Here is a 72,089-nt window from a genome sequence, read left to right as displayed (position 1 = left end):
AGGTCACCTTGTGTCTGTTAATGAATTCACAGGCGGACTGCAAAGTATGTCGGTTTGAGCCCCCTTACCTTCCAGTGATAACTCATGGGGCGTTCTACCCTGCGAATCATCAGTGGTGGGAACTGGCCATCAAAATTAAAGAATAGAAATGAGAACACAGGAAGTGACATTCCAAGCGAATGCCAGTGGCGCTCACAAATGCAGCATGTTGACCCGGAGCCATTCGAAGCTTCCCCATGCATGCATGGGAACCCAGGGAAGGTGAACGAACCATGATCAGAGAGGCAGGAAATAATGGAAAGGGATGGCCCAGACGCTCTGCTTTCGGTCACATGAGTGGGACCCTTGGTGTAATCCAGAACATCAGAGGTTAAAACCCTACAAGTGAATCAAAATTTAGACAAGAGATCGATGATTAATCAACATGAATAAGATGCTGTTCTATATTGTGAGTTATTTGACAAAATGGAAGCACTTTCTGCTTTTTTTTTCTTACACAGTGTGATATTTTGACATCCTCAAAACCGTTTTAGGTCAGGAAAGACTAATGTTCTATTTTTAAAATTTGTTTGTTTTCCATGTTGGGGACCAACCCAAAACCTCCTGTGTACTATGCAAGGCACCATCACTCTGCTAACCCCTAGTCCGAGCAAATTATTACTGGGAGCAGAGCATCCAAGAGATTGTCTTTGATAAGAGAATCCAGTTCTGAACAGGGCCACCTCTGACCCATGTACTTCGGTAGACAATATTCCCATGGCTGAGTTATCCTAAGGCCAAGATACTGAGCAGCTAGGGACCGCCTGGACCAGATAGAGCCTGTGTGTGACAGAGTTCAGTGTGGCCTGACATCTACCTCCAGACTACCATGGCTTCCTTCCCCATGAAGGATGCCTCGCATTTCCCAGACCTGTGCCAGGGAATGAAACACTTCAATTCTCACTATTATTTCTACTCTGCTAAATTGCAACATGCTAATGTTGGGAAGCTAAGCATCTGCTCTTTCTTTTCTTCATGTTTTGATGCATTTACAGTCTGCAGAAGCTCTTAATACTCCAACAGGGACCTCGAACAATTATGAAAGAGTGGTGGTTTCCTCCAGTGACCATTAGGGTTGTTTTGTGAGTCCCTTTTGTGGGTCCATATAACAAAGTGAGGACTGCCATAAACAGCCTCACTGCAGATTCTGGTTCATCTATCGGGACAGAGAAACATGTGTTTGGAAGCTTAGGAAAATGGCTGCCTCAGTTCCCATCCTGACCCCAGGACAGAGCTGTTGCTGCCAACTCTTGGTTAAGGTAACTGGTCTATCTGAGGCTCTTCGTTCTTATCTGAAGAAATAGCAGTACTTACCACAAAGCTCAGGGAATGTGCTGAGTTCAGGAAGGAAGCATCATGAAGATGTCCCACACGGTGGAGGCGCCCTTCTCTTCCTTCCTTCCAATGTCCTAGCACTGAAAACAGAACCCGATGGGAGTAGCAGTTGCTTAGTGACTATTTAGTTCAGGAAAGAACAGCCATGTGGGGCATCCAACAGAGGTCAAAGGTCTCATGCTCTTCCACCTCTCTCCATTCCTGGATGTCCTGCTCCTTTAGAACATCTTGAGAAGTCAGCAGGCTGGTTTTACTGTAGTCACTTACTTTGGTCTTGTTTGTACTTGCCCATTAAAGTGGTAGGGTCTCTTGGCAAGCTTAACATTTTTTCATACAAATAACAAATTCCTACAAATCTGTAGAAAAAAACGTAGGGCCTCAAAAATAAAGGGGAAGAAAGAGAAAAAACCCTACAGTTTCACTGCTGCATATAGCATCTTGGTAGGCTGGTTATTTTAAATTAAGTCTTTGAAGGTCGCACCTGCTAGCTGCAGGTTTACCTTGGCTTTAGCCTTAAAAGCCAAACCTTTTGCCAAAGAGAACACAGTGGTCTCCTATCGTCTCCCTGAGGTTGCTTTATCTATGGCAGTAAGGAAGAGAGGGCTTGTAACTGTAAACGGTTGGTCTTGAGTTCCAAAGGGAATAAGCTGTAAGCTAATTTGCATTCGTCTTCTCCAGATCTCTTTCTACCCCTCCACGTTACCTGTGTTCCCACTAATGAAGAAGCATGGTGTTGGACACTTGCTCCCTGGGCCTTCCTCTCTGCAACTTCAATCCATCTGCAGGCCCTTTCTCCTGGTGATCTACCTACCTTGGCTTGTTCATTCGTTGAATCTTCAGAGGGAGAAGATGTCTTCTTCCCTTAGGCCTCCAGGATTTTCTCTCTAATCTCACAAAAGACTGGTGGTAGAGAGGTAGAGATTACCATTTGATTTCATGGACAAGAGATTGAGATCTAGGTCCAGACTCTCTGCTTGAGGACCTGCTCCTGGTGAAGAACCACCCATGACTAGATTCACCTTCACGTCAGATCCTGTTTGAGGTTCAGCTTCCTAGTTCTGAGACAGTAAGAGAGTCTCTAGATCTTTCTAAGTTTCTATGCTTTTGCAATATTTAGTGAAAAGGCTAATATTTAGTAAAATGTTTAGTAATAATCGCTAGCATGGCCACCAGGACAAGCCCGTGACTCTGACAGATGTTTAATCACCCTAGGCGTCACTTGCTGTGGAATGAACAGCACTTGTCCCCGCTCATTTCTAAAGTCACAGTGTGTCAAAACTGAAGTAAGAAAGCAGGGAGCATGAAGTCAACCCTTCTTAGTTAAATGGGGGGAGAGGGGGGCGCTCACATTTTAATTAGTCCTTTTCTAACTTCTTGAGTGAAAACATTTACTCATTTCCACTCATCCTGAAGTATTATAGCCACCTTAACTATTTGGAGCTGAAAACCTTCTCTAAAACCAATACTTCCTCCCTCCCAGAAGTTAATGTCCGCCTTAGTTAGAGCGCAGGGGTGGAAAAGTCATTGTTTTGCAGGTTGATATGGAAAACCTAGCCCACTTCCAGCATTCTTGGGACAGGAAAAGGAGGCTCTCATGTCAGATGTTTTGGAAGGAAGGTGACTATGGAGCCGAGCTCAAAGTTCTAGATGGGAACTTCCCAAAAGCACTTTTATTGACTTGTGTTGAATATTCATGAAGCTGAAACTTTCTGTCTCTAATTGCCCAGACTCCCAGGCTGGCACACTGCAGCCAATAGCTTTCTGGTTGTTTTCCTGAGGGTTCGGTGGTGGTGTTTTTGTTGCGCTTGGCATTGTGTGTGTACCGAGAGCCCCTCCGGAGGGAGCCTGGGCATTTAAGGAGCATTGCCTCCAGGGCTGTTTACTCTGGACTCTGTCCAGGATGCCAGGCTCCTCCGACACGCCGTCTCCTGACAAAAGCAGAAAGACAGCTCACCCACACAGATTGTCCCATTCTGAATGCACCTCGCTGGTTGGGTTGGGTTTTGACCCTGGGGTGATCTAGAAGACCCCAGGAAAACTTAAAGAGACATGGGACATTTACCTCCTGTCCTCAGAGAAAAGTGTCAGTGTCTAAAGCCAGAAGTGTTTCCCTGGACAGCTGAGTCCTAAGGGTCCCACAAAGTTCACAAGGTCATTTGGTCAGTGTTAAATTACCTGATCGTGTGAAGCCAGAACTTAACCACAGGAGTACTGCCACCCCGAGAGTATGAAGGAAGGAAGGTACTGCCCAGCCCTGGAGAACTTTCTAAAAGGAAAGGGTTGGAGGGGGAGCTCTCCTTTAAGAGGAGGAGAGAATGTGGCTATGAGTCAAAACATCAATTAAATGTACAATTGGCTCTGTTTACAAGACCAACAGAACCATGCATTATTTACAGAATAATAGTTATCCACAGAACACCAAAACCAGGCTCCAGGGGCCCCAGCACTGACCCCTGGGCTCTTTCTCCTTCAGCTGTAATAATATTCACTGTGATGTGAGTTCCACCAGCATATTTTAGCCAGAGAGGAAGTTTGGTTTGGCTGATAGTATCCTAAAATGGGGAAAAGTAAAGCTCTTTTACTTGTTCTTCCTCTGGATTAGGCTTCAGTTTTGAATTAGATTTTACAATTACCTGGACTCGGTTACATGTGGGAAATGCAGCTTCGTGTGTTTTAACCATAACAGATGGTTCTTAGAGGAGATGGTAAGCCACTTCCAGGCGTGGGCCGGCTATGCTCTTTTGTACTGTTTCTTTGTGTGTAACACTAACGCAGGAATATTTGTGACAGGTGTGAAAACTGACCTAAAAACATGCTGTTTGGAGAAGCTGGGAGAATGATACCCAATACTAAAGGCAATGATTGTATTCAAGTGGGGCACATGGGTGCAAACATTTCTCCTGGGGCCCAATAACATAGATTTAGGCTTGTGCACCAATCATTCTCACCAAATTTCCTCATTTTTTTTCACTGTTCCCCCTACCCCCACCCCAAAGCAGCCATGGACAACCTAAAGCAGCAAGCAACCTTGTGTTCCAATAAGACGTTATTTACAAAATGGGTGGCTATTCACAGACTAACAATTTGGCATCTTTGAGTTATAGTTTAATCCGTCAGACGCATGCATGCTTTGATGTTGCCTTTAGCTGGAAGTGAAGAGAGCTGAGATAGAAACCGGTCAGGCAGTTCAGGGCAGGAACATTGAGAGATTCTTGTCCTTGGCCAGAAGCCAAAAATGTCTGTGGTTCTGACCTGGCCAGAGGCCGGGAATGCCAAGAGGGGGTCTGGAAGTCTGCATTTGCATGGTGGAAGTGAATTGTATCTATTCCTCAATTTCAACCCATCCCCTAGGTGGCCAGACAGGGTGAAGTGACTTAGGAGCCATTGAGAATGGATCCCTTCCTCATGTTGGTGTTAGAGCCCACTCACTGTTTTCCTGGTGGCACTAGAAGGGTAGTCACCATGGGTTCTCTGGTCAAAAGAATGAAATGCCTCTGGTCCAAGGTGGAGGCTTGGCATTGGGATCTGCTACAAAGATCACCTCTGGCCAGCTGACCCACAGAGGCACCAGTGTTGGCATGAGGGTTGGACAGCTGGAGCGGTGTCCCTCCCTCGCCATCCCAGTTAATGGCACTCCTCAGTTAATGACGCCTAGCATGGATGTAGGCAGAGAAAGACTCATCCTCCCTTGGTGGGGGCGAAATGGCCACTAAGAATTTATCCAGTGGGTATATGGACAACACAGATGGACCTGCTTTTTACATTTTGCTGGGGAAGGGAGGCCGTGAGGGAGGGAGGACGGGCTTGGGCAGGCGAGCATGATAGGGGTGCATGATGTGAGATTCCTGAATAAGAAACAAAAAAATAATTTAGAATTGTCAATCACCTGGCCAAGAGAGAATTCCTTCAAAAAAAGGTGGTGGTTCTCAACCTTTCTAATGCTGGGGCCCTTTAACACAATTCCTTACATTGTATTGACTCCCCCAACCATAAAATTATTTTCATTGTTGCTTTATAACTGTAATCTTGCTATTGTTATGAATCATAATATAAATATCCATGCTTTGAGATGGTCTTAGGCAAACCCTGTGAATGGGTACTTTGACCCCAAAAGGAGTCGTGACCTACAAGTCGAGATTTGTTGCCTTAAGGAGATAATGTTCTTATACTTCTAAGAAACCCATCCCCTATGCAACCACTTCCAGGACTTTAGCCATGGTCCCCACCCATTTTCTGAGTAACTCGTCCTTATTTCTGTGTCTTGTTCTTTCAGGTATTGGTCAAAAGCCTCACTATGCTTTCCCAGACACTCTGGCTTTCTCCCGCACTCTCTAGAACTTACCCTTCTTCTCCTGCCAGATGCTGCTCTCTGTCCTCCGAGGCAGAAACTGCCTGCTTTCTTGGGCTCTAAGTTAAAGGCGTGTTTTTCTCTATTTTTCTGTCCCATTCTCAGGGCATACTGTATTACTAAAGGAGGTCAAGGCAGGAACTCAGCCAAGGCAGGAACCTGGAGGCAGGCACCCTGAAACTATGAGCCAAAATAAACCTCAATTCCCTTGTTTTTCTCAGATATTGTGTACACACACACACACACACACACACACACACACACACACACACACTAACTAAAATAGCCAGATTTTTTTTCCTCTTTGCATATGTTTACCATCGAAGGCTAGAATCTGAGAGGTTCTAGAAAGTTCTTATGGAGAAGAACTTGGTTCTATTTCCTTTTGCAGCTGCCATCTTTAGGGAAGGTGTTTTGATCTTGGATCAGTACCCAGTCTCAGGCCTTCCATAGTGTGAGACATCCATAAATCTTAACTACAGATAAATAAAAGAATTGAAGAACCTATCAACTGAAGAGAGAAAGGAGAGAAGAAAATTTCCCCCTGGTGAAATTAAATGCTTAAGAGATATGAGTAGGACGTAGCAACTGATCTCTTGCTTTAGAGACATACAATATAAATGCAATATTTTAAAACAGCAGTGCTCAACCTGGGGTGGCAACTCCTTTGGGGGCTCAAAGAACCCTTTCACAGGGGTTGTATATCACAGATCCTACATATCAGATATTTACACTATATTCCGATGCATAACAGTAGCAAAACTACAGTTATGAAGTATCAATAAAAATAATTTTATGGTCAAGGTTACTGCAACATGAGGAACTGTATTAAAGTGTCCTAGCATTAGGAAGGTTGAGAACCACGGCTCTAAAAAGTCAATTAAATGTTTACTTTGACTGCGGAATTTTTTCTAGTAGTTCACGGTGGGAAGGGAGGCAGCCTGTCTGGGATTCTGAGAAAGGGGCTTTGTGAACTACGAACTGGAACAGAAACAAAGATTAACCGAGCCTCTAGGAGGAGCAGTCCCAGAATAAGCCCATGTTGCCTTCCTTTGGTTCTCTTAGGTCTCAAGATCACCCCCAGCTTAGACCAAACCAACCGTAGATGGTCAGCGATTAAACCACCATGACAGTCCGAATGGAGCGGGAACTGTAGGAACCGGGGCATCTGGAGATCATTTATAAGTAATGCTTGCCTTTCCGATGGGCTCCAGTCTCTCAGAGATGCTCCGTCCTGTCTGTGGGAACACTGCCAAGGCATGGATCTCCACACTGGGCCAGAGACACTGAATTTGCTGGCGGCAACCTCTTATCTTTGACTCTTCTAAGAATTTGGGCTGCTTCATCGAAACATTTGTTTCTCCTCACCAGGAGTGAACTGGAAGTTATTGTCCATTTTTGGGTTGGGGAAGGCTCTCTGGGTTTTCAGCCTGTGGCTCCTTCAGCTTCTACGTTGTCTAACTGATAAAATAACTGAAGACTTTGTCAAATACTAAATATTATCCAACTCGGACTATCCCACATATATGCACTAAGGTTTTGGGAGGGGCATTTAAACATGGCTGCCTCTTCTGTGCTAGTCCTATTAACTGGAAAGGAGCCATAGATGCCATCTTGCCCTTGTGCCCTTTCTTCAGATCAGTCCTGTCAGCACAGCCATTGTTACAGTAGTGACATCACGGTAGTGGCCTCTGAGGGCCAGTTCAGCTGTTGGACTGAGCAATGGCACTGAACAAGGCAAATGGTGTTGAGAACAGGCACTCAGAGCGTGCCGAGGTGCCAGCTCTGGGGAATGGTCTTGTCTCCAGCAGCCCGTGAGGTTGCCTTGCTCTTCCCTTGTTGAATTAAGCTGAAAACATCAATGTCTCACATGTTTTTACATCCCCAAGGGTAAAACCAACCTCTTCAGACCTTGGATTGGAAACAATGCAAAGTCAAGGATTTGAAGGAGCGCAGTTCAGAGAATAGCCCTGCAAAGAGGAGGCTTCTGTTTCTCTAGAAAGTTCCAGCAGTTGCCTTCCTTACGTAAAAATATAAATTGGCATGGTAGTTCGAGCCTGTAGCTGAAGAAGTCTAAAGGCTGAAGCAGGAGGATGGCAAGTTCAAGACCAGCCACAAACCTGTGCTACTTGGTGAGAATACATCTCAAAAACAGAAAAGGGAAAACACACATCCTTGCGAGTCCTTTCCTTCCCTGATATAGACTCAGCACTGGGATTGCTGGACTGGAGATATCCACATTCTCATATTACAAGCAGCAAAGGATAAGGTTGGCCTATTGATATTTGGGAGCATCATATTAAAATGACTGCATGAGAAACAAGGAAGCCACAAAGCAGTATTTCCCCATGGGCATGAGGTAAAGAAAACTTTTCATTTAGGAAATGGTTACTAACATAGAGCTGTGCTATGTAAAACATAATGGGGCAGGCTATATGGGGAGATAGGACCCACGCCTTTTTGATAGCTAGTGTTGGACGTAAAAAAGCACAGAAGGTCCACAGTGGGACTTGCAGCTCTCTGAGGGAACCATGATTCTTCACATGGTCTCTACACATTCCCTTTGACTATGCTGATGTCTAACTAGAGAGGGAAAGTTCCTAAGAATTCATATGTATTTCCTATTACAACAGAACTTCATATTTTGGAAGCTTGAAGAGTCCGTTGCTTCTCTCATAATGCAAACCATGAAGTAGAATACAGGAAGTATTTCTGCCGGAGAGCATGCGCACTAGTGAGGCGTCAGAGAGGACTCTTGATAAGAGTTAAGTCTCATCTCCATAGCTGACTTAGGTGAAGGAAGCAGGATGAATAATTTTGACAAAATATTTAGAAGCACTCATGGGCCAAGAGAGCAGTGGACTAAGAGTCTTTGCCACCAACCCTCATGACCTGAGTTGAATCCCCAGGACCCACACAGTATGGTTAAAGGAAAGAACTATCCTCTGCTTCCCACCCACTCAGCAAGCAAACAAACAAACAAATGTGACAAAACCATGTGAAATGACAGGGCTAGGGAAGTAATTCAGGTATAAAGTAGCTGTTACTTAAGCATGTGGACATGAAGTCTGGTCTCCAGGACCCATGTAAAACACAGGCTTGGAGGTACACACCTGTAGCCACAGTCCTGGGTGGCAGGGAAGGGGACAGCTGCTTGTCCCTGAGCTCTCTGTAATGCCAGTGTAGCCGGTCGGTAAATGCTGGGTTCAGTGAGACAGACACCATGTCTCAAAACAGTGAGGTAGAGGTGAGAGAGGAGGACATAACTGCCAGCCTCTAGCCAACCCCATGCGCCCACCCTCCCCAACACACACACAGCAAGCACACAATACGCTGTCTTACAGGACTAGAGGCCAGCAACCTGAGCTCAGGTTGTTGGTAGGGTGGGATCCGTATGGAGGCTGTAAGAGAGAGTCTACCTCCCCCCTGGATTTTGGCAGCTATTGGGAATCCTTGGAGTTCCTCGGCCTCCCATCCTGTACATCTTCCCCTCCTTGTCTCTGTGTCCTGAATCTCACATTGCCGTTATCCTAGAAGGACACACGCCATTGGACGCAAGCTGCCCCTAAACCCAGGCTGTCTCAGGATCCTTAACCACACCCACGAAGATCTGTTAGTTAAATAGGGCCACCATGAAAATATTGGGAACTGGGACTTAGGTATATACTCTGAAGGCTGCAATTAAAGTATTAGTACTAGAGCTGGTAGACAAAGCTTTTCTCCAACCCTAAGCTGCAGGTGAAATAAACAAACCCATTCCACATTGTATCGAAAGGACGTTTTTCCTCTTGGAGTTTAATGGCCACTTAGCTTCCTTCCCACCCTGCCCCCCCCCATAATCTTGTGATTATGGACTATAAAATTAGCTATACATGCAGAACGGTCCTGCCTCGTCCCAGCCAAACCAACTCAGGGGAAAGGTGACACTGATACATGTGTTTAAGATTTAGTAGTAACCCGCAGCTGTGAGGTCAAAGAGAGAACGCCATCAGGGCTTTCTGTGAGTAAGACACAGTGCTCGCTCGCTCGCAAAACAGTGCAGTCTCTCTGGAAAGAGGCCTGTGCCACTTATTGTCCCCGAGGCCTTGGGAAAAATCTGACGCTGCGATCTGGTTTCTCTCTCTCTGTAAAGGAATCGTAACAATGCCTCGCTACCTTACCAGGGTGCTGTGTGAATTCGCTGACACCCGTGAAGCTGCATGAAAGTGAAGAGGCTTACATAAGTGCCTGGTATTATTCACACAGTGAACGTTTCCCCCTGAGAATAGAGTCATAAACAGTACCATTGTGCGGCTGGTGGAACGCGTTCAAAAGTTTCCGTTCACGACTAGTAGATCAAGTTGTGGGTGGCTGTATGGGCTGTCTGTGCCCCTGCCAACTTGCATCCCAAACGGCAGCACAGCGGGCTATCTGATGATGAAAGGCCCTACTGTAAGAGACGGCCTAACCTCTGCATCTGTCGCAGGGAGAGTCCTGTAGGGCAGGCAACTCCACATGCACCTTTTCTTACAGCGGGAAAGTCACAAGGTCTGAGCTGTGGTGGCATGGGAATCCAACATGGCAGCACTTGAGACAGAACTTTCTTGAACATTGAATCCCCAGGGTGAATGATTGAGGAGGATTATAATTTCCTCTCTCCCTTCCTCCTTCCCTCCTTCCCTCTTTGTTTCCCTCCCTCGTCTCCCAGGAAAAGCCAGAGTTGTAAACTAGATAGTGTGTTAGGGTTCGGGTTAAGGATTCATTCTCTCTGGGTACAATTCAATCACTTGGGTGTGTGGGAATTGTCTAGACAGAACACTACCGGCCACACAGCAGACAGAAAAAGATCGCCTCTCCACCATTGCTGGCTCTGGAAATTCTCCAAGGTGGAGGAGGGGGAAATGCATTCTTATAGGAAGGGCTAGGACTCCCCTTTGGGTATCATGTCAGAAGAAGGTATTTTCAGTCAAATAACGGAAGACTAACTACTTGAATTTCTCAGTTTTGTGTCATAGTACCTGATGAAAGCGACTTGAGGAACCGGGTTTTTGTTTGTTTGTTTGTTTGTTACTTTTGTTTTGTTTTTGGCTCACGGAGAACGGTCTATTATGGTGCAGTTACAGCTCATCGTGACAGAGAAGTAATGGGGCAGGAGTACGAAGTCAGCTGACCCCACCGCATCTGCAGTCAGGACGCACGGAGCGATGGATGAGTGCTAGCGTTTCGCTTCCCTTCTCTCATTCAGTTGATGCTCTGTGCTCTGGAAAGGTGCTATGGATGCTCAGGATGAGTCTCCCCACCCCAATTAACACAGTCTAGAGACGCCCTCACAGACCTGCCTGCTAGTTTGTCTCCTAGGCAACTGACAGTGATGATTAACCACCGTTGCTCTTAGTATCTTTGTATGTTTGTTTTGAAGCAAGGTCTTACATTATCACCCATTCTACATTTAAAACTATGATCCTCCTGCCTCAGCCTCATGCATAGCTGAGATTCCAGATCTCTACCACCACCACAGCTGGTTCTATGAATCATGGGATAACTGAACTGCAAATGACATAGCCGTTCAACTATTTGATAATTTTCTAAATTATATGGACAGAATGACTTTTTTATTTTTTGGTCTTTCCTTATAGGAATAACAATTGGCTCAAATCTTGAAAACAGAAAACTTAGGACAAGAAGATTAAAAAAGAGGATCTGCCTTGGTAACTTTGTGTTTGAAGTTGGACAAAAAATTTCAATTTTATGGCAAAGGACATGGGGGAGGATTTTTGGAACACTAATTGTGCTTGGTTTTCCATAGGCCTTACTCCTGTATCCATGCTCAGTTTTTCTTTCAGGAAATCATTCATTCATTTATTTGGTGAACATTTTTTGGCAACTGCTGTATACTGGGCAGTGTGTTAAGTGCTAGAACTAGCTACCAAAAAAAGTGTGGCATGCTCAGTGAACCCCTAATCTAATGAAGGCACATTGCCAAGTATCATGGCAGAACCAAGGTCTGAGCTGGAATAACTGAAAGGCACTGCATTATGGCAGTTGGCCTCAGGTTCAGCACCCAAGGTCCTTTGATTTTTCTTTCTGGGATGTTTTCTGTTCCACTGGTCCTGTAAGAGCCATGATGGAAGTCAGCGCCGTGGAGATCCCTCATCCAGGCTACGGTCAACTTCAGGAAGATTCCATGCAGAAGTAGCAGGCAGGACAGAGAGGAGCTCTGGGTCCCTACTGTGGCATCAGGGCAGAGCCCTAGAGCTGGAGTCCCCCGTGTGAACGTCTTCATGTCTGAACCCTGGAACGGGCAATGCAGTTATTGCTGACTTTTCTCCATTACTGAGTGGTCTTAAGACCCACAGGCTGGGGAGTGCTGGCCCACGCTGGTCAAGTCCAAGGCTGAGCATGGTTGTGAGCCTGACTGACTGGATGACTTGAACACTGTTGACACTCTGTAGACTTTCTGTAAAGCTTCACAGGGGTAGACACTATTCCCCCTCCCTACCCCTGCTGCATTCCCAGAGCCTCAGGACACAGCCGCCCTCCCTTTCTGTGCTACTCCAGAAACCAGGGAGATTCCTAGGAAGTAATGAGAGCCACGGGAGTAATTAGAGGAGAGGATGGTGTATTTCGCCTTTGTGTAGCTTCCCAGTGGACTGTTAATCACTAACCTCCTCAACCATTACCCACTTCTTCCTGGTTTTGCCCATTTGTTTCTCCAGCTTCCTCCCTGGTGGCGGCTGATAATACAACCCAAGCCAATAAGACGTGAACTTAAGTCGGCTAGGACTTTGAAGGAAGATGGGTGGATGGATGGAAGGGCAGGCAGATGAAAAAACAGATTAGATTGGGTAAATAAATGATAGAATATGAAATGTCTGAACCCTTCCCCTCCCTTCTCACGTATTGAGGCCAGAGGCCTAATGTGCAGCCATTTGAAGGGAGAACCTTTAGGAGGTGACTAACTTGGATGTAAGTCAGGCTGTAATGGGATAAGCATCTCACGGAAGAGGTGGACATTTGATCTCAGCAGTAGAAGAGAGGTAGAAGGAGGGGGGGAGGGAGGGAGGGGGGGAGGGAGGGAGGGAGGGGAGAGAGAGAGAGAGAGAGAGAGAGAGAGAGAGAGAGAGAGAGAGAGAGAGAGAGAGAGAGAGCGCATTTACTCAGAAGAGAACACTTGTGATATGGCCAGGCGTGGTTTCAATAAGATGTGTGTGTACTTGAATGTAAGGCCTAAGCAGCCACCGTTGCAGAAACAGTTCATACTGAGGGGATGAAGGCCAATGGGACAAGCAGAGCAAAGACGGCCACACTTCCCAGGTACTCCACGACTGGCTGCTCAGAAGCAACAGTGCCCTCTTAGTTAAGAATGATTCAGAGTGCTTTGGCACTGCCCTGCTGCCTTTCTTGTTAGAGGGGAATCTTGGTTTGTGGGTGCTAGAAGCAGCCACCCAGAGCCTGTGCGAGAAACCATTGGAAGGAGGCAGGGTAGGATGTACTTCTGAGTGTGGAAGGCAGAGCATCGGACCCCTGGGGAGCCTTGGTTCTAATTCAGTTAATTCTGGATATGTGAGCCTTAATTCCAATGGAGTTTCCCTTGCTAGGGTGTGGACTTACTCTAGACTTATCTCAGGTTTCTTCCTTCTAATTTCCCAACTATAAAATGAGATTCCTTTATCTTAGGCCTTCCTCATAATTGCCTTTTGAAAGCATATAACATCTGGTTTCATTATCCCACAGCTGGAGAGCTCTGCTTTGAGTTAATGACACCTTGAATCTCAATCGCATCCAATTAAGATAATATTTAAATGCAGTTGGCTGTAGAATTAGTGTTTAGAATGAGTTAAGACTTTTGAATCAGTGGGATGAATGGGTGTGTTCCCATGAAGGAAGGACATGAATGAGGTGGGCGGATACCAGAGGTGGAATGCTTTGAACGGAAAGTTTGGGTCTCCCTACTGTTCATACATGTAATGCTATGTTCCTTAGCATGCTACTCAGCATAGATGACATGACAAGGGTGGGGCTTTTCTGGTGTAATTAGTGGCCTTATAAGAAGAGAAAACAAAGAAGTATGTGATCTTCCCCTCTCCTCTCATTCTCTCTCTCTCTCTCTCTCTCTCTCTCTCTCTCTCTCTCTCTCTCTCTCTCTCTCCCTCTCTCTCTCCTTCTCTCCTACAATTCAAGGACACAGTAAGAGGGGTCAGCCATATGCAGTTGAGGAATTCCTCACCAGGAACTGACTCCATCAGCACCCAGGTCTTGGGTTTCCTGAAGTCCAGAACGCCTGTAGTCTTGTCGTCTAGAAGCACAAGCAAGGTCGGTTAATAGTCTTTACCGTTCTTCAGAGGAGCCAGCGTAACCTTGCAGGATTGCCCAACCTTTCGCCATTGCAACAGACATTTGTCATCTACCCTAAGTTCAGGCTGGAGAACAGTTACAGAAAGAAATCACAAGAGGAATCCCTTGGTGTTTTAAGTGAGCCCATGGCTCTGTGTTAGCCTGTGATAACATCTGTCCTGAGACACATGTGGCCTGTGGGCTGCAGGCTGGGGTGTCTCACCCACGGTGAGTCCAGGGATTTCAAAAAGACTCGGACAATGAGACGTGTGATGGCATGACTGTGACAGTGAAAAGACTGAAAATAATCCAAAATTTTGTGTCTAGAGAATAAACGCATCCAGTCTGTGAAAAACTGTGCTTCCTCTAAAACAAAAGAGCTCAGTCGACATTTCTTGGTGTAAAAACATGTTCTGCACACATTCGTAAAATAGATATGCTAGTTGCAGCGCGTGATGCAAGATTCAATGCAATTTGTGTACCAAACAATGTCCTTTCTCAACAAGCACTTGCCTTTCTGTATGTGGAACTATAAACGCATATAAACATATATGCTTTATACACTCATACACAAGTCATACACACACACACACATACATACCTATGAATGTATACACTTAAGGAAAATCTATATATTCTGGTATGAGGTACAGTGGATGGATAATAAGTTTACTCAGAAGGAAACAGTAGAGGATTGGGGAATAGGCAGAGCTTTTCCTACCTGTGCTGTTTTAATTGTTACTTGTGTAATTAAAAACATGGCGATGAGCTGTGAGGAGGAATGTGGTTGAAACCAAAGAGAAGGAAAGTCCCACCAGGACTTGTTTTTCTCTTTAAGTCTTCTCCTTCACTCGGTTTCATTGAGGCCTGGAGACTTCGAAATGGAGATGGAAAAGGTTCTTGTCTGTCTCTTGTCTGTCGCAGAGTGGGCGTGCTGGAAGGACGTGGTGTGTCTGGGTGCGTTTCAGAGCTTACGGTAATGCTCATTCATGCTGAGGCGCTCGCTGGCTTTTGCCCATAAAAGGAGGAATTACAACATCAGAGCCAGATTGTTCCCATTTCCAAACAGCCACAAAATGTCAACATTGACTGTCAATCACTTGTTCTCCATTCTCTCTCAAACACTCCCTGGAAGCCTGGCCAGGCACAGAAAACAGATGCGGGCAGGCACTGTTTTGACAACACTGGATACGCCTGTGATTAGGAGTCAGGATAGCGTAAAAATGATTAATATGCTCCTGAAAGAACAGGGAGTGCACCTCCAGAAGGGATAATTGGATGGGCGTCCCCGATGTTCACCTCCTACCCAGACATGCCCATACGTTCGAGCACAGGTTTCTTTCCCCCAAGCAACCCCTGGCTAGAGGTTGCTGTAACTCCTATTTCTCTCTGTGTGACAGGATCTTTATAACACAGGCTAACCTCAACATGGCAGTCCTCCTCGGTTTCCCAAGTACTGAAATGACAGGTATTTGCCACCTGCTTGCTGTAATGCCTATTCATTTCCACACACTGGAGTTTAGACTCAGGACCCTGTGCTTTCTAGACAAGCACTCCTCCATGGAAGTGGATCTCTAGTATCCCTGCTCTACTTTTCGAAGACCTCGTCTTAAGTCTCTCCATGACACTCATCCTAATGAGTCTTGAACTCACTAGGTATGCATGGATGTCCTTGAACTTATCAGTCTGTGTTTCTCTGGAGGGCTGCTGTGGGCTATCAGGAGTGGGGTGTGTATTTAATGTAGGGAGTGAGCCCAAGGCACCCTATGGGGCACATGGTCTACTATCAGGCATATGCTTTTTATTACGGTTCTGTAAGAGGCATAAAAGGTTCTTGGAAAACGGGCAGAAAGGTTGAAAGATGTCAAAAGAGTGTCAAAATCCACTTCTACTACTAAATACACAATCCTTAAGTTAGCAATAAAGCCATCTTAGTAATATATTTTTAAACTCCCTGATAAACACCCTCTCTCTGTTTAGTAGCATTTCACAGAATGTGGCAGCTTACAATGCACCTGCTAAATTCTCAATTTATGAAGCAGAAAGTCATCATTTAGCTCTCTGTGCATGAATTAAGGTGTCCTGGAGTAACTTTAATTACACAATCGTCTAATTACCAAGCAGCTGTCCTTTTTCCTAGAAATGTATTCTCACTTCTGAGTAGCTTCAGTCCTGGGCCACATCCTGTCTTATTCGGTGACAAAGGAACAAACTCCGGGACTGAGAGTCAGAACCACTAGCTCCTTTCTGGGGTCTCCCTGGATAGCAGGTTCAGACATCTAGGTTCTGAGGATGTGGATTCTATGAGTGGGCGTCAGGCTGCAGGCGGGTCCTGCAGGAGCCATGCCTACTCCTCAAAACCTCAGCCAGAGTTTCTCTGCGTCGATCTGTGAGGCTGGGCTTTCTGAAGAAAGTTTCCAAAAAGAAAAGAGAAATTATTCAGTTCTCTCTTTTTCAATAACTATCCACTGCAGCCCTATTACATGACAAACTGTTTGGAGTCCAGAGGATCCAGCAGTGACAACATTTCCTTTCCTACAACATCCCAGTGAACTGGGATGCCTAACTGCAACATCCCAGTGAGCCTGGCGACCCACAATGCTCCATGACAGAACCTGCATTCTGTATCCCCAAGACGCATGGAGCAGGTGTCCTGAGCATGCTCAGGGAACTTCCTGTCTAGAGAGTGATTGTCTAGTTGTGACTGCAACAGAGCAGAATGGCCATCAGAGAGCTCTCAAGGGGTATATTTTATGGGTAAGTTTATATTTTGACCCTGTCACTTCTTGCTCATTGACCAGCCAAGCCTAACTCCATAGTCTATGTCTGGTTTCTGTTTGGTTGGTGGTTGTACTGCTCTAATAGAGCAGCAGAGAATAGTTTGGGGGCTTGGCTCAGTGTCAGTGTGGACCTTGTATGTATGAGGCCTTGTATGTATGCTCTCATTATGGCATAAGAGGAAAAGGAAGAGAAAAAGGAGCTGAGATTGGACAACTTATAGAGAAAAGAGAAGTGCTTCCTACAGCTCCAAGATCTGGCAGGGCCAAGGTCGAGAAGTGAGTGTCTTTTGGCTGTGTCATCTAGTGGTAGGAGGCAGAGAGGGAAGGAGGAAGCTATGGAGAAAAAGGCAAAGAGAGAGGAGAAAGGAAGATAGATATATAGATAAATTGATTAATTTATTGATTAATGATAGATACATAGATATAATAGATACAGATGATGATAGATAGATAGATGATAGATAGATAGATATAATAGATACAGATGATGATAGATGATAGATACATAGATATAATAGATATAGATGATGATTGATTGGTTGGTAGGGAGGTAGATAGATAGATGGCTGGCTGGATAGATAGATAGATAGATAGATAGATAGATAGATAGATAGATAGATAGATAGATAGATAGATAGATGGATGGATGGATGGTTGAATAGATAGATCACCCAATCTCAAAGACTCAAGCTTTTCAGTAGTTGCCACTAAGCCATCCGTGAATAACCATTCACCTTTATTGATCTTTATGAACAAGCTTCCTCCGGTTCCCTTTCCCACAACTCTGTTTCTCTGGAGGTTACATGTCTAACGTGCACTTTGGGGAAACCCATTCAAACCACAGCAATGAAACCATTTGTTTTTCATCTATAGGACGGCATAATACCTGGCCCATGCAGGGTTGTGGTCAGGATCAAAGCATATAATGTGGTCAAAGCTTTAGAATTCTGGAGCCCTGCAAGCTGAATTATGTCTTATTGGTTATTGTGATATATTCTTCCTACCTTACATCAGGTTAAACATACCTGGAAGATCCTATAAAATGACCAAGAGCAGAATTAATTACAAAGTACCACTAGTCTGGACCCCCAAGGACCTCCTCAATCATTGTTAGATATAATATGTTCAGACTGGTATCAGAGAGCAAGGTTCAACTAATTTTTTTTCCTATGTCTTCTTTTTCTTTATTTATTTTTTCCATCTTTATTAACTTGGGTATTTCTTATTTACATTTCAAATGTTATTCCCTTTCCCGGTTTCCATGCCAACATCCCCCTAACCCCTCCCTCTCCCCTTCTATATGGTTGTTTCCCTCCCAATCCTCCCCCCATTGCCACCCTCCCCCCAAGAATCCCGGTCACTGGAGGTCCAGCCTTGGCAGGACCAAGGGCTTCCCCTTCCATTGGTGCCCTTTCTAGGCTATTCATTGCTACCTATGCAGTTGGAGCCCAGGGTCAGTCCATGTGTAGTCTTTGGGTAGTGGCTTAGTCCCTGGAAGCTCTGGTTGGTTGGTATTGTTGTTCATATAGGGTCTCAAGACCCTTCAGCTCTTTCAGTCCTTTCTCTGGTTCCTTCAACAGGGGTCCGGTTCTCAGTTCAGTGGTTTGCTGCTGGCATTCACCTATGTATTTGCCATATTCTGGCTGTGTCTCTCAGGAGAGATCTACATCCGGTTCCTGTCAGCCTGCACTTCTTTGCTTCATCCATCTTATCTAGTTTGGTGGCTGTATATGTATGGGCCACATGTGGGGCAGGCTCTGAGTGTGTGTTCCTTCAGCCTCTGTTCTAAGCTTTGCCTCCCTATCCCCTCCCAAGGATATTCTTGTTCCCCTTTTAAAGAAGGACTGAAGCATTTGCATTTTGGTCATCCTTTAGAGTTTCACGTGGTCTGTGCATCTTGGGTAATTCGAGCATTTGGGCTAATATCCACTTATCAATGAGTACATACCATGTATGTCTTTCTGTGATTGGGTTAGCTCACTCAGGATGATATTTTCCAGTTCCAACCATTTGCCTACGAATTTCATAAAGTCATTGTTTTTGATAGCTGAGTAATATTCCATTGTGTAGATTTACCACATTTTCTATATCCATTCCTCTGTTGAAGGACATCTGGGTTCTTTCTAGCTTCTGGCTATTATAAATAAGGCTGCTATGAACATAGTGGAGCACGTGTCTTTGTTGTATGTTGGAGCATCTTTTGGGTATATGCCCAAGAGAGGTATAGCTGGGTCCTCAGGTAGTGCAATGTCCAATTTTCTGAGGAACCTCCAGACTGATTTCCAGAGTGGTTGCACCAGTCTGCAATCCCACCAACAATGGAGGAGTGTTCCTCTTTCTCCACATCCTCGCTAGCATCTGCTGTCACCTGAGTTTTTGATCTTAGCCATTCACACTGGTGTGAGGTGGAATCTCAGGGTTGTTTTGATTTGCATTGCCCTTATGACTAAAGATGTTGAACATTTCTTTAAGTGCTTCTCAGCCATTCGGCATTCCTCAGCTGTGAATTCTTTGTTTAGCTCTGAACCCCATTTTTAATAGGGTTATTTGTCTCCCTGCAGTCTAACTTCATGAGTTCTTTGTATATTTTGGATATGAGCCCTCTATCTGTTGTAGGATTGGTAAAGACCTTTTCCCAATCTGTTGGTTGCCGTTTTGTCCTAACCACAGTGTCCTTTGCCTTACAGAAGCTTTGCAGTTTTATGAGATCCCATTTTTCCATTCTTGATCTTAGAACATAAGCCATTGGTGTTTTGTTCAGGAAATTTTCTCCAGTACCCACATTCAACTAATGTTTTATGTGACTCTGCCACAGTACTTATTGTATATAGACAATCAGTAAATAATTACTGTCAGGGAACCTGTTCTAAAGATGCTGAAGTCCCAGAGCTGTATTAATCTAGGCTTGAATTAGATTAATCACTGCTCGGATCCAAGCCTTTCCTCGATTGTTTTCAGAGAAGAGGTACGTCAAGTGTACAAAGGATAATCTGAGACCTAAGAACGCACTACTGAACGGACAAAACACCACCTTAATGCATTGCCCAGTTTTTCTAAATAATCTTATAAGAAATGCAGTGATTCAAAGACAACCCAAACTATATTCACATTCCTTTTACTTTTCTAAGACGACCCTTATTTTAAAATAGGTGTGTGGCTTTCTATGGATGACCGTGTGCCTGCACACACAGCCACTGTCTTGTGTTCCATACATTTATTATTCTTTAGTAGACTTTGGCATTGTCCCAGGATTGACAACTGTAGACAGCACGGTAACTCTACATGTCCAGGAGCTTGTCTCCCTGTGAACATGTGAGAGCCATATAGTGTGTACATCTTGAGCTTTGATGATGTTGTCAAATGTTTTCCATCATGGTGGTTCCAACATATGCTGCCAACCCACAGTGCATCAGTGTTCCTGCTTCCTCACAAATCTGCCATCTTTCTTCCTGGTTACAACCCCTTCAGGACTTAGAACTGTGGCGTTCTTTGTGTGTTGATTAGGCCCGCCTTGCATCTTCTGTAAGGTGTTAATACCAATTTCAATTTGAGTGGCCATCTTTTTCTTGTGAATTTCTAAGATTTACTCTTGTACAGTAAATTTTTACCTTTTGGGAGTACCTTTACCTAAAATGGTTTTTTTTCTTTTATCTTAGTTTGTTATATCTTTTTTCACACAATTTTTTTTTTTAAATCCTCCTTTATATTTTATGGGTTTTGTGTCGAGTATAAGAAAATGTTCCCTACCTATGTCATAACCATATTTGTCTATACTTCCTTTATAAAGTTTTACATTTTTCTCTCCCTTTTATATTCTACCATGTCTGGGTTTATTTTATATGTGGAGTGAGACGCAAATCTGACCTCATTTTTCTATTCGGTTGCCTTTAGATTTTCTTTTGTTGTGGTTTGAATTTATCCTTTATATCCTTATCCAGTAAATTATTAGTAATAGCCAAATTAGGAACCAGAGGCTCAAGTTATTAGGTCCTAGTCTTGCTTTTGTGTGTACTTTTATTTCTTTAAAGAATGTTTATAATGTCAGATTGGGTTTGTCTTTAACAGAACTTTATTTGTGAGTTTTACAGAGATTTGTTTGTTCAAATGTCTTCATTTCTGTTGTGGACATTGTAGTCCCCAGAACAACCTTTAAGAGAATTTCTCAGTTCAGGTTTCTAAGACTACAGAAGCATGAAAGGAGTCAACCTGAAACTCATGGGAGGGAAGCCTGAAAACATAAAATTTTAGGGAACTTTTTCGTCTCTCATGAGAACTCTGAGAGACAGAGGCTAAGGTCCCAGGTTGGACTTTTTCTCTTGCTTTACTGTTTCCAGCAAAGTTCAGTCTTTAGAGTGCCAAGATGACAGAAAAGCCTCAGGTTCCATTTCCCTGGACCATAATAAAGCTCTTTACCCTGCTGTTTCCTCATAGGCATTAACAACCAAGCTCTAAGATCACTATGAACCAAAACCGTTCATCCCTGTCTCCTCACCGCACCCCGACCTATCAGCCAATGAAGAGACTCTGACCTGGCCTTCAGTTCCCTTCATCCACGAGACACTTAGGAATTTCCCCATATTTCTTGAAAGCTGTGCTATGCATTTAAAAAGATTGTTGTTATAATTTATGCTACAGTCTTTGGTATTTGCAGTGTGAGGGTGGGAAGTCTAGATTCAGACAATATAAACAATTTTCCAGAACCATTTTGTCTTAGTTGGGGGTTCTATTGTTGTGAAGAAACACTATGACCATGATAACTCTTACAAAGGAAAACATTTAACTGGGGGCTGGCTTACAGTTCAGAGGTTTAGTCCATCACTGCTATGGCGAGGAACATGGTAGCATGCAGGCAGTTGTGGTGCTGGGGAAGTGGCTGGTTTCACAGGCAACAGTTAAAGTGATTAAAACATTTCTTCTAATGAGGCCCCACCCACTCCAACAAGGCCACACCTTCTCATAGTGCCATTCCCTGTGGGTCTATGGGGGCCATTTTTTTATTCAAACCACCATATATTTCTTGATTCAATTTCTCTTTCATTTTTTGTGTATGTGCACTGTAAGTAAAAGTCATATATCTTGCATTTGAGACCTTATAGTTCCCTAAAACTGTTTCAATATATACTAACCTCCTCTGTGTCTTGAGAAAAGAGAGTTGCTGGGGAGTGCGGGTGGGGAGTTAAGCCTGAATGGCTGCTTCGGGTGAACGATCAGGAATGAGGTAGGATACAGACTGTATTTATTTTCAAATATATGAAACTCTACTCTGCTCCATTTTGGTAGGAGCATCTAGAATAACTTCATTTCCTCTCATGAAGGTCTATGCTAGTATACAAAGAAAGGTCCTTGAGAGGAGATTAATCAGAATATCTAGGATATGACCAAAGTTGAAGAATCAGCGCTGTGACACTGGGCTTCCAGTCGAGCCTGGAAACTGACTGTAGCTGACTCTGGCCCTTAGCTCTCAGTTTTACCTACCACAACGTGAAAAGTGATGAGTCCCACTCATTGGAAGTCATTTTAGCTCCATGTCAGCCATTTTGTACTTTTAATTAAAACTGCATAGAAATATTTTACTTATATCAATTTGGGCTCTGATAATTTGGGAAGAAAAGGACATCCCTGCTTGAGTGTCTTCCAATTTCTATGGAGTAAGAACAGAATTTCTGAAGTTTCCCAACAAGCGCTGAATAGGTGACACTGACCTAAATGCCCCCATGACTTGTGCTGTTGAGAATTTGCCATTCGTGCTTACTGTTCGGTCAGTGGTAATGGGTATTGACTTTTTGTTTGTTTTAATAGTGAGATTTCATGGAGCCACATGAGATATTTGCCCTTGTGAGCTCCAATGGATGGGTCTCTTCCAGGTCTTCGAATTTCTGAGGCTTTCATCTGTGCATTTTCTCCCAAGACATTAGGGTTCAGTCAAGGAATGAAGTGTCTGCCATTTCACTATGAGCTTACAGAAAGACTGCTGCATTTGATAATGAATTATTAGCAAAGACAAGTAAGCGGAGTACTATTTTTTTTAGATGTAATTGTTCATAATTGGAGACACTATAAAATGAAGTATTTCAGTTCCATCCAGCATTACCATTCAAATGGCTTGATGGAGTCAGTTAAGGGACAGCAAAAAAACAGATACTAAAACCTATCTTACTCTATAACCAAATTTATTTAAAGTTATAACACTATAACAAGATTCTGCAGTACAAATTGATCTGTTCCATTTTAGCCAAAGAACAGAGTTGCAGCCACCAAATTCCCTGATTGTTTTCAAAGGTTGTTTTAATAATTGACCCTGGAGTATCTTGGTTTTACTTGAATTGGCCTCTGTTCAAAACGTGTGTTCAAGGCCGTCTTCAGTGTAGTTGTCGTGAAAGAAGCAGAAATGTCCAAGGACAGAGTTCTTTTCACCAGGCTGTGCTGGGGACGATGGGGAGGCATTCTAAGCACTAGTGGCCTTTATTAATTTCCACAAAGGCATCTCAGCACCCACCCATCACCATCCTCTAGGCTGCCATGAGAGTGGCGGGCTTCCATGGCTGGCTACTGTAGGCAAATAGAAAACATAGCCATGCCCTAGTGATTTTGAGAAACCATCGAAGGAAAAGTATTTACCTGCTACTCCCAACATCACACACACATGTAACCTGTGTCTGTGTGGCTCACTCAATCCTTCCCTGGGATTCAGAGACCATGTGACCCTGAGATAAGGTAAGCAGCTTACCTGCCTGCCCTCAAACCATGCGGGTCTAGTCCTGGGGCCTTATTTGAACAGACAGTAAGCTTACAAGGGTTAAATAGGAAAAGGATGGGTGAGGCAGGGGAGTTAGCTTGGTTTTATGATTTAATCCATTTACCTATAATGTTTCCTGAGCAATTAGGGAGAGAAGGTAGACTCCCTCTTATTCAGCCTGATGATTGATGAAAACGATTGCCCCATTTTAATCTAAATTAAGTGGGGTTGAGGTCTTAGCATGACAGCAAAGTGACAGTTGCCCTTTCAGACCCTGGTTTTTAAGTGCTCTCCTGGCTTTCAGAGATACCCAGGGAGCAAGTTAGGAAAGGGTAGCCTTGTTCTAACAACATCAGGGACTCAAAAGGAGGTGGAAGATGTTCATGGGATTTGGGGAAAATAACATGTCAAATCAAGGCTGAGAGGAACAGAGGCATCCTTCATGATGCTAAAGGAGCCCGAGTTCTATGCAAGGTGCCTTGACGATTGCTTCATGGGATGGCTGATTGGGCACAGACCATGTACAGGTGGCCTTTGTGCATAAAGGGCATCTATCTGGAAGAGTCTAGAGCACAGACAGAGAAAGTAGTAGACTGAACCTGGCTAGCAGGATGGGCCTGGTCATGAAAGAAGAAAGAACAGAATAGAGAGAGGGGAGGGAAGAGAGAGGGGAAGAGCTGGAGACAAGACAGGGAGGCCAAGCAACAGAGAGGGAAAAGAAGAAAAAGAGCAAAGCCCAAACTACAGACTTTATAAGGAGAATGAGGAGAAGGGGTACCCATGAACAGGAGGTGGTGGTGGAGGGGGATAAGAAGAGCTTGAAGGTTAGCGTGGACTCTGAAATGTGTAATGGGTGCTTGTGACAGTGAGGGAGCCTGGAGGCCCGCATGTGCTTTGGTGTGCTAATAGGTACCACAGATAGTGATTCCTTCCTTCTGCCAGAGAAATGTCTCCTTTGGTAGAAGGGAACCAGCTTCCCAAGATGCTGAGCAATGCTGGCTTTTGTGTAATTTGGGGAGATGTAGTTTCCTTTGGATCTGATAAATGTGACCTCCTCCTTCTTGTCTGGAGCCTTAGGATATGCCTTGTGATCAAAGCATTGTGGAACTGGAAGGAATTTACCACTTTATAAATGAGGAAGGGAGGCCCAGAAAGGTAAGATAACTTTCTTGGAATCTAGAAGAAACCAGCTTCCAAACTAGCTGCCTTCTCAATTTTGTCTTGTATTCCCTGTCTCCCACCACCTAGAAATGGAAAAATCTGGGCTGGGGAGATGTTGGAAAGGAAAAGAGCAAATTCTAATCTTCCTCTCAGTTCTTCACGACTACAACCCTTGCTCCATGAAACCCTCTGAAGCCACTTACAAACTTTTGGAGAAGTCCACTGACTTGGAATCCCACATAGAAACCCGGGAAACTCCTAGGCAATGAAAACTTCCTGAGTATAGAAAAAAACAAATGGCTTTGGGATCCAGCCCTTGGGATGGCAAGGCTCCACCTCAGTTCAGATACAGTTCTCTTGGTGATTGCTAAATAAGGAGTTAAGTAGGATTCAGTTCTCCGTCTTGCCTGTGCCCGCTAGGCATAGTTTAAGTCAGGTAAAAACTCCTGTACAAGTAACAAGATGCACACGTTGCTAGCTTTCCCGCTAGGAGGAGGGAATCTGGGAGCACTGAGATATCTTAGCACGGGGTGGATAGTTTGTTGCTTGGTCAAACCATGGTTCTCATTGTGTTTTTCTCAGACTTTACTGTGTTTTCAGCTTAAAAAAAAATACAAGCCCTTGGGGACTCGGGAAGCATTGTTTATGTTCTTTTAAAAAGCAGATCTATGAAAGATAGACTTTCTTCTAATTAGAGCCAGACAGAACGTTGAGTAGGAAGGCCTGCGGGAGTTGTGTGTGAGGTGGGCTCTCCTCCATTCCTTCTGGAATCCCTCCCTACCTCATCCCTGTCTCCTTTAAGAGGTGTGGGGTAGTTTATCAGCTTGTGTAGTATCGTGCCACGAAGCAATGACATCGTTGATACATTTCATCCTATTTATTCCGCTTTTAATGTTTATTTTAAAATTTACCTCTGCATCCAAAAAAAAAAAAAACAAAAAACAAAAAAAAAAAAAACTTGACATTTTGGTTCATAAGCAGAGAGCAACTGCCAACTGAGAAAAGTCAGATAACTTTTCACAAGTAATTGAATTAGACATGTTTTCACAGGCCATGTTTACACATACCACTCTATTTCCCACTGATCCCCAACGCTAGCCCTTGTACCGACCTCTCGTGTGTCCCCCACACTGTGCTGGGGTTATCTCGTGACGGCCCCTCTGAGCTTCTTGATGTCTGGCTTGAGCATCCTATCCTCTGACACTCTTTTCACCAGCCATGACTTGTCTCAGCGTGAGTCCCACTTTCTCAGTCATTCTCCCAACTGGAAGCCATCTTAATGAACTCCACCTACATTTCCAGTTAACTACTCCTCACCACGGCTACTGGCTTCTGACGATTTCACTGCTGTCCTTGTAGGAACTGTGGATCACCCCTTCTGTGAGATTTCCTGAATACACATTCCGAGAACCCCATTTGTAACACCACCCTTTTCAGTAGCTTACCCAAGACAGTATCAATAGGGGCTCAGGGCTGTGACTCCTATGTCCACATTGCTAACTGGACATGGTGGGAACCCTAGTGATGCCCTAAAGAGAAAAAGGATAATCCAAGGCCAGAGTGTCTTCCCTAGCCAAAGGCAGAAGGCCATTATTAAAATAATAAGTGAGATCTCGCTTTTGCATAGATAGTTCTCGATGTCATTCTCACCCACACATGTTGAATTATTTCATCTCGGCTGCAAATGATGAGTTCAGAGTTTAGACTGAACTCTTTGTGGACCGGAAGTTCTAGGAAGCAGCCAGAGAGTACCAGACTGATTCCCCAAGGAACAAAGGAGATGCCAGGAAGTTAAGGCTGCAGACAAAAGGGGAGAAGCCAGGGCAGTGGGAGTGTGATGGGGACACATTAGCCATGCTCCAGACCTGTAGTCTTCAGTGTTTAGAGATGCTAACCAGCACCTCTGGCCACTGGGAAGCCTCTCCCTGCCACCCTTCTCCCTTGACTCATTTTTATTTACATTTTTTCACAATTAGCATTTCTTCTTTGGGGTCTGGAACGCAGAGGGCTTTTCTTGTGTCCTTGCTTCCCTGTGGGGTTATTCAAGAGAGCTATAAATAGCAGGATGGGATCTCTCCTGACCCACTACTATTTGATTTCCATACTGGAGAGGCCAACTGGGTCTCTGACTCCCATCTCCTCTGGGAATGGTGTCCCAATTTTCCATAAGCCTTTTTTTTTTTTTTTTTGAAAAAAAAAATAAAGACAAAAGAAAGAAAGCACAGCTAGCTAAAGACAGAATGGCTGTGTAAAACACAGGGTTTCTTCCCACCAGCTCCAAGCTAATGCTGAGTTAAAATGTGAATCACCCATGTGTGTGTGTGTTTCCAAAGTCCTTTCTGGGACCATCTCCCTGTCCAGTCCAAAGGAAATTCTTTTTTCCCAAATGCAGGAGGCTAGACAAAAGGCAGCACTCCTTGGGAACTTGGAAAGCCAGCTCCTTGCCACCAAAAGAAGCCATCTTCCCTTACCACTAGCAAAAGGGACAGATGACCACCTGTGGCACTCATTAGCATACCAAAGCACAAGATGGCCTCCGGGCTTCCTCAGTACCTCTAGCACGGGTAACAAGGTTCAAAGTCCACAGTTACACCATTCAGAGTCCACATTAGCTCGCAAGGTCTTCTGAGTGTTTTTCATCCCCACCTCCACTTCCTCCAGCTCCGGAGACTCCCTCTCCAGCTCCTCAGCTCTCCGTAGGAACCTGCCGTTTCAGCTATTTTGTCTTACAGATAATTGCGCTAGACTCCTCCCAGGGACCCAGCAACTGTCACTCATCACCTGCCGCCATTACTTCCTGCCCTGCCGCGTGGTGCCAGTGGTCTGGCAGCGAGTAAGAGGACTGCTCTCTTTACCCTAGCCCCCGATCTCGCTTTCTCCCTTTCTCTACCACGATTTCTCTCTCTCTCTCTCTCTCTCTCTCTCTCTCCCCTCCTCCTCCCCCCCCCCCTCCCCCCCTCCCCCCCTCCCCCCACCTACTTACCTGCCTGCCAATGCATTCTATATCATCATAGCTATTCTTCTCTCCTGTTGCCCTTCTCTTTAGCTCCTTTCTTTGTAGTCAGCATGTCCCCCCCATCCCTACCCACACCACTGCTCAAAAGATCAAGGTCCCGCCAGCTTCGGTCTATTTCTTCCTCTCTCTGCTCTGGAGAGAGATACCTCTGGCTGTTCTCCTATATCTACAATACAAACGCTTCTTTAACTACACCTGGGAGCAGTCAAGTCATCGCTCATACCACCGCCATTTCCAATTCCACACAGCTTTCTTCAGAGCTCTAATTCCCCATTTAAATAATTCAGAGTGGAGGAGAAAAGAAAAATAAAAAACCAGTGTTGCTGTGCTTTGGGGCTGATGTTTTATAAAAGGTAAAGAGAGGGGTGATATGTTCTATGGAGGTGTGGGTGAGGTGGGGGAAAGGCCTCTGAGGGCCATGAGGGACCAGTCACAGGGCGACAGTATAGTATAGAGTAAAGTTTATTCAGGGATGGGGAGGGAAGTTAAGGTAGTAGAGGAAAAGGCAGAGAGAGAGAGAGAGAGAGAGAGAGAGAGAGAGAGAGAGAGAGAGAGAGAGAGAGAAGGAGGAGGAGGAGGAGGAGGAGGAGGAGGAGGAGGAGGAGGAGGAGGAGGAGGAGGAGGAGGAGGAGGAGGAGGAGGTCAGCAAAAGCACTTGGAGAGAGAGCCAAGTAACAGGGAGAGCTTATATAGAATGCTAAGGGGATGCCTTGGAATATTTGAAGAGACAAAAGCCTAAGCCAAAGAATTAAATCTCTAGCTGTGGAATTCAGACATCCAGGAGGTGCCCTTACCTCAGAAAAATCCCTTGTTGTTTGGAGAGAGGATCCCACATGGGCCAGGCTGGCCTCAAACTCATGATGAACCCAAGAAAAGCTTTGAACTTCTGGTCTTCCCCTCTCCATCATGTGAGTTCTGGGATTACACGCAGGCACCACCATACCTAGTTTATGCAGGGCTTGCGAACTGAACTTGGGGCTTCACGCTGAGCCCCATCTCAAGACCCAGATTCCAAGTCAAAATCTGGCTCATGAGTAACTCAAGAACTTTGAAGTCATTGAAGAAAACCTGATTTGATACACATACACACACACACACACACACACACACACACGCATATATATATATATATATATATATATATATATATATATCCATACATGTAACCAAAAGAACCTTCCCTGACCATAGGAAACCAAAGAGGCTTCTAACATTAAGTAAGAACTGAGGTGAGCACTGAAGCTTTAAGTCCAAATTAAGCCCATTAGGATAGGCAGAGGAGGAGGGTGTGAACAGGGCATGCAAATGTCTTATGTAGAGGAGGCCGAGGGCTCAGCTAGGGACCACCTAGAGCCAGGGTACTTGTGAGGAGAGAGAAAAATGGAGTTCAGAGCACGCAGCTGGGATAGATGTTTAAGTAGTCACATCACATGGGGTGTGGTGACTCAAGCCCGATATTTCAGCACTCGAAAGTTTGAAACAGGAGAATTGCTCTGAATTCAACATTAGCCTGGGCTCCAGGACAGCCTACTGTTTACTAAAGCCTGCTTAAACCAAACCAAACCGCATAAAAGGAGTCCTATTGAGCGAAGCAGCGGCCAGAGTGACAGGAAGTGCTCTCTCCTGGGGCAGAGTCAATCGGATGTAGGGAAATAGAGATTGACCACGAGGAGGTTTGGCCCGTGGTTTGTAAAAATAACTCTAGGCTTGAATACTTTTTTGAGTTGTTTTCTGTGCTGGGTAATAGATTTTCCTGGTGGGCCCAGGCCATCAATAAGCTTGTACTGTCTACAGGAACCGAGAGAGCCCAAGGAAAGCCAGAATTTCCAGTGGGGTCAGGCAGCAGAGAGCCTGGAGTCAGTAAGAGGCAGGCAGGAGCTAGGGTAGTGGTAATGCAGAAGGCATAAGCAGGGGCAACTGCATGCGATGGTTGACTCCAAATGGACATTCTGATTTATTTATTTTGTTTTATTCTGATTAAGGATGTTAGTTGAAGATGTACTAGAGGAGGGTTGAGTGATAACATTTTTATTTCTTTGATTCTGTAACTTACTTTTCGATATATGCTGGAAGATAGTTTGGGGCCACGGTCTTTTCTCTTTCACACGGAAGAACGTGGTTAAGCCCTACATAGGAGAAGGGTCTTTGGACTATTAAAGCCATGTAGGGTCATGGTTCTGAGACAGGAGGAGGTGAACACACCCTCCGAATAACCTTTCCCTATTAGGGCACCAACAGCTACCCTTTATGCATATCAGCCTCAACATTTCCAGAGCCAGCCAGTGACTAATGGGTGCCAGGGACAATCATGGAATTTGGGAATGCTGGCACTGGATGGAACCTTGGGGCCTTGAGAGCCTTGATCATTAACCTCCTCCCTAGCAGCTGAGGCTGATGAAGTTGGGCTACGTGTCTGAGTGAAGGCCGGGGCCTGTCTGTGACAAGACAGGGACAAAGCCCAGTTCTGTGAGTCTCTCTCCATGCTCCTTCTACAGACACATTCATATTGGGAAGCCAGACAGGGTCTGGAAAACGCTCTCCCCACCCTACCCCTCAGACCTCCTCATTCCTGCAGCTTCACAAAACACAGGTCTTCCTCAGCTTCTCATCCCCTTCTGAGTACAATGATGAGGAAACCAAAAGGTTGAATGAATTTGTGACAGCCTGGAGAGAGAAATGACAAATGACGGGTCAAGGTGTGGGTAAACCAAGGCTCCAAACAAAACAAGGCACAAGCATAGTCTTCTCACTGCGAGTTTCCAATAGTTTGGTATTATTATATTTGCTCCATTGACTCCTTTTTTTTTTTTTTTTTTTTTTTTTTTGTAGTTTCCTGGTTCACAGGAAGCAACTTTGAGTATTTGGACAAGGGAAAAGAAGAATTAGAGACCAGCAATATGATACTTCTCTAGGATGTCTAGGCTCACCCGCACAAGAGACATCAGCCTTGTGGTAAGAACAGATTCTTGGAGACTTCCTTTACCTCTTGTCTCCATTTTCCTTTCAAATCCTGCATTTTCCAGCATGTCCTGGGTGATGGTTTGTATATGCTCTGCCCAGGCCCTGTTGGAATAGGTGTGGCCTTGCTGGAGTAGGTGTGTCACTGTGGGTGTTGGCTTTAAGACCCTCATCCTAGCTGTCTGGAAGCCAGTCTTCTGCTAGCAGCGTTCAGATGAAGATTGACTCTCAGCTCCTCCTGCACCATGCCTGCCTGGATGCTGCCATGCTCCCACCTTGATGATAATGGACTGAACCTCTGAACCTGTAAGGCAGCCCCAATTGAATGTTGTCTTTGTAAGACTTGTCTTGGTCTTGGTGTCTCTTCACAGCAGTAAAACCCTAACTAAGACACACTATTATGTTTTATATGTGTATGCACAAACAGGCACGTGTTTTTATACTCCGTAGTATAAAAACACTTAGAAATGTGGTGCTTGGGTTAACAAGATGGATCATTGTATTAAAGCACCTGCTGTGAAGCCTTGAGTACCTGTCGGAGATGAGTTCTAATGCTTTGGTGCAATCGGGAATCTGTGTGTCCTTGTCCCTAATTGGTTTGTGAGTGACCAGTAAAGATGCCAATGGCTGGGAATGGTGTGGGACCCTTAGAGTTGTGCAGTCAAGACACAGAAAGAATCCCCACCACAAGAGAGAATGCCCAAGGACGGACGCAGGAGCTGCAGGAGAGAAAACCAAACTGCAATGTGAGACTTTGGGTAAGCAGTCACTGGCCACTGCTCAGATTGGGTCTAGGGTAGCAGGGGAGGGTTTAGAAGTGCCAGCCTTGGAGGTAGCCAAGGCATTTAAAAAATAAGCTAGTGTGTGTGTGTGTGTGTGTGTGTGTGTGTGTGTGTGTGTCTTTAATTTGAGGATCCAAAGATAGTTCCTGGTTGGGTGTGTGGCTGTGATCGGCCAAGAACCAAAGTGTTATAGCAAAAACTCCCTACAAGTACCAGAGTTCTGTCTCTGGAATCCACCATTGAAGGAGAGGGCCCACCCCTCAGTTGTCTTCCAATCTACACAAATACTCCACAGCATGAAAGTGCCCATCTTTGTTATACCTCACAGATTCCCCTGTGTGCCCCTACACACTACTACTACTACTACTACTACTACTACTACTACTACTACTACTACACTACTACTACTACACTACTACTACACTACTACTACTACTACTACTACTACACTACTACTACTACTACTACACTACTACTACTACACTACTACTACTACTAGTAGTAGTAGTAGTAGTAATAATAGAAGTAAAGAAAAATGGAAACTAATTCAAGGTAAATAAAGGGGGGAACAAATTTGGTGGGAATAGAGCAGTATATATTTGCTGTGACTTTCTCTGGAGTCTTTGTTTTCTCAAGTTTTTCTACACAGGGTAGCCAATTGAATTGTCTCTCTTATGACTTGTGACTTGCTTTAAACAACAACATCAACAAACACTTTGCCTGGTTTTGTCTTGAATTTTCTGACTCCTAGTTTAAGAGCGCTTTCATATAGTCTCTACATTAAGCCATCGTTGGCTAAGTTATCGCAATAATTTTTTAGCACAGCAAAATTTACGTAAATTAAAAAGACATACATGAAGAAAAGCAGCAAAAACATAAAAGAAAGCACATAATTTCAGCAAACATGAGAGTCTAAGTTCAGAATGCTAGACCCACAAAAAGGTGGGCATAGTGCTACATGTCTATGACTCTGGTCGGCACAAAGGCAGACGGATCCTGGGGGCTCAGGAGGAGCTGATCTACCAAAAACAGTGAATTTCAAGTTCAGGGGGAGTTCTGTCTCAAAGAATATGGAGGGCTGATAGAGAGAGAGACAGGAAATATGCAACATCAACCTCTGGTCTCATCAGAAGGATGTGTGGTGAGGTATCTGTGCACACCCACACACATACATATTCGTGCACACACACACTCGTGAACACACAAACACATGCCTGCAAGCAAGCATGCACACACAGTATATATTTTTAAAAAAGAATCAAATACACTCCAATGAGGACCAGCATGGGGAAGGGATAGGATGATTCTTAAGAACCTCCTGGACTGTACTTAAAAGGACAAGAGCCACCACCATGCTGGTGTTACATCAGGAAATAAAACTCTTGTCTGCAGGGGGCCTTCCTGTCCTCAGGGACAGCACAAATGTGTAAAACCCATTCAGGATCCCAATTCTTCCCTTTGAGACTAAGAACTGAATGAAAGCATTTGACCCTGGGCTCACTGGGAGCCCCCCTTTCCCTCCTAATGTGCTTCCTCCTTGGTAAGAACTTGCAAACTGTCAGATTAGGGAGACACCAAGGCTCATTTCCCCAAGTCGGTGTGAAAGTGTCCTTTATACGGCAGGGCACAGCTGCCTGGCAGAAAGCTGACATTTCAGGAGCCACGGGACCAAGTCCTGCTCCCTGGGGAATGACGTGAACAATGTATTCTACTCTGAAACTTATGCTTGGAGCATAAGCTCCTCCACTTCCTCTATCCTTCAGGCGTCTCGGATTCTGAGCGATTCTGAGCGTAGCCCCAGCTGCTGCCAAACATGTGGGTCCTTCTGCTACTCGGCAGGAATGTGGTGCCTTGTTAGACCGAAACTCACACCCAGTGAAAACGACCCCAGATTAGATTTAGCTCACGTGAAATTGATATTTGTATATGTCAAACGACCACATACCAGCAATTTCATAGGAACTGTTCTGCTCTGCCTAAAACCTTGCAAATTGTAACTTTTCTTCCTCCTGGGGATATGGAGCCTTAGTCTGGGAGCTTCATGAGAGCAATGTTTTTAGGGTTCTTATAAAATATGTTATAGGTAGTATATACCTATATATTGGTTACCTATAGTATATATAGTATAGCTTATATATAAACTATACATAGCTATTATAGACAGTGTATATTATAGTTTATAAACAGTTCCATCATCACAGGCAATCTCCAGTTGTTGGTTCTGAAGCAGCCCTTGGGACAGGCAGAATTTGATTAGCCGTTTGCAAGGCGAGTCAGGGAAATGTTAAGGGTTCTGGGGAGAGAGCTGCTTACACACAGCAGCCAATGAGACATCTAATGCAGTCAGTCCAGTGTGAGCGAGACAGACAGCCAGGCTAGTATAGCTGGGGTCCACCCGAGGAGGCAAACTGTGCAGATTATAGGATTTTGCCGCCACCACGTCTGATTTTTGTGGCATCAGAGACTGAACCAGGGCTGCTTGCGCTCTAGGCAAGGACTCTACTAAGTTGAGTCTCCAGTCCACAATTGTGTTTTATTTTTGATAAGTTATTTCTCTGCTGGTGAACTGAGTCAGTGCAAGCCAGATTAGATTATATTAAATGCAGGTTTATTGGGAAGCTGCTCTCGTTGAGTCCACTGACCCCAGAGAAGGAGGCCAGGGAGGTTACCATGGGAAGGGAGTCGGGAGGGGGGTGTGGGAGGGTAGTGTACGTGTAGTTAGGAGAGAGATGGGGGAGCGTCTGGATTACATAGGGAAGAGGCTCTGAAGGAAAGATAGTTTAGCCCCTGGGCTGGAAAGTTCAGGGTTGGGGGCAGGGTATGCTAGGTAGGAACTAAGGGATGCTGGGAGAACCTGGAGGCTTTGATGTAAAAACATACGCCTCAGTCCTTTGACCCAAGGTTGAAACCAAACAGTTTTGCCTTTTTGCTTTGTTTTGCTTTGTTTTATGGGTGAGCATGAAAAACTGAAAACCTCAAAGCTTCATACTAAAGGAAAAGGCATACTGCACTTCAGTCCTCTCTGTGGGAAAAGTCATCTCTACCCTCATACAATCATAGTTCACAGACCAGTGTGAGACATTGTCAGTGACCGGCTCAGAGGAGTGGAGTTTCTCTGTATAACTTTTGCAAGGCCAGACACAGATTCCTGCAGTAACTTTGGTCAAGTAAACCTTTGTTAACATTTGACAAGATCAAAAAATGCCATCGATGTAGCAACGAACGTCTAGCCCACACAGGAAAAATTTCAAAATGCATAGCCGTGTGGGGGGGGCGGGTATGTGTTTGCAGGGAGTGACCCAACAAACGAACAACCATGTGGATTGGAGTCGATTAACTGGAGCCACAAAACAGGAGACACCAAACACAGCCTCTGCGTCCTCTGCAGCCAGTGCCTGGGACTTGTTCCAAAGGTTCCAATGTGGCGATTCCAGTTTGGGTACTTTGTCCCAGCGGACCTTAAGCAGGTCAGTTCACTCCAGTCAGCAAAGACTAATAAAGGCCTCTCCTCGAGGGCAAAAAGAAATCAACTTTGTCCAGCATTATGAGACGAAGGCTCCTATTTCAGTTTGCAGGGAGGGAGGCGCTGTGAAACAGCCGGAGCCACACCGGTTTAGCCAAGATAGTAAAGGTCAGCAGGTCACAGCTCGGGATGGTGATCTAATTAACGCCCTCAGCAGCCCTCGTCTTTAACCGAAGTCACAATTCTTTCTCTGTATATAAAATGGAAAATCTCCAGGCTGGATATGAAAGTCTGGCACGGGGTCCTCGGAGCGTGCGTCCATGTGCCGACATGCACCTGTGGGTTGTGTTACACGCCGGAGCCGCTCACCTGGAGGAAGGCTTCTCAATTTTGACCTGCAATCAAAACACACTCAGGGCAGTGGGTCCCATTGTATTTGGCCACAAAAATAAATCGTGATAACACACAACAGTCCTCGAAACCATGAGTCGTGTAATTTTCCTTCCAAGAGATGCGAGTCTCCTTCTGTGGGAAGCCAGTGCATTCTGGGAAATGTCATTTGTGCTTTTCTTGTTCTGTGGTTCCACAGATTTGCCTTGTAATTGGGTCTGGGCCAGAAACTTTCAGAGGGCTCTTTGAGACTCACGCTCGTGGTCTCCTCCGTTGAGTGTTAGCTGTTCAGTTCCAGGATAACCTGCCATCTGTGACGGTTCTTTACAGGAAAAACTTCTGGGCTTGCTTTCTGTATGTGAAAACTGCCTTTCACCTGTGTGTGGAGAAAGCCCTGCCAAAGCCATTCTCTGGAGAGAAGCAACTTAAATCGCATGGAGTCTGTTCCAAGGGGCATATTCCAGGCCCTGCCAGTGGAATGATTTATTGTCTGCCCAGGGATGAAACTGAATCCAAGGACAATCTGGCTTTATTTGAGTCATTCACCAAGGGAGGCATTTGTTATTCTTGTTCTAGTTCTGCGCCGTTGAACAAATTGCCTTGGTGGTCATATGCCCATGGCTCTAGATCTTTTGTGGGTTCCCAGAGGGACGTGGCCAAGCAAAAGGGAGTTTTTTTTTTAAGTAAAAAAATATATTAATTAAATTAAAAATCAATAATAGAATTTTGTAAAAATTAGCTATTCCCAAAGTAAGGTTTCATTTGCATTCTTTCAAATGAAGGGTAACTGACTCCTGCTAGCATCTAAGTTATTAAGACTCAGTGAAAACTGCATGTCATGGCATACCCTTACAATCCCAGGACTCAGGAAGATGGTAAGTTTGAGGCTAGCCTGGGCCGCTCTGTCTTTTAAATAACAACAACAACAACAACAACAACAATAATAATAATAATTATAATAATAATAATGATGATTATTAATCAGGGTAAGGTGGTTAATTTGTGATCAATGGAACTCTGTGAAGATTACCTTTGTGAGAATGTTAACTGAGCAGCAAAATCAACTAATTTAAAATTTCATTAATTAAAAAGTAATTCCGTCCCTTTTCTTTTCTCCTTCCAACTCTTCATATATATGGCTCCCCTGTCAAATTCATGGCCTCTATTTCTTCAACTGTTGTTACAAATATACACATGCACTCACTGTATTCAACAAACATGTTTTAAGAACATGGAAAATGTGATTTGATATTGTGTGTCCATGTGTCCGTGTGTCCGTGTGTCCGTGTGTGTGTGTGTGTGTGTGTGTGTGTGTGTGTGTGTGTGTGTGTGTGTGTGTTTGGGGGGCGGCTGTCTGAGGTCACCTTCTGGTGTCATTGCTCAGGTGCCATCTACTTCTGTTTTTCAGACAGCTTCCCTCATTAGCCTGGAACTTACCAGAAGATTTGGCAGGCTGGTCAGCAAACCCCAGGGCTCCCCTGTCCCTGCTTCCCAATGCCAGAATTACAAATGTGCCACCATGCTGGCCCCTCTCCCTCTCCCTCTCCCCTCTCCCCCTCCTCTCCCTCTCCCTCCCTCTCCCTCCCTCTCCCCCCTCTCTCTCTCTCTCCCTCTCTCTCTCTCTCCCTCTCCCTCTTTCTCTCTCTCTCTCCCTCTCTCTCTCCCTCTCTCTCTCTCTCTCTCTCTCTCTCTCTCTCTCTCTCTCTCTCTCTCTCTCTCTCTCTCTCTCCCTCTCCCTCTCTCTCCCCCTCCCTCCCTCTCCCTCCCTCTCCCTCTCCCTCTCCCCACATTACTGGGCTCTAACTCGAGGCTTCATGAATGCTACACCAACTCTACCCTGAGCTATATCACCAACCATTTTATTTTGAGACACTGTCTCACTAAGTTGCCCGGCTTCGTCTTGAACCCACTGTGTAGTCCAGGAAGGTCTTGACCTTACGATGCTCTTGCTTCTGCCTCCCACGTGAGTGATGGGTACGGGAGCCCTGTGTCACCAGACCCAACTCCATCTTTCTATTTCTCAGTTCACTGCAGGACTGGCCTGGTTTGTCACAAATGTATTCACCAGCGCTTAAATTTCTCCTAACCTCTTACTTCTTTTGTGATCTTTGATTTAGAAATAAGATACATACAGTCTCTCTCCTAAGGAGCCTGAAATTAAATAGAATGAGGAAAAGGGGGAAACGGGAGAGATATAAAGACTCACTTTAATTTTGTTAAGTGGGTGCTAAGTAACAAGTGTGCAAGTCAAACCAGAGAAACAGAAAAATATGCGTTAGTCCCAAGTCATCCTGGGGTGTGTCCTGAGCAGGTTCTTACCAGGCTCACTCACGATACCTTCCCCCAACCCTTCCTTTTATACCCAAAGCTTAAATCTTCGTACCCTAAGAAGTGGTCCATGCGCTCAATCCCCATCCCATGCTGTGCTCCTCCCCTGACACTGCGTGTTAGCATAAGAGCACCAGGTGCATTGTGGATGGGGGAGGGGTTTAAAGGGGACACCAGAACTTGAAGAAATAGCGTACATTTGATTGACAGGATCTGGGAATGTACAGGTGAGTCCAACTAAGCAAACCGGTCAGTAAATGAATTAAAAAAGAAAATATTTTCACCTTTCTTCAATGGTTTTAGTTTTAGCCCCATGTAATCATTCTAAGAATAATTTGCCTAGTCTTATTTTATGTGCATTGGTGTTTTGACTACATGTATATCTGTGTGAGGGTGTCAGATCCCCTGGAACTGGAGTTACAGACAGTTGTGAGCTGCCATGTGGGTGCTTAGAATGGAACCGGGGTCCTTTGAAAGCCAGCCAGTGCTTTTCACCAGTAAGTCATCTCTCCAGGCCTGGCATTTTTTTCAAGACAGCATGAGAATTTCCATGGTTTGTTGGTAAATGACAAAAATGCAGATGCTCTTCATGTTCGATGCCACAAACATGGTTTTAATCAGCAGATGTCTCTTTTTCCTTGTCCAACTTTATTAGGGATGGAGAAAGCCCACTGAAAACAGCCTCCAGGTCCCTCAAGCCTCAAAACAGGCTCTGCATTTGTTGGTCTGAAAATGGGAGTCCGTTTAATAGCATTGCTTTGAAATAAAGGTGTGTCTAAAACCATGGGCTGGTTCAAGAAAGAAAAAACAGCAAAAGAAGGGAGGAAAATGTCAGGAAATACTCATAATTAGCTCAAAGAAAATACTTCTTTAAAAAAAACTACTTTTTTTAATTAGAAGCTATTTTTTCCCTTTTGAATTTCACAATAGAATGCCTACTCCTAAGCGTCTGCTACCTAAACATCCAGGACAAATCCCAAAAGCATTTCAAACAAGAAATTAGATGGAAATACCTATGGGATTATCTGAAATAGAGTTCAAAAGCTGCATTCCGAGGCACAATGTGTGCTTGCAAGTTGCGCGCGCGCGTGTGTGTGTGTGTGTATGTGTGTGTGTGTGTGTGTGTGTGTGTGTGTGTATGTGTTGTGCATGACTGAAAATTTAATATATGCATACAGTATGTTTGATCCACCCCTTTCCCTCTCCTCCAATTCCTCCTCACCCACTACCATCACTTTGTTTCCTCCCAGTTTCATGTGCCATCTCTCTCTCTCTCTCTCTCTCTCTCTCTCTCTCTCTCTCACACACACACACACACACACACACACACACACACACACACACACACACACGGATTCCACTTAGTGGTAGCAGTATGGACAGGGTGTAGGACCATGCACAAGAGAGACACAAGATCAAGCCAGACAAATCCCAGTATGGAGCCAGTAGGGGTGTTGGTGCTGATGCTGGTGGTGCTGATGCTGATGCTGGTGCTGGTGCTGGTGCTGGTGCTGGTGCTGGTGCTGGTGCTGGTGCTGGTGCTGGTGCTGGTACTTCTGCTGCTGCTGGTGCTGGTGCTGATGCTGATGCTGCTGGTGCTGTTGCTGGTGGTGGTTGTGGTGGTGGTGGTGTTAGTGTGCTGTGGTTGTGGTGGTGGTGATGTGGTGGTGCTGGTGCTGGTGCTGGTGGTGCTGGTGGTGCTGATACTGGTGGTGCTGATGCTGGTGTGATGCTGGTCAGGCCACTCCACCACTAGATGAGGAGCCACTGGCACGGTGACTGTTTTGAAGTGTCACAAATTAAATGTACTACACAGCCGGGTAAGGACTGCTGCCACCCCTGTTCCCTTGAAAGCATTGTTAAAAAATTCACCTTTTAATTTAATGGTCCTCGGTCAGCCTTTTAAACTTCAGTGCGGTGCCAGGCAGTCTGAATGAAAACTATCTTTGCAAAACGCACAATGTATCGTTACCACGCTGGAGCGGTGAGGCTGCACGACAGTTCCTCAGTACAAGTCACTGTGCAGTGAGCAAACGTGACTCCAGCATGGAGACGGGGTAGGAACTGGATGGCTCAGGGAGAAACCACTGTGCTAGGCTGGTAAAGGTACCAGCTTCTCTGTGGGGCTACATCTAGCCAGGGACAGGGGCAAGTGGGGCAGCAGTCTTTATGTGTGGGCAGGCCAGTTCCTCATGTCAAGATCCTTGAAGATGGGGACTTGTTTCAAGCCTCGCAATGAATCCTGTGTGGTCAGCAAGACCGGGAAGAGAGCAGGCACAGCAGAGGCTGGGTTAGTTTCCATTGGCTGGCCCTCCTTTGGACACCTACCAGAGTCTTTTTGTAGCCCTGGACTGGAGGCTAGAAGGAAGGTAAGATTTCAGGAAAGGGAAAGCAACGTACTAGATGCATCGAAATGCACTGGATGCAACCAAGAAGGAAGCAAAGAATTAGGCCGGGGAGTCGGAGGGAAAAGTCACCTCAGCCATCTCATTCAAGCAAACGTTAGTCTGAAGACTGCGCTTTCCTTAGTAATCAGACTATGTGTTTGGGGAGCAAATATGTCTCCCAGGGTGAGAGGGAACAGTTACAAGGAAAAATCTGTTTATTTATTTACTTACTTACTTATTTATTTATTCACTTATTTATTTCATATTTGTGAGCACACTGTCACTGTCTTCAGACACACCAGAAGAGGGCACTGGATCCCATTACAGATGGTTGTGAGCCACCATGTGTTTGCTGGGATTTGAACTCAGGACCTCTGGAAGAGCAGTCAGTGCTCTCAACCGCTGAGCCATCTCTCCGGTCCCAGAGGAAGAATCCTCAGAACGAGCTCATTATCCGTCTTAACAAACCGACCCATAGATTATTAAAGTTCACCCAACAGTTAAAAGACCTCCTTGGCCTTCGCCCACGACCAGCCCTACACACAAAACAGTGCACTGCCTTTCGCCCACACCCCTCTGGCCCTCGGAGCTTCCTGGTGGAGAGGGTTGAGGGGGGTGGCACCTCTCCAGGTTGGGAGTGAGCAAGGTGTGGGCAACTTCTAGTGCGTTCATACTCTGCTAGCCTGTCTGGTCCAGCTCTTCAGCAGAGAGAAGGACACCAACTGGGACCTTGCTGTCCCTCGACTCAGCACAAAGCTTCTTTAGATTAGTGCCCAAACTAATTTTTATGACATGTCGTTCCAGTAAGGGCGCTGCTGCATTTCACAGATGGGCTTCCCCCAGATAGCCTGTTCGTTGACTGAGTTGGGATCTGGCTGGATTAGGGAAATTTAAGTTGACAGCTGGTCTTTTTGCATGAGAGCATAAAGGCCCCTGTTGTTGGAGGAAGCAATGGGGGGCTGGTCAGACCCCATGGCCAAGTAGAAGGGCTTTGCTCTTAGCAGTGGCCAACGTTTCCAGCTAGGATGACTTTTTAAGAGACAAAGATGATTCAAGTACAGTTTCACTGTACTTGGCCAAATGAACTCGGGCCGTGCCAAAGAGGGCAGACGAGAACACAGCCCAGGGGAGCCTGTGTGGGAACACAGGAAGACCTTAAAGGAGCCCACCCTGAGGTGGAAATCCCAGAGGGTCCTCAACGAGGAACTTGGCTTCCCTAGAGCAATGAGTCACCTCTACGTCTCCTTGGGAAGACTGACTCCCCTTATCAGCACAAACTGAGAACAAGGATTTGGAAGGCTTGCTTTCTGGAAGAAAGACCTAGATAGCTAATGAAAGAGAGAGAGAGAGAGAGAGAGAGAGAGAGAGAGAGAGAGAGAGAGAGAGAGAGAGAGACTGTATGTGCGCACACGCATGTGTAAGGCACACACTCACTCTCTAGTCAATATGCTAAACGCTAATGTGCCTTAACTCATCCAATTCCACACCACTCTTGGCCAATGGCCCCATCATTTCCCTGTGTTTATGGAGAGGGCACTGAGGCTTAGTGAGACCAGCTAACCCGTGGGCTACTCTGAAAGCCTAGCCAGCATGAATATCAGTGTTTTTCAAATTATAGGACATAATCCACTAATTATTGTAAATCCACTTACTGGTCACTGATAGGCTTAACTAGACCAGAGAAACCAGAGAGTTCTACATACAGGATGGGTAAGAGCTGACTTGCTGTGCTTTTAGTTCTGTGTTGCAAATGCTGTGCGTCGTGTTTTACAGTGTGAGCTACAGTAGCCTGACATGCATCAAGACTAATTTGATCTGTGTGTGAAAGGAAGTTAGGTTGCATGGGTTCCTCTGGTGTCCAGCTCCATTTGGCCAGCATTAATTTTAGAAAAGCAATGTGGTTGTTGGAGCTCGTTTATTCTTATGCCGCCCTGTGTATGCACATGATACACGTGCTGTGTGTCACGTGACTTCATACTTTTTAAACAAGTCTCCCAGGGATGACACTGGGGCTGTTTCCATTAAAAATACAAAACAAAACAGAAGAGAACAGAACAGAACAAAACCTACTGTGTGTTCTGTGAGCATTCTAATATTTGCCTTCTGGCAAACATGCACACATGCACACATGCACACATGCACACATGCACACATGAGGTCTACATAGGCATAGGATTGCTGGGTCATTGGGCATGCAGGAGTTCTTTGCTAGTAGAAATTGTCACTGTTTTTCCAAGTAGTTAAATACTTCAAATACACTAAGTGGTTTAAATGTTTTTTTTTTTCCTTTCTGTGAATGATGGTTGAGGATGTTTAGAATACAGTGACATAGCTGGCACAGGAAGATGCCATCTGCCACATGGACATCAGGGTTGCTTATGTATGCTAGATACCCTCATCCTCAGCTCTTTCCAGTGCCATCTACAACACTAAGCATGACCGGGTTGATGGGTAGAATGGTCATGGCTGGCAAATCTCTAATGGGGTGTTCCTGCTGGGTACGCTGAGCTAGCTCCCGTGGAGGGTCCTGCCCTCCATGTCTGAAGTCCCATTCTTCACTCTTCATTCCTCCTAACATATGTCCCATTCTTCATTCCCATTGACTCGTGGGTCCCCCGGTCACTGTCAGCTGCCTGTCCTTTGACATTCACCTTGATTCACTCACATAGATAAAACACTAACAACTTAAAGCTCTCTCCTTCCAGAGAGATCTCGGGCAGTAGGAGAGTCAACTCACAGCCCCTTAGAAACGACTGACTTTGTCTGGAAGAGAAAGGTAGCAATACGCAAGAGGGGCCAGAAGGGGCCTGCAGCCACCCCACATGGGACTGTTTTCAGGAGGGGGAAAAAAAACAGAGAAAAATATGTATAATTTGCAGTGCCTGTGGGGTTCAGGAGTCCGGGTGGGCTCTCTGCACTTTACCTGAAGATGATGAGGAGACCTCTCTGGTTGTGTACAACGATCTCTTGTTGGCACAGAACAATCCCACACATCAAGCCCTTACTTCCTATTGGCACTGACACCCAGGACCAGAACTGTGTGGCATGTTCTGAGTAGCTACACACCCAAAGACTGTCTAGTCAGGCCAACCTCTCCGTATCCCTTGACCCACAGGGAGGCCACAGAGCTCGAGAAGGAGGACACGCAGGACAAATGGGTTTGAAATTTGTGGCCTTTGATGGGTACTGTAATCCAGTCTGATTTCTGCCATCCTGAGAGCCCAGGCGCTCCATCGGCACTAGCCTTCCTTTAACATACACAAAGGCCAAGGTCTTCCACTTATTCCAGAACCTGTAGCTGAAATCTCTTCTCTACCACCTTCCTGAACTTGAAATACCATGTAACCGCAGTGCATGCCATGAAATCACAGTGCAAGGACCATCCTCATTTACAGCAAAACCTAGACATTATTCAAGATGGGTTAATACAAGACCCGATTGGTATAAGGCATAACACACGGCTAGCTAAACTGAGATGTTTTAGAAACATACATTACACAGACAGCGAAGATTTGGTTTAGCAATGTTTAAATGTCAAATATTTCATCAAAAATCTCATCTCGTTATATGCTGAAATGATCATTTTGGGATGTATCATTTTAGTTTCATTTTTAATGTTATCGCCAGATCAGTTTTAGTGCCCCACGTCTCTTGACCCACACAGGGCTAGTGCCATACAAAGGCAAACCCCTCTGTGTTCAAGTTCATTGCTCACTTGTGGGGAAAAGCTTGGCTTCTTTGTGGCTTGGCTTCCTTTGTTGCAAGCTAAACCAAGGGTATTCACTTCCTTTCTTGATATTGCAGGAAATAGGTATGTTTATGTTGTGTAAAGCGTCACCAGGAACGATGCCTGTTACAAAGTAAATGTTAGGCATGATATTATTAGCTGTTCGGGTCCTCTGTAAGGGAAGAGACTTTAGGGAGTATTTCCCAACCTGGTTTCCAGGGAAGTCAGGCATAGCGAGAAATCAATCATCTGTGCCTCTGAGATGCTTGCAAGATTAATGATGACAAGTCGGGGCGCCTGTCTCTTGATATAGGCATCAGACTGAGTCCGGATTCATGCTGTCCTTTTATGATGAGCTAGACACATAAGTCTTTTGATAAAACTAGATCTTGTCCTATTCTCCTCAGTATAAAGATGGAAAAAAAATGTGCAACGTGGCCAGTTAGATCACATACCCCTTTCTTTGTTAAGGTGATTAGTGCCATTTTTATATAATTCAGCACAACATTGAGCTCCTTTTTAAAAAGTCGTGCTTAAAATGGAAGTAGATATACATATTAAGATGGACTCTGGAACCTAAGAATATTCAATCTAAATCTTATGTAATAGTCTGTTATGGGTTTTTGTCCTCTACACTGTTGTTGGTAAGACCCTAGCTTTAGGCCACAATGGTGTCTGTTGTTCTCAACTCACTGAAAAACAAGTCCTGATCTTTTCTTTTAAAGTATTCTGTTTCTAAATGCTTGTCTTGTGGGGGCGGGGGGAGAGACACTTTCCTGTACTGGTAAACTATTTATTGTCTAGAGGTGTTGTGGGTGAACAACAAGTTCCGTGGGGCAAAGATAGTATTGAAGAGAGAATCAATCCCATGGATTAGATCCACAGAATTAAGGAAAAAAAGATTATAAACTCATGCGTTCAGCCAATAATAGTAGTTTTTGTTGAAGGCTAAAAACACTGAGCCGAGTTACCCAAGCAGGAGAGAGGAGTCCATTCCATTGCTCAGTTTGAATTTCAGGGAGTTGCTTTCTAGGTTTGGTTGTGGTGGTGTTTTTCCCTACAGTCTAACTTATAAGGAGAATGGTTGTGGAAGAAGGCAGAGTTCTTTCTGAGAGGCTTGCGAAGCCTGCATAGAGCCTCTCACCCAAACTCTGAGCTTGGTAAATCACTCTGTAATCTGGGAAAACAACCCAGGGGGCAGGCTAATTAACACAACCAGGGAAGGTGGCACCTTCCCTGGGTTCCTGAGCCCTTTGACCAATAGCAAGACTGACTGACACACACACTCTCTCTCTCTCTCTCTCTCTCTCTCTTTGTGTGTGTGTGTGTGTGTGTGCGTGTGTCCAAGGCCATTAAGTGCTTATTAGAGGTTCAAATATATGAGATCTGGGACAAGAGGCCAAGTCAGGAGAGGAATATTGACTGTACCTAAACTTTCAAATTTTTCCAGTACTCGTATACGCGTAGCAACTCTGAAAGTGTCAGTCTTGAAGAATTTTGATAGAGACAGATAAAGGACACCCTGAGGACAGTGGACACAGATGTGGGCTGTGTTCACTGTCTGAACTGGAGTAGGGGGACACGGAGCAACCTTCAGGTCTCATCCCCAGGTTGTACTCGTGGCTCTGCACGTGTTTCCTGATTCGTTGGTGTCATATACACTTAGCTTCACCATCTCAGACCCAGAGGGCTCATCCCTAAAAAAGCGACAAAAAAGAGAGGCATGTCATAATGGTTTAGGGCATTGCACGCGATCCCTGGTCATGCCGTGCTAGCACTGTTTTGTGACATACCATAATGAACCAAAAATGGAAACCACACAAGCACTGTCCTTGTCAGGATATGGTCTGTAATCAGAATGCCATGATGAGCATAGCATTAAATAAACCATTTGTAGTTTCTCTATTACTAAAATAGCAGCCTGTATAGTTGTTGCATTTTACTGACAATGGAAGGTGCTTCCCACAGCCGTCGGTGTACGTGACTTTACATTGTTCCCTCAGTGCCCAACTCTGTACTTGTTTTTCTGTGTCCTCTCCCACGTTGCAAGCAAACCTATCAAAGTTTGCATGGCACACAGCTGGGAGAAGTAATGTGATAACAAAAAATGATATTTTGTTTTGTTTTGGGTGGGGATGCCAGTGGAGTGATTTTATAAAACTATATCTCCCCAGATATAGAGGACACACCTTTAAGCCTAGTGCTCAGTAGAAGCAGGGGCAGGGGCACAGGCACGGACGGGCACAGGCACAGGCACGGGCACGGGCACAGGCACAGGCACAGGCACAGGCACAGTCACGGGAAGGCACAGGCACAGGCACAGGCACAGGCACAGGCACAGGCACAGGCACAGGCACAGGCACAGGCACAGGCACAGGCACAGGCACAGGCACAGGCACAGGCACAAGCAGAAGCAGAAGAAAAGTAGCCAGAATGGCACACAAGAAAATGAGGAACAGGAAAAGTTAGAGAAGAAAGGATTTGCTAGCATGTAGATCTGTCTTAGAAGACCTTCCATAGGCAACAGGCTATGGGGATAGCAGGAGACATAGCTACAAGCAGCCCCCCACTTCGGGTCAGCCAATGATGCACAGTGGTGGGCCAGCATTATGTGTGGCCTTGTCTTCCCAGCCTGGACTGAGAGTGTCAGAGTGTCTGTGACCTCTCTTGACGCCTCTTAGTTCCTCCACCTGGTTGATTTTAAGGCTTAGGAAGCTCCGGTTGTATAAAACATCCCACATTAACTTTTATTTATTCATATACTTAATCATTTTGGAACTTGGGATCAAACCCAGAGCATTGTGCAAGCTGGGCAAACGGTCCACCACAAGCTATGTACCAAACCCTTCCTATAATGTTTGAAGTATGATTTTTTAATTCCAATCAGTATGCTTTTGAACTGATCCAGCAATTAAAAACCAACTTTGTTTACAAGTGAAGCAAAAGTAAGGGATGTTTTGGAATCCTTGAAATGAGAAAAAAATAGTTATAAATCACTTTTAAATGTCAAGCGTTTTCTTGACTTTTAATGAAGCTTAGCTGTCATGTCATTTAGCTGTATAAGACTTTTTCCCGGGTTGTTATTTATGAGTGTGTACCATTATTTAAGATATTCTATGTACCTAGAGTTAGATCTTATACCTTCAATCCTGGCTATGGTACCCATGGAAAACTGGCCTCTGAGTGTCTCAGTGCTGGTTACCACAAGTATTTGCTAAGCGTCTGCTCCATCATTTAAAATGCACCAACTCATTGGATTAAAAAGCAAACAAAACCCCTGAAATGTATAGTTCCTTTCTTTGCCCTTAGCAAAGCTTGGGAAGGAGGGTGCATTAAAAGGCAGGAGGATGGTGGCCATGGTGGGGTTGCAGCTGTCCTCAGATTTCTGTGGGTCCCATTTGCCAAAAAAAGATATGTCCCAATTTGGCTTTTAATTGCAGGTGTGATTGTCCCCAGAGCTGTGCCAGGGACATTACCATGTTAATAGCAGGAAGTGTACTGGGACCAGAGCAGCAGGCTCCTAGTCCCTCCAGCAGCTGAGTCCCCAGCCTTCTCAAAGGCAGGGTTCTAAACATACTGAAGGGGGACTAGTTGGTGATCTTGGGAAGGGGGTCTTTTTGCGGGTCTTTGGGGGTGGGGTGGGTAAGGCAACAGATTAAGCAGTGGATCAAAATATAAGAGAAAGCCTAGCTCCCCCAAGTTAAAGAGCAGAAAAGAACCGAACTAAAATAAAAAAAAGCTCTAACCCAGAGATCAAGAGGACCATTTTGTGTAAAGGAAGAATAGAAGTGGTCCGCTTGCGCTCTGCCAAGCCACTAGCCTGAAGTACATCATTGTGCCAATGGCAGAGGGTCTGAAAGGCTCCATTATTAAGAAGTTAGTGCTTGACAGCCTACTCCACGGCAAAATCACTCCCTTCCGAGAGACGGTATCCTAGAAGTCTTGGGTTAATTACTCAAATCTTCAAATTATCCTTCGGGGAGCAAAACGAAGCATGCAGGCTCAAAAGCAGATCCAGGGCTGAGATTACGAGAAGGAGAGCTCCTTCCCGTTTTCACAAATACGACCATTTCCATTGTAGAAACCACAAGAGGGGGCAGGGCAAAAGAAAAACACACCCGAGTACCAGGCAGGCACTAAATGGCTGGCAGCTGTACAGCCCCGCAGGAAAACAAGATCTGCCCATGTCCCCACTCGGGGCAGGGCTGGCCTCACTTCTAAAACAAGTTGTTTCAAATCAAATTGCCTGAGAAGAATGGGGGCGCTGAAATGAAGGCACCCCGGGCTTTGTTGCAGAAGAATAGTTTCTCTAGACACTGGCTTTTGGAAGAGATAATGTGCCCAACAAGTCAACTCCCATCTTCTCGAATAAAAATACTACTGGAACATTATTTCTATGCAAGTACTTATTTCTTAGTGCTACTTCCTGCTGTAGGGAGTATATTCGTTTTGCTGCTGTTTTTCTGTGTGTGAATGTCTGTGCGTTCTTGTATGTATTCATGTGTAACCATATAAGTGTGTAAGAAAGCATGTGGAAGCCAAGCCAGAAGTCAACTCAACTCAGGTCTCTTTCTCTCTCTCTCTCTCTCTCTCTCTCTCTCTCTCTCTCTCTCTCTCTCTCTCTCTCTGTCCCTTCCTTCCTCCTTCCCCCTCTTTCTCTATCTCTCTGTCCTATCTCTCTGTCTCCTCTCTCTTCCTCTCTCTCCCTTCCCCCTCCCTTCCTCCCTTCCCCCCATCTCGATCTCTTTCCCTTTCTTTCTTTATCTCTCTGTCCTATCTCTCTGTCCTCTCTCTTCCTCCCTCCCCCTCCCTTACCCCTCTCTCTGTCTTTCTGTCTCTCTGTCTCTCTCTCTCCTACCTCTCTGTCTCTGTCTCTGTCTGTCTCTCTGTCTCTCGTCTCTCTCTCCAGGGCTTTCCCTGGGATCCAGGTCTAGACAATTAGTCTAGACAGACTGTCCAGGAGCCCCACGAATCCTCCCAACTCTGTGTCTCTGCCACTCCAGCATATAGGTTGCAGGTCCTCTACTACTCCCAGCATCTGTATGTGGGTTCAGAGAATAAAATGCTTGGAAAATGCTTTCTCAAACTGTTTCCCTGGCCCCCGACATTCATCATCATCGAAATCCTTAATCTTTCCCACTTTTTCTCATAAATCCCAAGCTTTCCCAGGCTTCCAGAACTTTCTGCAGGAAACACTTCTCAGGCAAAGATCAAGAACATATTCCTGTAGCAGGAGTGGGGCTCTGCAAACTATTAGAACTTTAAAAAAAAGTTTAAACCTGGTGTTTTCATTATGACGGTCTTTTATAATGTTATTTTTACCCATTAGAAAGATGGCAGGAGTGGTTTACCATTGGGCGGCCATCTTTATGGAGGATGTAAGACCACTAAAACGTTTCTCTAACAAGGGTTTGCTAGCTTACGTTCAGGGTCAGGAGAAAGTATCTTTCTTTCAAGGACTCTTAGGGTTCAGGAAGTCTTTGAAAATTAGGTTCATGGAGGATGATACCTGTTTGTCAGCCAGGAAACGCTCAGATTCATCAATCTACACCTGCTAATTTGGAAGCAGATTTATCAGGTCTACTGATAAGGACTTTGGGCGTTATGAAAGAATTCTAAGAATTAGACCAGTAGTAAGTGCCTGTTAAATCTTAGGTTTGATGAACTGCATATATAAATTATAGAGTAACATACCTGAATATCCATGTTAAGATATTTAGGTTTTAGTAAGAGCACCAGTGGAAGGGGAAGCCCTGGGTCCTGCTAAGACTGAACCCCCAGTGAACGTGATTGTTGGGGGGAGGGCGGTAATGGGGGGAGGATAGGGAGGGGAAAAAACACATGAAAGGGGGAGGGGGGGGTTTAGGGCGAGTCTGGCCTGGAACCCGGGAAGAGTAATAAAAAACGAAATGTAAATAAAAAATACTCAAGTTAATAAAAAAAAAAAAAAAGATATTTAGGTTTGTTTGTTTTATGTTGGGGGTTGAGCCTAAGGTGTCACAAATGCTACCCAATTGTGACGTCACCTACTTTTCATTTGGAGAAGTTGCCAAAGTTGGTCTAGAACTCCTGGCCCAGTCTGTCCTTGGGCTTAAGCTCCTACCTCAGTCTCTCTAGTAAATGAGATTATAAGCCTGTGCAGCCAGGCTGAGCTGTTTGGTTTTCTCTTTAGCTCTCTCTGTCTTCCATTCAAGACACACTTAATTCTCTGTGTTTGCACTGCCTGGGAGCAACCTCGGAGCTGCTGTGGATTAAGATGCAGAGTTCGCTAAGGGCTGAGAGCAATATTGACCTCTGACCAGTATCACCATGCATGTCCACGTTGTTATATAACTGGCTCAACCATTCAAACCTTTTAATATCTCCAAACCAAAAATGCCACGCCTACCAACCTCCAACCCTCCTAATTTCCTCCAGTTCCTGGCAGCCACTCCTCTACTTCCTGTCTCTGAATGTAACTAACTGTTCTAGTCTTCTTGGGATGATCTCTGAGCCTTCCCATCAAGGTAAACTAGGAGAGCCATATGTCTTCTTCATTGATCTTCTATGACATGTGAGTTGCCTAAATCACTGGTTTTTGGGTGTAACTCATTGGCACATACAAAATGTTTCCCACCATTGCTCCCTAACGTCTTTTGCCAACCAGGAGGAAGAATTTATTTGCAGGACAGCAGTGCCTCAAGACGACCCACAAAGGAAGTATGCTGAAACAAAATGCCTCTCTATTTCCTAGGACTGTGGGGCAGTGATTTCAAGTCCTCTGTCTTCTGCTTACCAACTATTTTCCAGTGCTGTTTTACTCAGCAAACTGCATGGTAATGGGATAGGAGGAGTAACACACACACATATTGTTGGGTTAAGAGATTAATCCTTGCATCTAGAGCTCTGCCTGACTCTCATTCTTCCCCAGACCAGAGTGCCCTGGAGATCACGTCCAACTTCCCTCCATCATTGAATGATTTCCCTTTAGGCATTTCTACCTGTACCCAGACCAGATGTGGACACCTGAGGATGAGAGGCGGTCGCTTCCTGCCCAATGGTAGGACCTTATTTCTCTTAGAGGAGACCCTTGCTATTTTGTTGCATCCAATCAATTTCCCAACCCTGTGAAATATGATACTTTTTGCTTTGCTATTTTGTTACTGTTGTTACCAAAATAGTGAAGATCCTGAGAATTCTGGCCTAAAGTAGAATTTGCAAAGGAAGTAGGTTTTTACTAAAATTTCTCTGCCCCGGCACACACCCCTGTGCGACCCCAGGTGTTTCACACATGCTCATTTGGAAAGACCATCCACTTCCAATAGAAAGATACCAATTCTAAGTATTAACTGTGACGGGGTTCTCTTGTCTGGTTGTAGCCCAGAACAACACTGCTTGTTTTGATCTGGATACTGTTTGTCTCCTACTGGTTTGAACACAGGAACCTGTGTTCTCAGAGTTACATTGTGAGAGGGAAGGGAACTAACTGGAAGGGGTGAGGTTTAATGGGAGACAAGTAGCTTGTGGGGACAACATCCTCAGGAAAGATTATACTCATACCGTCCAATGGCATCAGTCACCATGAGAGAGGCACCCTACATTAGGCTTCTTCTGCTACAACTGTTCACGAGTCTCACACACCACTGCTGCGTGATCTTGCCCACCCACTACCACCTCCACAGACAGGGGCCACCTGACCTCGAGCTTTTTTGGCTTCCAAAATTGCCAGGCAAAATACATTTATTTAGCTTATAATGAATGGCGTACAAATTCAAATAGACAATTTGTTTCCTCAGGAAAATAATTGAGAGCAAACGCTGGCTCAACGTGGTAAAAGAGGGACATTCATTCCGATCTGTATGGGAATGTTAACTGGTGTAGCCACTGTGAAAATCGGCGTGGAGGTTTCTTAGCAAGCCAAAAATAGAACCATCATATGAGCCCGCTGCATCATTGCCTATTTTATTGCTGTGATGAAACACTATGACCAAGACAACTTATAAAAGATCTTTATGGTCCCAGAGGCTCAGGGCTCATGACGGGGGAGCAGGAGGCTGATGCAGCAACTGAGAGCTTACGTCTCAGATCACAAACAGGATGCAGAAAGAGTGTGCTCAAAATGGTGCTAGTCTTTTAAAACCGCCAAGCCTCAGACTTCCATCAACTCCACATCTCCTAACCTTCCCCAAACAGACACCCACTGGGGACTAAGTATTCAAATACTCCAGATTTATGGGGGGGGGGTGAATCTCATTCCTGATTATATATCCAAAGGATCTAAGTCCTGCTACGTAGATATCGTAGATGTCCATCAGAAGGCCAGTGAATAAAGATAACAAGATGCATATACACAATGGAATTTTAATGAGCCATAAAGAAAAGTGAAATTATAAAATTTGTGTGAAAATGGATAGAATTAGAAATTTTTATGTTATACGAAATAATCCAGACTCAGAAAGAAAAATAGTGTATCTTTTTCTAATGTGTAAATTGGATTTAAAGATTGGTTTGGTGTGAATGTGTGTGTGTTTGTGTGTGTGTGTGTGTGTGTGTGTGTGTGTGTGCCTGTGCTTATATGAGTGTATATTTGTGTGTGCATGCACATGAATGTGTGTGGGGATGTCCATGCATGTACATGTACATGTGCATGTGCGGGTGTGTGTGTGTGTGTGTGTGTGTGTGTGTGTGTGTGTGTGAGAGAGAGAGAGAGAGAGAGAGAGAGAGCGCATGTGTGTGTTTGTGTCTACCAATGTGGGAAGAAATATGAAAAGGAACCATGGGAGTCAAGAACGTGTATTATGGGAGGGGCTGGAGGAAGGCTCATAGAATGCACGTGACGTGAAAGCAGGACTACTGCGGGGAAAGCAAGTGATCAGGAAGAAGGGGACAAGAGTAAAGGGGAGGGCTATGGAGGAGGAGGGCAAGTAAAGCCAAGTATTATGAAAACGCCACAGTTAAGCCCATTGTTTTGAATGCTAACTTAAAACAACAGCACTACATTTTGAATAGACACGTCTTCCCCAAATTCATATGTCAAAAAGCAGGCCTCTTCATGAATCCAGAGGAGGGAGGGCAGACATGGGAAGGGAGGACAGAAATGGTAGAATTATATTTCAGTCTTTAAAATCACAAATAAAAGGTGATATTTAAAAAAAAACCCCACATATCTCAATTTCCAGGTTTCTAGCATTAGAAAGTGGGGCATTTATGTCATGAGTTCTATTACCTCATATGTGGGACAGTACTCTTATAAGAGAGACTGAGGGAGCCTTTTGGCCCCTCCCACCACGTGATGGCACAGCAGTCAATCCACGATGCACACAGCCTGCTTCCAATAGACACTGGCTCTGCTGCTGCCTTGACTTTGGACTACGTAGTTTCAAGAACTGTGAGCAACAGATTTGTCCTGTTAACCAGTTACCGAGCATAAAAGTTGTTGCTGTCACAGCCCAAATAGACTAAGGGAAATATTTCTGCTCAAATTAGCAAAATATTTTTAACCTCCTGGTAGTAATAGCATCACACTCCCATGATTTTCATCCTCCACTCGAAAATAAAATAAAGTATGATAAAAAAAAAAAATAAAGCCTAGGGAATTTTCTTAAAGATAGATTCTTAAGAAACCTCCCAGAGAAGCCAGGGGATGAGACACGCAGTCTTAATATTTCAAGGATCTTGTCACAGAGGCCAGCTTTTACGTTCTGTCATAGGCTCCTTCTTGCATGACTCCTTAGTTCAACTACGGCACAACGACACTCTCAACAGCCGAATAACAATTCCTCCACAATTACGTCATGACTTCGTATTCTATAAAACACATGTGCACGCCTTCTCTCACATCCCGGTGGCTGTTTTTTACTGCTGGGACGTGGTAGCGGGCTCTGGTTCTGGCTCCGGTCCACAGTGATACAGCTAATGGAATGTAACCAAGTCCGCAACATCAGGCCGCTGGCTTGTGATGGAGAGGGTGTGAAACACTGAAGCCAGCTTGAAGCTGGGGCCCGCCTGTGGTCTGACTCCTCGCAGAGCAGAGCATTTTTAGAGCATCTCTGAGTAAGGAAATGTCTTCCAAGGCTGTGGATCTTTGGGGGGCATTGCTCTCCCATTCTCAAAGATTTGCAATGGACACTCCCATGCTTGTCTTTGCAACCATGTGGTTTTTTGTTTTTTGTTTTTTCTTCAGCCAAGCAACTCTCAGTATGATTTAATTGTAAGTTTGCCTTGTTTGGAAAGTACCGTAGCTCACTCACATTAACCTGAAAAACTAAGCTGGAAGTCACACAGAGCAAATGTGTTCCTACAAGACTGTGTCATACCTGAGAGGGCTCTTCCGTCAGGCGTAGACTAGACCTAGAGTGTAAGATGAGGTCTGCCCGGCTACTATTTAGGTGTGGGTGTTGAGTGACTCCCAGTGCCTCACATTAAAGGCTTACCCACCGGGTGATGCTCCTGGAAGACGGACCCTTTAAAAAGTAGGTCTGGTTAGAGGTTTTGTGTCATCGAATTCATGGCCTCAGCAATGAATATGGAGCCCCAGTTCCCCACTCCCCTTCTTTTGCTTCCTGGCCACAAAGTAAGCAACTTAGCTGCACCCCCATTCTCCCACCTGACGTGAGCACGGGCCAAGGCCACAGAGCCAGCTGATCATGGACTGAAATCAGGAAAACTCTGATACCAAACCAGCTTGGTTTTATTTATAAGCTGACTACCACAGGTATTACGTTATAGTGATAGGAACCTAACACAAAATGCAGATACGTGGCTGAAACAGACTGTAGACCCTGAAGCTTGCCCCAGTTCTCTTCTTCACAGTTACCTCAGACCATGTAAACTTGGAGTCATGGTTTGCTGAGATTACAGGGTTCAAGAGGGCCAAAGTAAATCTCACGTCAATGAAAAATCTGAGTCTGCTGTCGCCCTGTGCCTATGCACAGTCTAATCTGAAACTAGCAATGTGGCTTGACCTGGTCTTCCCTGGAGAACAGGAAACCACTCTGTTGACTGCTGGCTGCTTTATAGTTCAGTAGGTGCATTTATGAGTCCTTCCACAAGCCAGAGCTATTTACAGCAGCAGATGGGTGTTTTAAAACCAAAGAAACATCCAAAGGGAGGGAAAACACCGGGCCTCAGGGTCCATCAACAAAGCACAGTACATGCCCTGGTACCTGAGGTGACCAGAACTGAGGTTGGTCTAAGCTGTCTATCGACGTCTTAGTGCTTCCCCACTTCACTGTCTCACGGTTGACCAGGACTCCGCTGTTGACCTAACCTGAGCCTTGCATACTTTTTGAGTTTATGAAAGAAAGGCAACAAAGTCTCTGACACTGGTTACTGCACGGCTTCATTCTATTGGGAACTTTGGATCTAAAACAAAATGAGGAAAGTGTGTTTGTGGGTAAGTAACTTGCAAGTCTCCAACATGCTCTGAGTACAAAACTGGACGGACAGGAGACTGCTAAGAGGGGCCAGGTCGCTGGATTCAGGGGCCAGGCGGAGTGTAACACAAACAGTTCTGGACACATCTTAAAATGAATTCAGCATATAATGACAGGGTATTGAGTTGCTTAGAAACAAGCAATTTGGATAGGAATGAGAAAGGGGAAGCTCAGAAAATGTGTCCTTAAACACGGTCTAGGAAATACAAAAAGGCCTTTTTGGTTTCCAAAAGGTAATGATTTCATGGAAACAATAATGAGAAGACAGCCCAAGCATTATTATCAAAGTTTATAGAACTTAATAGTTATAATAAGAATGCTTTCCAGTCGTCCTATGAATGCAGAACAGCACTGTTTATTTCAATGAAGCCAGCAGTTCAGCGTCACCTCGTCGGGCCCAGAGATTCATGTTTGGGTATCTGGATCCTGAGAAAGCTGCTAAGAGATCTACAGTGGAATCCGAGGTTCCACAGGAGACTGCTCACTTCAGGACAGCATCTTCTTGCTTCACTAATAACGTCTATTAAATACGTAGGAAGGCCAGGATGCTGGCGGATGGTCCACCGCCAGCCTTTAACAGCGGGAGAAGTAGATAAACAAGTAGTCTAACTTTATTAGCAACTATCGTTTGTCTTACAAGGTTTTCTTCTCCTATAATCTGCTTAGTGTCTTTAAGTCCCAGTCGGGAATATATCACCCAGGCTAAAACATTTGTCCCTATAAAAAAAAAAAAAAGTACACAGAGGAGCTGGGGAGCTGACTCGGGGTGAGGCGCTTGCCGGGTGAGCAAGATCGAATCCCCAGGACCCATGCAGATGCAAATGAGGCAGCCTGCCTGGGATCCCAGAGCAGAGAAGGTAGAAACGAGATCTTCTCAACAAAGTAGTCAGCTAGACTCTCAGTGCCCACTGGGTTCAGCTGAGGAAGCCCGTCCCAGCATGGAAGATTGACAGCAACCAGTAATGACATCAACACCAACCTTAAAGATATGTGCATGGCACACTCGTGCACAGTGGGTGGGGTGGGGGTGGGAGAAGTGGGGGGGGTTACAGAATAACTGCTATTAACCCTTTTCTGTCAGCTGAAAATAAGTTAATATATTACAATAAGTGACTTCAGTTACCAAGACTTGGGAGAATGAGGTAACAGATCCTTTTCCAAATCTGGACTTTGACAGGGAAGGGTGGGGTGATCCTGAGAACCCTGGATGCTGAGTAACTGAGAAGTAGGGAAAGGGAGCATCCACCAGTTGTCCTGGTTCAGCACATGATACTCCTTGTCCAGTCCGAGAGAGTTAGAACCTTCATTAGACCCACGTGTCATGGGCAGGAGGAACATGCCTGACACAGCCTAGTGACGCTCAGGAGACACCCAGGGGCCCTGAGAGACATGATGATGCCCAAGTAAATGGTGAAGCGCAGAAAAGAAAGAGAAGCAGAACAATGTGTGCCCAGTGAAGAGAGGTGAAACCAGAGACTCACGTGTGGTGAGGAACAACCTGACATGAATGGCCTTTGATGTCACCTGAGGCCATGGTGAGGCGCTGGCCCATGTTGACACAGAGAGCCATGTCTGAGTCTGGGTCTGTGTCTGGTAGCAGTAGGGGTCTGTATAATGGCAGTGGCCCATGTTACCATTAAAGGTCCTGGGATGGACCTGGTTTGGATTGGCCCCTGGGACCACTTTGATGTCCAGAGGCCGTATACAAGTGGCCCTGCCCTTGCCAGCTGCAGCACTCAGGGGAGCTGCCCCTGCCCCTCTCCTGTGCATTGTGGGAGGGCTGGCTGAGAAGACATGAGTAATAACCCCTACCCTCTTTTGCCACCAATGGTGTGGGATAGAGCTGGCTCCGCCCCTCACCAGCTGCAGCATTTGGGACAGCTGGCCCTGGTTGTGTGAGTATGGGAGAGCGGTCAAGCTGACAAACTCTGCTACTACCCAGGCCTAGATCCAGGGCTTTGAATTTGACCATACCAATATCTACCCCATCTGTGAACTACCAGAGCTCATGAAGAGGGCTGGTCCTGCAGAACCAAAGCTGTAGGAGCTCCATGAACTGACAGGATATCTGAGAGGAGATCTGATAAGAATTCAGTATTGTAACCCTGAGATTTCACCTCACACCAGTGAGAATGGCTAAGATCAAAAACTCAGGTGACAGCAAATGCTGGCGAGGATGTGGAGAAAGGGGAACACTCCTCCATTGTTGGTGGGGTTGCAGACTGCTACAACCATTCTGGAAATCAGTCTGGAGGTTCCTCAGAAAATTGGACATTGAACTGCCTGAGGATCCAGCCATACCTCTCCTGGGCATATACCCAAAAGATGCCCCAACATATAAAAAAGACACGTGCTCCACTATGTTCATCGCAGCCTTATTTATAATAGCCAGAAGCTGGAAAGAACCCAGATGCCCTTCAATAGAGGAATGGATACAGAAAATGTGGTACATCTACACAATGGAATATTACTCAGCTATCAAAAACAATGACTTTATGAAATTCGTAGGCAAATGGTTGGAACTGGAAAATATCATCCTGAGTGAGCTAACCCAATCACAGAAAGACATACATGGTATGTACTCATTGATAAGTGGCTATTAGCCCAAATGCTTGAATTACCCTAGATGCCTAGAAGAAATGAAACTCAAGACGGATGATCAAAATGTGAATGCATATCGCTCCTGAGAGACACAGCCAGAATACAGCAAATACAGAGGCGTATGCCAGCAGGAAACCACTGAACTGAGAACAGGACCCCCGTTGAAGGAATCAGAGAAAGAACTGGAAGAGCTTGAAGGAGCTCGAGACCCCATATGTACAGCAATGCCAACCAAACAGAGCTTCCAGGGACTAAGCCACTACCCAAAGACTATACATGGACTGACCCTGGACTCTGACCTCATAGGTAGCAATGAATATCCTAGTAAGAGCACCAGTGGAAGGGGAAGCCCTGGGTCCTGCTAAGACTGAACCCCCAGTGAACTAGACTGTTGGGGAGAGGGAAGCAAGGGGGGGAGGGTTTGGAGGGGAACACCCATAAGGAAGGGAGGGGGAGGGGATGTTTGCCTGAAACCGGGAAAGGAATAACACTCAAAATGTATATAAGAAATACTCAAGTTAATAATAATAAAAAAAAAAAATTAAAGCTGAAAAAAAAAAAATTCAGTATTGATAGTGTAGCAAAAGCCAGTGGCTTCAAACCAAATCAATGACTCAATGTAATAAACATTTGCCAGAAAAAAAGCTGTTTGGGCAAAGGGGTGTACTGCCTGACACCCTGTAGCTTCCACAGCAAGGCTTGTTTGTTCGTTTTCTTATGGTGGGAGGTTGCAAGGGGAGAGGGTAGATATGGGAGAATGGGGGGATGAGTGGGATTGGGGTGCATGGTGTGAAATTCACAAAAATAAATAAAAGGTTAAAAAAAATCTTTCACCAGATTCAATCTGTTGCATTGGCTGTGGCTTGGTCCTTTTGCTGTTCATGCAGGGAACCTTGCTGGTGTCCAGTCAGGGGAGAGAAGAGTGACGAGGTGAGAATAAAAACTTCCTCATCCCGGATCAGACTTAGGGAGGCTGATGCCAGGCGGTTCATTGTCAGCGTATTTAAGACACAGTACAATTCGGGAACAAGACCCCAAGCAATGATCATTCCCGTTCCAGGTGCACAATAAAGCTTAAGGGGTAGCTGCCCAGAAACTCTTTTGCCAAGTACGCTTGACCACAAGCATGGGTTCTACAGCTACAGGACCTAGAATCTTGTGTGGTCTCTGACTGAACTAGCCTAATGGTCAGTGAGCCATAAAGTGCATGTGACATCATGTGACATCCCCGTGAGGATGGGTTCTATTACCTGGGAGCTATAGAGGGGGAGTCTGGGATAAACATTCTGGGAGAGTAAGGGCCTTGAAGATGGTTCAGCAGTAAAGAGCCCTGGCTTCTTTCACAGAAGCACAAGTTTCATTCCCAGCATCCCCATAACAGTTTACAATCATTTTAACTCCAGTTTCTAGGGCAATCTGATGTCTTCTGACCTGCACAGGCATCAGGTATATCTATGGTACATGTATGCACATGTGGGCAAAACACCATACCATAAAATTTTAAATTAAAAAAAAAATAAATCTGACACCAGAGTTTACATTTGTTTCCTTCAGTCGACTTGCAGAACAACTCAGCATCACTTAAAGCCCACGGTTGGTGTTAATGGGTTTATATGTTCCATGGATTTTGGAGAATGTATAAGGACATAGATCACTTTCTATGATACTCTGTGGAACAAAGCCATGTCCTTAAAACCCTTCTATACCCTTCTTCCCTTCCTCCACAGTTTTGCCCTCTCCAAACTATTGTCCCATTGCAACTGTATGTCTGCTTGTTTCCAGGCTGTTGTACCATTGCAACTGTATGTCTCATTTCTTCAGATTTTTTTTTCTATTTAGTTATAACGATTTAAACTTCCCTCATGCACGCCTTTGCAATCCCATCACTCAGGAGGCTGAGTAGGAGGACTTTTGAGTTTGAAACTAACCTGGGCTACACAGCAAGTTCTAGACCAACCTGGGCTACGTAAAAAGACTTGCCTCAAAAGCTTCAGCCATATCTTTTGCAGATTAATAGTTCATTGTTTTAGCACTAAATAGTATCCTGTTGTTAGATGTTCTACCAGTTCAGCAATGTATACAGTCAGCCAGAAACGTTGATGACTTTCCATCACTCCTGAAATCCACAAAGTTAACACCACAGACGTACTTGGAGATTCCAGTCCTGGTTCTAGTGGTTTACAAAAGCCAGTGATGTCTGGAATAAAGGTTTCTGTTTATTCTCTAAGTTCTAGGTTGGGCAACCATTGTGCCAATGACATCAGTAAGACGACCTCAATGCATTTTGTTTTCTAGTGGCCTGTGTTTGAGATGTATCATGGCTTCGTTCTGCTCCTGTGACAAATACAACCAGAAGAAACTTAAAAGCAGTTAGGTTTTATTTCAACTTACAAGATACAGTCCATCACTGAGGGATGTCAGAGCAAGAACTCAAGCAGAAACTTGAAGGAAAGTCTGCTTATTATTCCGCACATTACCTCTGCCCAAAAAACTCCTTTATAGTCAGAGAGGTATAACAGGAACCATGGAAGATGCTGACTCATAGGCAAGTTTATGCTCAGTTAGCTTTCTTATACAGCCTAAGACAGCCTGCCCAGGGAATGGTACTGCCCACAGTGGACTAGACCCTCCTACATACATTAACAATCAAGACAATCCCCCACAGACATGTCCACAGGCCAAACTCTCTCTCTCTCTCTCTCTCTCTCTCTCTCTCTCTCTCTCCTCTCTCTCTCTCTCTCTCTCTCTCTCTCTCCTAGGTCATGTCAAGTTGGTAGTCAACACTAGCTAGGCCAAGATGAATTTTGGAACATGCACCCTCTCCCTGAAATGACTGATAAGATTCCTAAGGTCACATCTAATCTATCATCTGTGTGGTAGTCAGAGTACCAAACAATCCATTCACCATAATCTTCAACCCTGATATTGTTGAATCAGACTGTCTTGAAATGTATCTGTGCCCCTCTGAGCCCTCTATGCTCACCAACACAAACACTTTAGATCTTCTCTGCCAGTCCTTCAATATGACTTTTCCATTGTGTTGTTTGAAATGACCAAAACCTTCAGTAAGTTACTCAGCCTGCCCTGAAGCTGACAGGTACTCTGGGCTGTCATCATGCATTCATGATGTACCAACTACTGTGAACTGACAGACACCTTGCTCAGCTGCTCTAGCGGGGCCACCTGCTATCTGTGCCCCATTTCCTCTCAGCTAGCTCTATGACCTGTAGCAGCCTAATCCGAATGACTAGAGGCCTGGTAGCATCCATGCCAGGGCCTGCCTCAGTGGGGTTTGTTACCACATTGGTGAACCAAGGATCTCGGTTTTATTTTAACAGGAATTTATACAATTTAATTTTTAGAAACTTTGAAAATAAAGGGCCATAAATGACCAATTGTACTTAATTTTAAGACATAAAACTACAATAATTAAGCCAGTCTGGTCATTGTGTAATAGTAAGAGAATAAAAAAAAAAGCCTAGAATCAAATAGGCTAGGCTAAACAGGTAAATTCAGAGATAGATTTACAGACACGCGGGAAACTGATTTCTGGCATAAACAATTCTGTGGCTAAAATAGTTTATTTTCAACAATGTATGCTAGAGTAATTAAATGCTGGTATATAACATTATGAACTCTAACCCATATTTTGCATAAAATACCAAGGTTGACTCAAATTAACCATAGACCTACAGTTGAGATCACCTGTAGGCACCTGAAGGCTATAAAAGAATACAGGAAAATTCTTTATGCCCTTGTGTTAAATGAACAATGTCTTAGATATGACGCCAAACATACTGACCATAAAAGAAAAAAAAATAGTAACTTGAGCATCAACAAAACTAATCTTCTGCTCCTTTAAGTAGCCTTTAGAGAGAAAATTTACAGAGCTAAAGAAAATGTTTGAAATCACACTACATGTCTTATCTCTGATAAAGGACATGAATTAGGAATATAGCAGCAGTTCCTGAACTTGAAAGGAAAATATGCAAATTAACTTCAGAAATGTGAAGACACAGCACAGCCTACGTTTAGAGAGAAGGCCATTATGATGACCAGTGTGACAAAGGAACACGTCCACCCTCAGCTCTCAGGACCATGGTCCAGCCCAGCTTCAACAGGAGCACCAACCCAAGCAGCCTGGTCTCTGGGAAATGTCCACTCAGCCTGTGGCTTCACAAAAGGTCCTGGGCATCGCAATGAAAATAAACGAGAAAAACCATTCAATGTCTTTTGTGACCAGGGTAGTGAGAATTAAAGTCATACTTATTAGAATAGACAAAAGTCATTAAAACAAACTGAATAATAATGCAAAATTGCCACTCATTATTACACTACTGGTAGGAATGTAAGGTGGTTCAAGCACTTCATGAATAAGATTGTCAATTTCTGGAAAAGTTGAACTTTTATCAAGAAATACTCAGCCATGAGGTAGAGTTAACCCTTATTTCCGTCAGTGAATGAAAGATTAAACAGTGGAGCTGGAGAGATGGCTCAGCAGGTAAGAGAACTAGCTGCTATCTCAGGGGGCCTGGGTTCAATTTCTAGGCCTACACATCAGCTCACAGAGGGCTGTAATTCCAGCTTCAAAGTCTATCTGGTGCCCTCTTGTGGCCTACCTATGTGGTGCATACACACAGTGCACACACATACACGGAAGCAATACACCCGAACACATAAAATACAACTAAACAAATCTTTTTTTTAATGGTTAAATTAAATTCGCAAATCCATTGAAATATTATTTAGAATTGAGAAGAAGAGAAGCTCTGGCCTTCCTAATAGTGTATAACAAAACCTTGAGAACTCTGCTAAGGGAAATAAGCCAATCACAAAAAATTAAATATCATTTGTGTGAGTTTTCTAAATAGGCTGATATAGGAACAGAGAGTAGAATATTGGCCACCAAGGGCTGGACAAAGGATGTAGAGGAGAACTCTTTTGCAGGTATCAAACTTTAAGCTAGCAAAATGCAAAGGGTTTGGAGATCTGCTTAACAGCAATGTTAATAATATGTGAATAGGGATAAATGCCGACTTAAGATGGCTTAAATGGTAGCTCTTGTGGGAGAGCAATGCATTAAGCTACCACATGATAAACCCATTCATATGAATTTATTCACGTGAAATGGGAAAACATGTGCACATAACACTTATAAAAGAGATCCATATATGTAGAAGCCAAGCACTAAAAACAATCCAGATGTCTAGATGGATGGGCTTGAACCTGTGTCACAAACGTAAAGGTTTATTTTTTCTCTCTTCATTCCAGTCATTTGGGTCCCCGTATCCCACCGCCTTGGTTAAGCGGGTATTTGAAGAAGAAATGCTCCTCACAAGCCGTGCATATGAACACGGAGTTGTGGGTGTTGTTTGGTGGAGGTCGTGGGAGTTTAGGAGGTGGAGCCTCCCTGGAGGAAGTTTGTCACTGGAGGTGGGCTTTGAGGGCCTCTAGTGTTCGTCCTACTTCCTGTACTCACTCCGTGGGCCCTGTGTGTGAATCTAATGTGATTGGTCAGCTCCTAACCCTGCCCTGAGCTTTCCTTGACTGTAGCTTTGGCTTACCCACCATGGCGGACACTAATTCCTCTGAAACCATAATCTGGAAACAGACCCTGCATTGACCTGAATGAGAACTCTCCCCTGTCTGCACCCACATCTGAATACTTAGCCACTGGCTGCTGCTGCTGTTTGAGGATGTTATGGATTTAGGAAGCGGCGCCACACAGTTGAATAGATCATGACGGCGGGCTTCGAGTTACAGCCTCACCTCACATCCACTTGGTTCTCTGCTGTTGGTGCTTTGTGCTCTTGACTTTTGTGTCTTTATCTTGGAGAGGGAAAGAATCTTAAATGTTTAAATTAGAAGTACATTGATCTTCCTAGAGCATCCTTCCCCCATTGGCCTACTGGGGATCTGTCTGATTCCTAGACCTTTGTTGCAATACACATGAACCTGCTACCATGACTGTGGCCTCAACGCCTTGTTTCCTGAATGCAGGATCATTGGAGATAAAGATAAGCCCTATTTCCAAAAGAGTTCTAGTGAATCCGTCTCAGAGGCCACTGCCACTAAAGAACACCACAAGTCAATGAGATGGATAGATGTGTGTCTATCACAGGATTGCACAGGATTGCTTTCACAGTCAGGGCAAGCCTCAAGTCCCTGCTCGTTTTCCTTCCTTCTCTCCTTAGAGTCTTGCTGCGTAGTCTGGATTTGCGTTAAACTCATACCCTCCCTTTCTCAGTCTTTCAAGTGCTGGAATCAAAGGCCTGCTTCCATGACCAGCTCCGTGATGGCTCTGGGCTCTCAGCGCCATTGGCTGTAAAGGGGAACAGTGAACTGAGACCTGGACCAGGCAGATACTCTCAATTACGTTTTTGACTGTTGTTTGTAAGACTGCAATATCATTATCATTGTCCCGGATTGGTGGAGACCACAGGATAAAGCAATGTGACAGAGTATCAGGGAAGCGAGCCAGAGAGAGGACAAGAAGGGAGGTACAAACAGAAAATGAGCCCCTGTGAAGCAAGCTTCCCCCCTCTACCTCAACTATTTTGGACTGCAACCCAAGCCAAGAGGCAATTGTGTAGAAATGGGGGAGCTTGATGTTGGCTGAAGGTCACCAAAAATAGAAATTCAAGATCGCTACTCTGTGAGAATTAATGGTGGTGCCCGAGACGTTTTAGAAGAGGGTTGTTATCAGAGTCCTAAGGTCCTGCCCAGCTTCTGCAGTAGCAGGGACACAATCCACTCTCACTTTGGGAGAGTCTCATCCCAGTCCATCCTTGGTTTCCCCACAGCAGAGCTGCAGCATCACCGGCCCCTCCTCACTCTTGAACCAGGGTGTGGCCCGACAGTTCCAACTATGGAAGACACAGAGCCCTCAGTATATGGGTCTGTACTTTCAGCATAGAAGCTTCTCTGAGCATCAGAATGCCTCCACTCTGCCCATGAGGTTTGCAGGAGCTCCCTATCTTGCTGCCTACCCGCTACCCCATCAGAGCTTCCGTTTCCTCAATTCATGAGTGAGCCTAAGACAGCTGTACAGTGCTTTGTGGGTGCGCATCACATGCTCTGTGCTCTCAGAACGTCAGCTGGCTGCTCCAACGGGCTGGGTTTATATCCTGGGCTTCTCATTCCATCAACAGGATTTATCTCGAGTCTCCTTCCTTCAGGATCTTAGGTAAGCCATTTTAGTTTGTCTGCTTTCTTCATCCCACACAGTCTTTGAATCGAGAAGCGGGAGACCAAACATAAAAGTTTTTAAGAAGAATAACTTTGATATCAGCACACTTTCATTACAATCACTGTGCTTTACCATGCAAATGCACAGATTTAAGAATGCTTTAAACATAGAGATGGATTGACTGAAGTGTCTGTCATGGTCAATCTCAATGTCAAATCTCACCTCTCAGCTAGGATGACCATCATGTGAACACAAAGCGCTACCCACACCAATGTGTGGAAAACATGGGAAAGAGGCGTAGAGGACTTGCTACCAACGAGGCACACCATTCTTCCATGGCAGATGCTTTCTGGTCCACGACCAGCTTGCACAGAGGGTGGCCGAGCCATGTCACTTCTAGGAAACAGTGGGCTTAAGACGTAAGTGTCCAGTGTATGCTGAGAAGTGGGGAGAAGACCCAGCTGCTTCTACTGTCTTTGTTGGCATCACCCAGGGGTGATTCCAAGAGCCCTCTGAGTACTGAGCTCCCCTCTAACTGCTGAGGATGCAGAAGAAAAAAGGCCAAACAAAAATATCTCCCCTGATTGGTCAAACAGTTGGGAGAGGTAGAAATTACACAACAAATAAAATGTTGGAGACGTCCCCATTTTAATGAAAGTTGTCAAGTTAGATCAGACCAGGAAAGTGGCACTTTAGGAAATCTCTAAGAGAAGAAGGGAGTTGGATGGACAAATAGGGGCAAAGTGTTCCAGATAGAAGAAAATGCAGGGACCCTGAAGCAGTCCTTTGAGGATGAACAAGGAGACGGACGTGGCTAAGGCAGGCTCAGGGCACCAAGGGGAAAACCGGTAGTGGGTAAAGATGGGATAATGAAGACTCAGTTCGTGTGGGCATCCAAAGCTTCTGAAGGTGCGTGGTGTCTGCTCAGCTGAGGAAGCTTAGACACTGGAGGCTTCTAAGTGAAAGGGTGAAATGATCTGACATATTTAATTACATTTTTACTCATTTTGTGTCTGTGTGTACATGCATGTTCATGCGTGTGGATCTGTGTCTGTCACAGCATCTGAAGATAGCTCACGAAAGGCAGATCTGTCCTTCTACCACGGAGACACCGTGAATTGAACTCCATCAGATTTGGTGGCAAGGGTTCCTATCCCCCGAGCTGGCTTATCCACCCCTGAGTAACATTTTAACCAGAGCACTTGGTCTTTAGGGCCCAGCGTTGTCTGAAAGGGACAGAGACAGGAAGATGAATGTCATAAGCAAGGGCTGTGACAAGACAGCAGGCGGACCTCAGCAGCTTACACCAGAGTCAGACCTGGTTAGAGGTAGAATGAATCAATGGAGTGAAGGAAGGGAAGAAAGAAAGGATGGAGGCAGCTTGCTGGAAAATGGGTTTTCTCTCTTCCTTTCAAATGAGAATTTCAGATGGGTATTTTCTCATGAATAGCATTCTCTACTCTATAGCATGATCCATTGATGAAGACGAATGGAGAACCAACATTTGCCCTGGAGACTTCAAGGAGTCATATCCGGGATAGAGCTGCTAAATGCTGGCTGCACATCAAGATCACCGGAGATGCTCAGTGATGCCTCAGGGATTCTATTTCACCCAGGGTCAGGCTGTGATTAGGAATTTGAGACCCCTCTCACCAATGCTTCTGGTATTTTGCTAGAATTGAAAATAAATTGCTAACAGCAGCCCCTAACCTAGTTAAGCCCAACAACCCTTTACCTGTTAAGCATACCAAGTACGGTGGTTTTACGCTGAGACTTGAAGTAATGAAAGCAAAAGAAGTGGTCAGTGGATAGACTGGACAGGAGCATTCAGAGCAAGGGCAATAGCCACTTGAAAGAGATGACAGTAGGGGAAGTATTGTCGTTACAAACCCAAGAGCTGCCTCTGGGGCCATTTACAATTGTAGATGGAGATTACAGTGTAGATAACATTGCCAAGTGTTATGTGCTACACTGATAGCGTACCCCTCGATTCACTTATTGAAATCCTGACACTGATGGGAAAGTATTAGAAGGTTCTCTCTCTCTCTCTCTCTCTCTCTCTCTCTCTCTCTCTCTCTCTCTCTCTCCCCCCTCCCTCCCTCCCCCTTTCCTCCCCCTCCCCCCTCCCACCCCACCACCACCTCCTCCTCCTCCTCCTCCTCCTCCTCCTCCTCCTCCATCTATTCTGCCATGGGGGACTCATATGAACCTGCAGTTCATATGGAGGCTGTAGCTAGACCTCCCAGCCTCCAGAACTGTGAGAGGTCTGCCCAGCCAATGGTCATCTGCCATAGCAGCTTGAGCTGACAGGCTCCAATGACATATTCGCTCACTGCCTTCCCACAAGCCAGAGCATGTGAAACATCAGCTAAAGGGCACATAACATCAGCTAGAACTGTCAAGTAGGTCACTGATGGGAGGATACAGAGGCACACAAGTCGCTCTGGCATCCCCAGGTAGATCCATTCTTGTACATGACATGCTATGATTGAAGCTAGGTTTCTCCACACCTTAGCGTCTCCTCAAAGACTGCTTGTGAGTGTGAAGCCAGTTTCACTGCGTCTCAGACACTGGACAGAGCTGGTGTCGAAGCTGATAAAAAAAACACATGTTTACCTTTAACACTGGCTTGATTCGAAGCCTGCCTTAGCTTAGGGTTATGCTGTGATGAGACACCATGACCAAAAGCAGCTTGGGTAAGAAAGGGGTTATTCAGCTTACACTTCCACATTACTGTTCATCACCGAAGGAAGTCAGGACAGGAACTCACACAGGGCAGGAACCTGGAGACGGGAGCTGATGCAGAGACCACGGAGGGTGCTGCTGATTGGCTCGCTCCCCATGGATGGCTCAACCTGCTTTCTTTCTTATAGAACCCAGGACCACCAGCCCAGGGATGGCACTGCTCACAATAGACTGGGTCCTTGCACATAAATTACTAATCGAGACAGCGCTCTACAGGCCTGTGTATAGACCTATGGTATGAATGCTTTCTTTTTCAACTGAGGCGCCCTCTTCTCCAAAGACTCTAGCTTGTGTCAAGTTGACATAAAACTAACCAGCTCAGTGGTCAAGGAGATGAGAGATGTTCTGCTAGCAAAAAGTCAGGATTCGACCTTCAGATTGTTAATATCACTTATGAAAAACTGAACTCTGTTCCATTTTCTTACCTCTTCCATAGCGTAGCCCTTTGGACGGAGCACTGCCACATCTGGGGTCACGTGTGCTCTCTGTCCTTCAGATATAGAGGTACTCTGTTATCCCTGGTTTCTGCCCTTGATTTCTGGTGTGTACCCCGATGTGACCATGAGTGGAGATGGGACCAAAGGGATTTTCTTTCTTAGTGAGAGCCACCGCATGTTTTTAGGGTTTTTTTCCCCCTGAAGAACCTCCCCCACCCCACTCTGTATTTCTGTTTTCCCTTTCTGCTGATGACAAATCTGCCTGCCAGGAAGCGTCTGTCTTTTCGCATGCCTGATGGCACTGCGGCTAGAAATAGAAATTAGAATCGCTTTAAATCTTGCACCGTGATATGTTTCCACTTCGACTACATATGGTGCCAGCAGGTAGAGCAGAGGGAGTGGGAAGTTGTTGAAACAATGCACTCCCCAGTGTATCCTCATTTGAATTTCTTCTAGTCGCTGAAACGGATTCTTGGAGTTAAGTCATCCTGTTATAAGACTCCCCGCCCCCACTTCCAGGCGTGTCGCAGAGATTGATTTTCAAATCAAGGCTTAAATTCGAGACCATGTGCAGAGCTTAGAATTGTTGGGTGCTCTTTAGAAAATGGCTGATGTCAGTTCTCTGAACTCTCACTTGGGTCAATATGACATCAATGAAACTCATCAGTCAGAAGTGTGGGTGCATCGCAGCTGACGAGTGTTGAAGAGTTTGTGTCTACAGATGCACATATGAAGGCATTCACTTCTAAGCTCAGGGGATGGAGATGATAAGAGTGGGGCTGCTTTCAATGAAAGATGATCTCAAGGTAACTTTTTCTTCTCGAGGTAGTAGAAAGAGAAAGCTTCATCTTTTAATTTAGCGAGTATGCGAGTGCCTATCATAAAAGAGGGCCAAGCACTAGAAACCCAAAATTCGGTCTATGGAATGGGATTCTTGCCTTGAACAACTGTTATCTGAGCTGTTTTTAATCTCAGGAGGTAGGGTGACTGGCACGGTGGTTCCCACTCGACTTCCCCCAGGTCATTGGCCTCTGGGTTCTTGTCTCTCAGATTCAAAGGACAAATCCGTGGACAACCAGCGGATGAGTTTGGGAAGCAAGTTCACTGTTCTTAGAGCTGACAAGAAAAAAAGCAGAGCTCCTACAGCAGGAACAAGGCCTGGGAGATGGGGCGGCATTAATCAAGAAAACTGGGGCTTTTTATAGACATTTAGTGGAAACTCGGTGAAACAGAGAAGCCGATGATCTGGTCAGCTCAGCTGATGCAGCCATGGGACTTCCAGGTACCTCCTCTCAACTTTGGCCTCATTCTTGCATACTGCTTCCAGGAGAGAGAGAGATAAGGTGAAACCAGAAACCTCCCGTCTGGCATCCTGGCTTCCAGCCACGGCACAACCAAAGACATTTTGGTTGAAATATTTCTGGCATCCCTGGCCTTTGTCAAGGACAGAACTTCTAACAAGCCATGGGGCATTTCTGGCTTTGGGCCTTGTAAAGACTGTTTACTTTCAGGGCTCCTTACCCTGAAACTGCCCAGCCAGTTTCTGTCACCTGTTTCCATCAATAATTACTTGTTTGGATCTTCCTGTATAGTTTAGAATGATCGGTACCTGATAGATACCATAGGAGTCACCTCCCAGATTTAAAGCAGCCATAAAAAAAAGACACTTGCCACCATTATTCAAAGTTTTAGAAATCTCCATTTGAAACTGGTAGAAACTCGGTAACACCTTCTTGACTCGGGAATAACATGGATCCTCAGACCACAGCCGAGCTCTCAGCTTCAGAGAACAAGAGAGAGTGCTGAAGGATCTACAGCTAGAGGAAGCTTTGCAAATCCCAGTTGTAGCCTTAGTTTCTCTCTGAAGCTAATGATAAACAATATGTTCGTGGCTGCTCCCCCGTCTACAGTGTCACAACCACTGAATGTGAGTCTTGAGGTATTATGTGTTTTGGTGTTACTTGGAAAGATTTTTTAAAAGGCAGACACAAATGGTGTCTGTGTCTGGGGCCCGCAATCAATACTCCCCCGTGTACTTTCATGCAGCAGACTCCTTCCTGCAGATAGTTCAATGAGCTGTGCCTCAGAGGAGGTGCCTGGGCATCGTATGGGCCTTGTAAATCAAGGGAACATGCCTTAGAAAACTGCACAATCTGTCTGGAAACAATTCCTGCAAGGCCTGGCCTTGGGGAGTGATCCATTAGTGAAGGCCAAATGGCGTTCTGCTCATGTCATGTCTGCTAGCTACCCTTGACCAGGGTCAAGTCTTAACTACATCTAAGTGTGGTTGGTTTGTCTCTCCCCCGTCCCCACCTTCCACTCCCCCAGCACCCCCGACCCTCCTGCTTTCTCTCTTCCCTACCCAACCAAAAATTCTTGAAAGACAAAAAAAAAAAATTACACCCTGAAACCTAGAGTCACTCACTGTTCAGTCAGTACTGTTTAGTCATTTGCTAAGGTTGAAGGTGATCGACTGTGGGTGCCCACAAAGGTCCCCACCTCCACCACCATCAGCTTTCTAGTGGAAAATTCCTGGGCACAGAAGGGTCACTTCCAGACAAGAAATCACTGAGATAGGCTCCTCTGGGCACAAAGACCTTGGTGTTCAGCCAACCACTGTTCTTAGAAGTGGGGGCTTTTTGTTAGTGTCCGTTACATTCGTATCGCTAACAGCTTTCTACTACAATGTTCAATTTCTTTTTTCTCCAAGGCCAGTCCTCCACCCTCCCATCTTTGGAGGAATGTGTTAATAATTTGCCCCGGGGAGATGAAAGTCTCTTTGATACAAGTAGAATAAACACAGGGCCCATTGCTCAAAGGTCTTGTTTCTACAGTAGGAGGCCAGTTTCGGACTGAAACAAAACTGAGTAAAATAGCCTCGTTTCTGAATTCCTCTTCACAGGCGTCCTTCATTGGCTCCTGTGGCTTCTCCCTTCCTTGTGCAGCTGGACAGTGCCCATCCTGACTGCAGGAAGCTGCAGCCCATAAGGGCCATGGCCAATAGTTGTGGTAAATACCTTAGACCTACATCAGACCTGAAAGGCCCCTGCCGTCAGTGGGATTGCATTGTGTGGGATGGGGATCATCTAGATACCACATTAAAACAGGCTTTGTGAGACAATAACACATCAGGGTGGGAGGGAAACATTTAGTTCAACTCTTCATTTCATGGGTAAGGATGCAGTGCAGGTCTGTGTAACTTTCTGGCCATACATCTTCTAAATCCTGGCATAGTCTCTCCTTAAGCTACTATCTTCCTTTCATCCCAAAGAGTGGGGAAATCACAGATGCTCTCATGAGATTGAGACTGCCTTAGTCTTCTTTTCTCTTCCCATCACCACTGTGAGCTACGCTTCTTCCCACCAAATGCTAAGTAGCATTCCTGGGCTCCTGGAGCCCTTTAGGGATATGAGTGTGGCTTGGACCTCTTGCTCTACCCTGCAGGATGGTAATATGGAAGGCCGCCATTCTGTACACGAAGACCCTGGCCTGAAGGCATCTAGCAGACGTCCGATGGATGTGCTGCCTCTCTCAGTCCCCTTGCAATTCAAAGTTCACCTGCACACCCCAAAGGCAGGCTGGAGACACACAAGCGCAGATGACAGCTCCACGTCTTGCTCCCTTTGCATATGAGCCTCTTCCAAGTTCCATCTTGACACTCACTTGCTGGTGACGTTGATTGATCTAAAAGACTTCCTCTTGGATAGCCCATGGACTAACAGCAAAGTTCAGGGTCCAGGATGTGGCCTCTGCCTCACTTAGCCTTGCGACAAGACTACAGCTCATTCTCCTCTACCTTTCTATACAGGAATAAAGTGAACTCGGGGCACTCAAATATCCAGTTTCAGCCTGGCGAGCCAGAGGTCGCTGTACCGTTTATTTTCCAAAACTTGAAATATGACAGTAATGTTCTTTTCCTCCAAATTGTATGGCTTTGATG

Source organism: Rattus rattus, chromosome 3 (genome assembly GCF_011064425.1).
Source record: "Rattus rattus isolate New Zealand chromosome 3, Rrattus_CSIRO_v1, whole genome shotgun sequence".
Classification (NCBI taxonomy): Eukaryota; Metazoa; Chordata; class Mammalia; order Rodentia; family Muridae; genus Rattus; species Rattus rattus.
Note: the sequence above shows the minus strand (reverse complement) of the source record.